The 72,089-nt window shown below is 38.1% G+C and overlaps 4 protein-coding genes across 5 annotated transcripts; 2 read left to right on the plus strand and 2 right to left on the minus strand.

The window, feature by feature from the left end:
• The first annotated feature begins 24,954 nt into the window (after positions 1–24,954).
• LOC105229940 (uncharacterized) lies at positions 24,955–31,795 on the plus strand. Its single transcript, XM_011210450.3, has 3 exons — positions 24,955–25,110; positions 28,021–28,091; positions 30,921–31,795. The coding sequence occupies exons 1-3, from the start codon at positions 25,090–25,092 to the stop codon at positions 31,156–31,158; spliced, it is 330 nt and encodes a 109-aa protein (XP_011208752.1). The 5' UTR covers positions 24,955–25,089; the 3' UTR covers positions 31,159–31,795.
• A 6,011-nt stretch (positions 31,796–37,806) lies between these two features.
• Positions 37,807–38,911, minus strand: LOC105229941 (cuticle protein 1). The gene is made up of 2 exons (XM_011210452.4): positions 38,717–38,911; positions 37,807–38,622 (listed from the first exon to the last, which is right to left on the minus strand). Exons 1-2 carry the CDS (start codon positions 38,729–38,731, stop codon positions 38,149–38,151), a joined length of 489 nt encoding a protein of 162 aa, XP_011208754.2. The 5' UTR covers positions 38,732–38,911; the 3' UTR covers positions 37,807–38,148.
• Positions 38,912–56,702: 17,791 nt separating this feature from the next.
• On the minus strand, positions 56,703–60,186 carry LOC105229942 (endoplasmic reticulum junction formation protein lunapark-A). Of its 2 annotated transcripts, XM_011210453.4 has the most exons (7): positions 59,609–60,186; positions 59,223–59,452; positions 58,958–59,090; positions 58,670–58,730; positions 58,202–58,606; positions 57,820–57,999; positions 56,703–57,750 (listed from the first exon to the last, which is right to left on the minus strand). In XM_011210453.4, the coding sequence occupies exons 1-7, from the start codon at positions 59,633–59,635 to the stop codon at positions 57,287–57,289; spliced, it is 1,500 nt and encodes a 499-aa protein (XP_011208755.2). In that variant the 5' UTR covers positions 59,636–60,186; the 3' UTR covers positions 56,703–57,286. The 2 variants fall into 2 exon arrangements, with proteins under 2 accessions (XP_011208755.2, XP_019847240.2); XM_019991681.3 differs by having other exon boundaries at positions 58,202–58,730; positions 59,609–60,180.
• Positions 60,187–62,795: 2,609 nt separating this feature from the next.
• On the plus strand, positions 62,796–64,761 carry LOC105229943 (ester hydrolase C11orf54 homolog). The gene is made up of 4 exons (XM_011210454.4): positions 62,796–63,021; positions 63,541–63,639; positions 63,704–64,317; positions 64,397–64,761. Exons 1-4 carry the CDS (start codon positions 62,940–62,942, stop codon positions 64,568–64,570), a joined length of 969 nt encoding a protein of 322 aa, XP_011208756.2. The 5' UTR covers positions 62,796–62,939; the 3' UTR covers positions 64,571–64,761.
• Positions 64,762–72,089: the final 7,328 nt, after the last annotated feature.

Consider the following 72,089-nt stretch of genomic DNA (forward strand, 5'->3'; position numbering starts at 1 on the left):
TTATTTTTCGAATCGAATTGACATACTGAACTCATTGGCGGCGGCAATTGCTGTTTGGCACACACTAACCAACCACTGTCCCTTTTGTTCAGAATTATGTAATTGTGGCGCAGTTGTGTAAAGTGGAGCATAGTGCCAAATATTTAGGTGGGCGTTATAAATTTTGATCAAAAATGAAACGCGGTCACATGACACAGAGGGTTTTGACATCTTATAATAAATAATTGTGACTCAATTTTTAACAAAAATAACTGTAACTCGATTTTTGTCATGATGTGTCAAGAAAAATTAATATAATAAATAAATAAAAAAATATATTATAAAATAATATAAAAAATATTTTATATACAATGTATTTGAAAAAAAAGAAAAAAAAAAAAACAAAAAAGTTTGTTTCTTAAGTCTTTTGTTAAAAATACATAAATAGGAAAATTGTATTACAGAAAAAGCTTACTATTTTTTCATAACAGAAGTGTTAATGTATGAATTATTTATTCTAAAATATATAAACAACATGCTTTCGAACGTAAAGCAAATACATTTTAAGCGGTAGTATACATATAAAGTCAGCAACAACAGTTTACGTAAATTTCTGCAGCTTCTTCCTTCTTGAAGTTTTGAGTCTTTGAGTCTTAAGTCCGGTGGTCCAGTCAAATAATGTGAAACTTTATAGGTTTTTCGTACCTGTCGCATCCTGTTCAGGGTATAATTAAATGGTCTATAAATAAAAATAGCCAATAAAATAACTGTAAAACAAACAATTTCCATATATTTTTTTATCTCTAAATTATATGTAAGTAGATATAGCTGAATAAATATAACGCAGAAGCTTTTCGTTTGTGCCATAGATATACCTAAAAAGGTTCTTAATCATTAAATTTATGTATAGGGTGATTTTTTAAGAGCTTGATAACTTTTTTTAAAAAAAAAACGCATAAAATTTGCAAAATCTCATCGGTTCTTTATTTGAAACGTTAGATTGGTTCATGACATTTACTTTTTGAAGATAATTTCATTTAAATGTTGACCGCGGCTGCGTCTTAGGTGGTCCATTCGGAAAGTCCAATTTTGGGCAACTTTTTCGAGCATTTCGGCCGGAATAGCCCGAATTTCTTCGGAAATGTTGTCTTCCAAAGCTGGAATAGTTGCTGGCTTATTTCTGTAGACTTTAGACTTGACGTAGCCCCACAAAAAATAGTCTAAAGGCGTTAAATCGCATGATCTTGGTGGCCAACTTACGGGTCCATTTCTTGAGATGAATTGTTGTCCGAAGTTTTCCCTCAAAATGGCCATAGAATCGCGAGCTGTGTGGCATGTAGCGCCATCTTGTTGAAACCACATGTCAACCAAGTTCAGTTCTTCCATTTTTGGCAACAAAAAGTTTGTTAGCATCGAACGATAGCGATCGCCATTCACCGTAACGTTGCGTCCAACAGCATCTTTGAAAAAATACGGTCCAATGATTCCACCAGCGTACAAACCACACCAAACAGTGCATTTTTCGGGATGCATGGGCAGTTCTTGAACGGCTTCTGGTTGCTCTTCACCCCAAATGCGGCAATTTTGCTTATTTACGTAGCCATTCAACCAGAAATGAGCCTCATCGCTGAACAAAATTTGTCGATAAACACATTTCGAACCGAACACTGATTTTGGTAATAAAATTCAATGATTTGCAAGCGTTGCTCGTTAGTAAGTCTATTCATGATGAAATGTCAAAGCATACTGAGCATCTTTCTCTTTGACACCATGTCTGAAATCCCACGTGATCTGTCAAATACTAATGCATGAAAATCCTAACCTCAAAAAAATCACCCGTTATTTACCGGTATTCAATATAGCTATATCGTTTTCCACTGGAAAAAGCTCGTTAAAAATTCTTCAAAATTATTTTAAACGCCAAATAAGCCGAAATGTCAAAACACTTGTTTAAGCTCATTTTTGACACATATTTTATAATAAAAGCTTAATTAAACTATATTAAATCCACAAAAAATAACTCAAAAATAATTTAAGACAAAAACTTGACACATTCAAACTTCGTCGCATGCCGCGCCATCTTTTGTTTTATTTCATTTGAGCAACGGCGACGCTTAAATCACGTTTTCGCTGATAACTGCCGGTTATGGTGCTGCGCATGCGCAATGTAAACAAACATGCCAAATAAAGCCAAACTAAACTAAACCAAACTCAACTTATCATGCATCGCCAGGCCAGTTGGTGATAAATGACAACGCGGAGACGCCGCCCGAACTTTTTCCCAACAAAAATAAAGAAAAAAAAACTATCAATTGATTTTAGCGCATGTGAGTGCAAGTGCAAAGGCACACATACATACATCAAACCGTGCATGAGTGAACACACGAAAAATGCGCTAACGTTGCTAACGAATTGCTGCTTTTTGACTGCATTGTTTTTGTGTATTTGCTCAAACGTTTTTTCGCGGTTTCTTGCTTATTTGGTTACGTATTCGCGCGAATCGTGCTGCCAGCGGCGCCGGCGCTACTCACGATGGTTACATTTGTAATGCGCGGAGTTGCAATTGTGTGTGTGCAATCGCATGCAGATCACTTTAGTCAAGCATGTTTAGTCAAACGAGACATAAACTCATTCAATTAATCGTAAATAAACGCAAAGCCATTGCAAGTGTCAGGCAGGAATTCAACTAAATACCAGGAAATTTGAAAATTCACACGCCACTGCTGTTGAGTGTATTGCAATTTGTTTTTGTTTTTTCTTTTATTATTTATTTCATTTCTATTTTATTGTGTCTGCAGTTTTTGTTTGCAAAATTTCTCCTCGATTAAATTCTTTGATACGACGCCAGCATTAAAATGAAGTCACCAACAGCACCAATTGAAATGCAGCTGTTGATTTGCCGTAACTCAGGTGGAATCGTCCGTTTGGCATAAGTTATGCCACAAGCCATTTTGGGAGATGACTATCGTTTGTTTGCAAATATATTGCAGGTGTAAAAATTTGAATGACCACATGGATTAAATAATATTTGATCGAAGAAGAAGACACACAAGCTCATTAATAAATATTTGCAACTTTATTTTAGTGATTATGGTATACTCTACCGCACAATATGCATGAATTATCGGAGTCAATTTAGCCATGTTCGTCTTTCTGTAAATACGCGAACTTCTTCTTCTTCTTTATTGGCGTATACACTACTTACGCAGTTATAGCCGAGTTTACAGCAGCGCGACAGTCGTTTTTTCCTTTTCGCTGTTCGGCGGTAATTCGAGATTCCAAGTATAGCCTCTTCCCCCTGGTCTTTCCAGCTGAGTGGAGGTCTTCCTCTGCTTTCCCGGCGGGTACTGCTTCGAATACTCTCAGAGCTAGAGTCCTTTCATCCATTCGGACGACATGACCTAGCCAACATAGCCTGTCTTTTAATTCGCCGAACTATGTCAATGTCTTCGTATATGTCGTACAGCTCATCGCTCCATCGACTGCGGTATTCGCCGTAGGCAATGCGTAAAGGACCATGAAGCTTCCGCAGAACCTTTTTTTTGAAAACTCGTAACGCCGACTCATTAGTTATTGTCATCGTATATGCGCATCCACCATATAGCAGGACGGGGATGATGAATAACCTCGGTTGTTATCAAACGTTTCGGAGAGATCCTTCCCCATCCTGACGGAGCTTTTGGTATTGCTCAACGTCAATACACAACCGTATTCGTTTTGGGGAGATGCCAAATTCAGATATAGGGATATAAAGACAGCTCCTTTTCGTGCTGCCATAAGCAGCGAACAATTCTCTCTGTTGTTGAGATATCTACCTGAAATATGAATTGAAAATAAATATCTTTCTGTGAGGGGCATTATAGCTTCGGTGCAGCCGAGGTTAAAAGTTTTTTCTTGTTTTTTTTATTTGTTAACTAAAATCAGGAGAGATCATTGTAACTACTACCAACCGTATATACAAGGCTGGATATCTGGAAATTTGAGGTTGAGGAATGTTCTTCTAATGTTCCTAGGAGGCGGTTCTTCTTCCGGCAAGTGACTGCAGAGATGGTTTCTACGAAATCCTCGAAGCAGGAATCGAATTCCGATTCTCCGAATTTTTACAACAAATTTCGGAATCCTGAATTTTTTACGCATATTTTATGATTATCGCTTCTACTTCTTTTTCTAAAAACAAATTGAAAATCGTATATTATAAATTTTATAATTATCTCTTCTTTTTCTTATTCTTAAAAAAAAAATGAAGTTCGGGATCCCGAAATTTTTTTCAGGCATATTTTTTGCAACAAAATTTCGGAATTCCAAGTTTTTTCCGCAATATCTGTTATGATTATCTTTTCTAATTCTTATTCTAAAAAAATTGAAGTTCGGGATCCCGAAATTTTTTTCAGGCATATATGTATTTGGCAACAAAATTTCGGAATTCCAAATTTTTTTACCAATATATTTTATGATTATCATTTCTAATTCTTATTCTAAATAAATTGAAGTTCGGGATCCCGAAAATTTTTTACGCATATTTTTTGCAACAAAATTTCGGGATTGGAAATTTTTTTCCTAATACATTTTATGATTAACTCTTCTAATTTTTATTCTAAAAAAATTTGAATTTCGGGATCCCGAAATTTTTTTCAGGCATATTTACTAAACACAATTGATATTCGTATACTAGCAAATAAAATATTGTGCAGTTACGACCAGTATCTTTAGTTTTCCACATGTTCAAATTCTCTACATAAATGAAAAGTCATGAAACTCTGTCTAATAAGCAATTAAGTGTTCAATAAATACATCGCTTTGATTCTGAAGCCTTCAACTTCAATTGAGATTATACATAAAAATGTAATTTGTTTCGTTTTTGTTGTTATTGCCTTTACAAGGAAGCACATATTTGTGATTTCATGGAAAAAATAACGAAAAACGTAACTAATTTCGACAAATTGCTAGCTTTCCTCTGCCGGCAGTTTCAATTTAAGATTAATAGGCTAATACATATTGACATTGCAAGCGAACGAGTGAAGACTGTATGTGTAAATAGGATAGGAGTGAATAAAATTCACAGTAATACAAAAAAATACAAAGAAAATGTGATAAATGGCATTTTACTCAACCTAATTGCCGCTGAAGGAAGAAAGACTTACGGATATATACGAGTATATACATATACATATGTATATAGTAGAAATAAAAAGCACTTTTTCCACCTACGGAAGTGACAATGTGCGAGACACAGCGGGCAATAGATAAAGACAAAGCCTTAAATAACACCGGTCGACGCGATTTTTGGGTCCGACTTCTGTAGGTTAAATAAGGAATTTTTTTTAATAGTTTGTTTTTATAGAAATTTTTTTCGTATTTCTTTTATGTTCGTATGGGCAAATCAGGCCCAATTGTATCAAGCGAAAGCAAACTTTAAGAGATAAAAAAAAAATATACAAAATATGTTTTCCAATGTCTAGAATTTGCGCATGAAAATAGAAATCCAAAAACAAATTTTTTTGTTGTCCAGTATAATGTTTCATTTTTGCCTCATTTTTTTTGAACCCAAGAAACGTATGACTTGCCACAATCTACGTGGCATTAAAAGCTTCCATAGACTTTTACATATATGTAACTCTAGTACGGACACGAAAATTAACTTTAAGAAAATGTTTGTTTGTGTATATAAAACTATATATAAATATATATGTGTTTATACGCTAACGGCAACAACAATAATTGGTGCGGAAATCTGCACATATCTCCCAGCGAAATTAGAAACACATTTACAGGTACATAAAAACACACATACTATAAATATGTGTACATTTATTTTGTGTGCTATTTGTCTATTTCACCGCTCAAGTCGCGTGGCGGCCAGTGCGCATGCGTCGCAGCACTAGCCAACTGACCAAGTGAACGGATTTCATCCGTAGCTGGTGGGCTGATCTGCGCCGCTAGCCACAATTGCTGTGTCTGTGTGTATATAGTTCAGCAAAATTTTCCTTGTATTTTCACAGACAAATTGGGGCAAACGTATTAAGTTCAAAAGCTTGAGAAATATTTTATGTTGATGAAATTAGCAAAAAAAAAAAAACTAAGATATTTCGAATGGATAAATTACAACCGCACATACTGTTATATATACATACGTGTTATATTGGGTAGTCGAAAAAATATTTTCGTATTTCTAATCAAACTTTAACTTATTTTTTTTAAATGTATTTATAATAATAAATAAATACACAAATATTTTGTAATTTTTTCGCTAGAGACATTATTCCATTAGTGTAAATCGATATTTCGAAATTTCCAAATAGTTTTGGAAAAACTCTACCGAGTTTACAATGTTTACCTAAATCCAGGTCGGCTCCGGTTACGGATCCAGTACTGCTGTAAAAATAGAAAGCAAGGCTTATCTTCGCGTTTTCCTCTTAAAATATAATTCCATAGAAATTTTCTTCATCAGAAGCAACATCAAAACAAATTAAAAATATAATCTCAAAAAACGAGTGTACTTTGAATTGTTTTGAAAATACTGCTCACGACCCTAGGCTAGACCACATTTTTAACATTACAGCCGAACCTCAATTTGAGCTGAAAAATATATGTAAATGTTAATTTTATTAAGATATCTTACAAGTTGACGCATATTTTCTATATAAATCCTTTAATGCCTTCATATTCATTATCTGGGGTCTAGAAAATTTAAAGCCCGACTTCGACAAATTGTAGATAGAATTTTACACCTATTAACTTAGCTGATACTTAGCGAAATGAATTTCTTAGCGAAGTCAACAACTTCTGCTGAGGTCCATGGGCTTTAGTGAGGTCGATAACACTTTTTCTAAATTTAGCGAAGGCAATTTATTGAAGGAAATAATAATTTTTCTACATTTCCCAAAGTCAAGAACTCGTCTTGAGCGCTCCTTTTCTTTACATTTAGCGTAGCGAAATTACATTTGGCGAACCCAACAAACCAACTTGAGGTGAGAGAACCTTTTGCTTGCATTTAGGGAAGTCAACAACCTCTGCTGAGGTCAATGACCTTTGATGAGATTAAATTTAGCGAAGACGACAACCTTTGTTTTTGTTTACATTTCCCAAAGTCAAGAACCCGTGTTGATGTCGATGATCTTTGGTTAGGTTAATGGCCATTTGCTTATATTTAGAGAGGTCCACATCGCTTTTTGCGGACAGTGAAACTTACGTTGACATCTAGCGAAGCCAACAACCCTTTTCGAGATCAATAAGCCAAGGTTGTTGACTTCGCTAAAGATCAAATCTCTAACCTCTTTCATACGCTTTTCTTTCAGCTCGATAATTTGGTTCAGTTGTTCTAACCACTCACCTTATTCGATACTGTTAAATACTGATATTTCAAACCAAAAAAAATTGAAATATTTCATTTGACAATCGAACCAATAGGTATCACTAGAGTTAGGATACATCTCAAATCTGTCTTCACCGTTAGATTTCAGCGAATTTTCCTCATTCGTTCCTGATCTATTTCAACAGCGACAATTTTCTAAAAAAAGAGAAACAATGAAGAAAATTAATAAATTATATTAACAAGAAATTCCGACGCAATTAGCTATTAAACATCTATCCAATTTGTTCATTAAAGAAATTTGACTATTGCTTCGATTTGTATGGCTTAAAAAAGTAATAGCTTTTTTATTGCCAAACAATTAGTTGGGTTCTAAAACATCCGACACGCTTGAGTTCGTAAATGCACGTTAATTAAACCTTTTTATCTAAAACTATTTTTTAATTATAATACTAATAGAAATGTTGCAACAAATCAATTAAGAAGCACATGGCCGCAGCTGTTGGCTTTTTGCTAATGAATAAAGAGTGAAAATGTCTTAACAGTTTGCAAAAGGAAATTTATGCACATATTTTTTAATACATACACACTTAAGTATAAGCAATTTTAAGTCTATATATATCAAAAGCCAACATTTACACCAAACACCTAAACGCCACGTAAGAAAGAAACACATTGCTGCTTATAATAATTGCGTTCACACTTACGGCGATCAGAAATCGATATCGGTAGAGGAGAAGTGAAAAAGTTTAAAATTTTAAAAGCATTTATTGCCCATTTAAAATGTTTGCGATGTAATTAAAAGCAATAAAAATGTGTAAAAGTGGTCGACACTCCCTAGAGTTGCACTGTGAGAAATTTCAGTGAGACCTAATAAGACAACTATCGCTAATAAACTATTGAGGCTAATAAACTATAGAAAATGTGTAGTACGATGGTGAAATAAACAAGTGAAAATAAAATTTGTTTATAAATACAAATTCTATGTTTTAAAGTAATCCCCGTTAGATAAAATTACGTTTATTAACGCTTTTTCCAGTAAGTATTCGAAATAGTCTCATTCCGATATAACCTACCTTCTTCGAATCGTTTTTTATCTCGCGGAACGATATGAGTCCAGTATGATGTTCCAGCACTATCAGTGATATCTCTAATTGCCAAACGATAATTTTCAAACACCAAATATGTGGTTTTTTGGACGTAGCCTTTATCAGTAGTAGTCGATTCATATTTAGCATGTTCTCGGCTCGCTTTCGTTTTACCACTCAGAAACGGTTTTTTTTCTTAATTTTGTATTGTAAATTATAAAAATCGAAACATTTACTTTTCATTCTTTAGTAAAACACGCATAAATCGGAGATAATTAAACCTCTGTTGCCCCGAAAGACAATTTTAGCTTCCTTTTTGACCACAGTTGTATGTATACTCTATAGAGTCTCCGCCGCTTCTTTCTGGATGGTGATAGAAATCATATTCTAACCTTTGTTCATCGGTTCAAAACCAGTTTAGCACAGACACCCCCACCTATCGGAGGCTTGAAAACCAGCTAACCCAAATTGTTACTCTTAAAGTGTATACGTCTTAGAGGATATTCCTGGAAATTCAATTTCTTTTCGATTATTGTAAAAATAAATTACTACTTTACTCTCTGGGATTAGTGCTGCTAACGAAGTAAAATTATTTTCGAAACTATAAAAAGTGCAACTGAAATTAGAAATTAGAATAAGTAAAGACCAATGAAAAGTCGACAGTAGAAATCAGCGTACTTGGATCTTTAAAAAAGCATTTCGTCCTCCAATAAGAACCTCAATCTCTTTTTAAATATATTTCCTTAGCTATTCACCTGCAAATATACCCAATAACTAACTATTTCTATCTATATAACCTTTTCTGATAATAAGAGTCTAATTATTTTGGTAATTCATTACATACCACAAAATTCGAAAAAACGGACAGAACAGAAAGGGCTTCACCTTCCATCAGGACAACGCGAGACTACACACATCTTTGATGACTCGACAAGACCTGAGAGAGCTTTTTGTTTTGATGCATCCACCATATAGCCCTGACCTTGCACCATCCCTTCCTTAATGGAGTAAAGTTAGCTTCAAGAGAAGCTTGTGAAAATTACTTGTAGCAGTTTTTCGCCGAGAAACCAGAAAAGTTTTACACTGATGGAATAATGTTTCTAGCAGAAAAATGGCAAAAGTGTTCAACCAAAATGGTATATATTTGGTTCATTAAAGTTCATTATAAAAAAAAATAAGTTGAAGCTTGATTAGAAACACGAAAAGCCTTTTTCGACTACCCAATATATTTCAATTCAGTTTTTTTGAGTGTATCCTCATTCCAATGCAAGTTGAATTGATATATATAACATCTCTTTTTTTTGCATATTTCAATAATTTTCACAATTTCACTAGGCCATGCAAAAATGTGTGGCATAATGATTTAAAAAGAGAAGACAGTAATTAATGGGGCACAGTGCCAAATCTCGTTTGAGAAGTGGTAGGCAGCGGCATTTTGATTTCGAAATTATCTAAGTTATGCACACAGAAAAAACAGGAAACATTTGACATTTTATTAAAAGTGGGTTATTAAAAATGAAATATGCCCAATTCAGAAAAAATAGTGGCCTGTATTTCATGATTATTTATTTTTTTTTTTCGTTTCGTAGTCGTAGGATTGATAATAATATTTTTATCACAAAAATTTAAAATTTTTTAAAAGTGTTTATGATTTTTTTAAAACTTTTCGCCTTATTTCAAAAACTATTTTTAACACTATTTATATCACTCTACTGCCCCAAACGAAAGGAATGTATTTACAGTCCAATTATGTTAACACCCCAATTGCGTTTAGCACGCACTTATTCCACCAGTAATAACGGTCATCATCGACAGCAACAAAAGTAATAAATTTACATAGTTAATATTATTTGCACGCAACAGCTGTGTGAATTTCATTTTTTACCTTTTTTTCCCATAAATTTTTATTGCATAAAAGTCGGTGCGTACGACGCGCTCTGTGAGGTAATGGCAAGCTTGCCAGCAAGAAAAGGTGATTACCACATGGAGTCCTAAATATTAATTATATTTTTAACACACAGAAAAACTGAGATATTTTTGGTCATTCCTGAAGATCACCTATGCTTATTTTTTGTAAGACAAACTTGAAGCTTTGAAGGTTATTACAATACTAAAAACAGTAGATTGGAGAGTTTTTGTATGTCATATAGTTACAACAAGTATTATATGAAACTCAATGTGCTGATTCTATATTATTTAGAGGTTATTGTTAAAACTGTTCTTTATGTTTATTAGGCATAAAAAATATTCAGTTCAGTACCCACCTGCCAGTTCGGTGGGATGCCTAAAAGTATGCGCTCCCAAGTGTTTAAGTCATGACCGTCCCGCGAAGTCGAGCTATCTAGTAGTATAACACAAGAGGATACGGCAGCACCGACCCGCTCCCATTCTATTGTTAGCTGTTCTAAGGTGCTAGCTCATTACCTATGCACCCGTATCAGGGTTATTACAAAGGGAGTCGATGCTATTGCTAGCGAGGTTAGGCACTCCTTAACCAACCCCGAACGCACTGTTAATGAGTTCAAGGCTGGTATCACCGCCTTGCTTTCTGAGTGGATGGTCACTTCTCTGAAGAAGGCTCCACTCCGGAGACGTAGATCTACTGATTTTTTAATGGCTGCAACGTCGGCTTGGAAAACACTGTAATAGTCAGGAAGTTTGAAGCTGGGGTTTATAGGGAGCTTCTGACAGAAAACCCTTCCACCAACCTTCTCCCATGCTTTGACCCATCCGTAAAGAAGCTCACTGCCCCTTTACTTCTGAGGCTTCTACCCACCCATCACTCCCTCTTCGGTATATGAGCAGAAAAGGAACAGCCAGAATTCGGTTTGGCGACTTCATAATCCAAGTGATCCAATATGAAGTCAAAGTGTGTGAGGATTTCCTAGGGTTCAGACACGTGTTTTTTTAGGAACACAGATTCTCTTAGTCTAGATATTTCCCTGTATCCGCCGGATTCAGACTGATGTCTCCCATTTGCGGCAACGGTGCCACCGGGATCTTGTATCTTCTAGCAAGTAAAGCCATCGCGGTTTTATTTGAGTTACCGGACTGGTTCATTTAAACTGTCTGGCGATTTTTACCATTAAAAAAAACAACATCTTTATATAAAATCTTATTTTTTCAATTGAATCACAGCTTTGGGTTTTTGAAAATGTTGTAGACGTATTTGGTAAGCCTACTTCATCACGGATATAAGAATTTGAGTGGCAGCATTCAATGAAGGTTGTCGAAAACTTGCCTCATACAAGTCGTTCACCTCTATTAATGACGATAACATCGAAAAAGTTGAGGAAGCTGTGCTTGAAAATTGTCGTGTTGGCATCAAGGAGGCAGCAGAAGAACTCAACATCTCTTATGAATCCACTCAACACATTTTGGTTAATGTTTTAGGTATGAAGGGTGGCAAGGCGCGTGCCAAAAGACCTCATTCTTCTGCAAAAACGACGTCGGGTAGAGTTCGTGTTCATCAAACTGCGGGAGAGAATACGCAATTTTTTTTTCGTAAGTCCGGGTAATATTTGATCAGATGATAAATATAAATTTTTATTTCTTTAGTTAAGTCTACCCTAATACACACCTCTTAACAAGAAGAAATTATACAAACGTTTTTCTCAATATTTCACCAGTCACACACCCACCTTTTACAACGCAGCGTCAACTAGTCAACCAATTTTAAGTCGTAAAATCGAATTTTACCAAAACTCACTTAGCAGGAAGTATGTACCAATATCCTGGCTTAAAGCTGCATAAGCACACGTCACAATCAAAGGCGGCAGCTAACCAGTTGTAGCGAAGTGTGAGCTGCGGCGCTAAGCCAACACCCGGTGGTTGCCTCGTAATGTGGAGTGGAGCACGGCACAGTGCCACACTTGAAGACACAAAGCGGCAGCGTAGAGTAACAGAGCGCGTGTTAAAACCGTACCACGCGTGTGTATGTGTGTATGTGTTGGGGAGTGTGAGCAGTAAACTTTTTTTCAATTTGCTTGCCGGTACGACTATTCGTCTGCCAGCTTAGTTTGTGGTCTTTGTTGAGTGCAAGTTGACCGTTAAAACGATTGCATCACATCGAGCCGATTAGAAATGTGGATAATTTGCAAAAGGCACATATATCTTCATGCCACAATGTTGATAAACGCCAACTAGCAGGCGTTATTTATATCGATTGCACATGGCTGTGCATCGAAAATTTTGTAACGTCCAACGTCAAAACTGTAGCAATTGCATTCGGCCGCCGTTTGCATCATAGCCGCACATACACACAGTTAATATATTCATGGAGTATATACGTACGTATATACTCATGTAAGCATATAATCACACTCAACGTGTGGAATTACTCGAGTGCAGCGAACATTGCCCTCGAAGAAGTTAACAAATTCAAAATCAACTGAAATCGCTTAATTCAACATTTCCCCTCCAAGTGTTTTTGACCTCATTTGAAGCTCATCTACTTGTAGTATGTAGCGTGTAGTTGGTTGTGGCTGTGGCAAGCAGCTAATAAATGCTACATTCAACTTTGCAGAATGCTTGGAGTTAATAAATTCGACATAATGAATTATATAGTTTAATACGTAGCCGCATACATACATATGTATATAATGGAAAATTAAATAATGGTAAAATAAAATAAAAGAAGAAGTTGAAAAATCAAAGTTGACGCAATTTGCTGTTGCATGCATCGCCAGTGATTCAAAATTGTTTACTTATGCCTTTTTAATATTTATTTTTTAACTTTATTTACACGCTTAGCTATCGTTAGTATCGTATGTGCAACGTGCAACACTCGTTTGTTACGCTTCGCGGCGCACAAATGTAGGCGACACTTGCTTATAAAAGTTGCTTAAATTTCGTACAAATAAATCAAGACAAAATAAGTTTCGCTTATGCCCAGTACACGATTATATAGGGTTGCTATTGGGAGACTTATGGAATATTTATACATTTCTGATTTTTTTTTTAGGTTAGGTGGTCGGTCGAGTACAAGCTATGGTTTCGGAAATCGTCTGTGGTATATGTGTAGAGATAACCTAGATGAGTCCTACGATAATCCTTTTAAAGTGATTGAAATTCATTTGTTCTCTAACATATCTCACAAACTCGAGTTTAATGATTCGGGTTTATGAATAACACTCGAGGGTTTAGGAAACTCTTGATTCTATTACGTAACAATTTTGATTCAAAGCAGTGTTACCAGTGTTTTGTTTCCATATCACGTATGTTCACCAATGTCCAGCATCCTGAATAATTCCAGGAGCCTGCTGAGCGCCACTGAAGTGATGTGATCCCTGCCCACGTAGTTGGAACTCAGGTCCTTAAGCCTACTTCTGCAAATTGCTGGGCAATTTAAAATCAGGTGCTCTGGGGTTTCCTGTTCCATGTAGCAGAACCGGCAATTTGCGCAAGAGACTATGCCCATGTTGGAAAAGTGCTTCCTGAGCCTGCTATGCCCTGATAAAGCCCGGCAAGATGGCGGAATTTCTCTCGGGGGTGGTTGATTATTTCCTCAAACCTTGCGAGGTTGTACCCTCCTAGAAGCAGCTTGGTAAGACACTGAATTTCACTGCTTCTTCAATTGTTGCTCTGAACTTGGTCAAAAAAAGGCTTTGGAGACCGCAAGGTTCGTGAAACTAGGAGCTAACTCTGACCACATACAGTACCTTAGAGGGTATCGGAGGTGAGAAGTCGGAGGTGAGAAGTCTCCGTTTTTTTACGGATTGATCAAAGCTTGCCGGTAGTGTTGACGGAGAATTATAATATCTGGAACTATCTATCAACTCCAGATGAGGAATACAAATCATTGCAGAGTAGTACTAGCGGAAGTAGTTGCCACTAAGAGAGCGGTAGATCTACTGCTCAAGGGCGTAGCCCATTTCAGAGTGGTAACTCCTCTCGTCCCAGTGCGGAAATGTCTCGAGATTCACTGGTAGCAGAATGGGAACAGCTAGAAGCTCCACCAGCTTTTAGAGGTCGGATTGGATGGATAGGCCTCAAGCAATATCAGATATCAGATGTTCAGATACTAGCAACTGCGTGATAGTAGAGTCTTTCAAGTCCAACGTAAATCGTAAGAGGTCTAGTGAACTCCCAGTCTTCAGCAAGTTTTACCATTTAATAGTTTTAGAAGCTTTAACTGAAGCCTACCTGATAGGGATACTAGCAGATTAAAAACTTTACCGAATGTTAGTTGCAGAAGCTGTTTTGAAGGCGATGAAATCATCATCTGAATACTTTCTTTTTGAACGTTCCACCTTTGCCGGATCAAGGCTAAGACAATCACATCTTTAAACGTCCGCAGAAGAGGAAGATGAAATAAACTACCTAACCAGATTTGTAATAGGTTCAAGGCTCTTTACCGAATATTAATATCCAATTTAGTAGTTTTCCGTTAATTAATTTAATTTATCTGATTTCAAAAGTACTGTATTTAGCCATCTAAGTATAAAATTACCCTTCATTATCTACCCTTCAGAGCGTTGAATTTAATTAAATAGAGTTTAATACGCAATTCAGCTGGCTATTGACTCTACTGTCAGTTGCATGCCTCTGCATGTTGAGTAATACCAAATTCGACAAAATTGAATTAAAACTAACAGGAAAAACATAAAAGTGCTTGCATTTCCCAACTCGCATTGTCTCTCCAAAAAGCTTGCCTCTAATAGCGTGCTTTTGCCACATTGTCGAGAGTGAAAGACTCTTATCACGTCTTTGTATTTTTATGTTTTTTTTTTGTTTTTTTTTTTTTTAATCACGTTATTTACTTGCTAACCATTCTCATATTTGCGATTTCAGCCGGCCATCTGATATCAATATGCCACACGTTTACTTACCTTTCGCTTTCTGTTGTGCAGACTGACCCATTTTTATCACGCCGTTAATGGCAACCGAAAGCAAATATGTGTGTGTATATATACATATAAAAGTGGTAAGTGGTATGTACGCTTGTGTTTAGTGGCAATAAAAACCGGAATAAGTATTGCATAAATATGCACTTTCAAGGTTAATGATGTACATAGAAATGCCTACCAAACAAAAGCTAGCGGCATGAACAAGGCACAAGCATTCTGTGCATATACATATGTATGTAACTGTATATAATTAACTGTGCATGTGTGAGATGTGTTGTAATGATAACAAAAGATTGTAATCATGCACGCCACATGCACATACTAATGTATATGTATGTAAAAAGGTCATCGGTACTGGCCAACATAAAATTTCCATCACTCCATCGGCCGCCACATGGAAATGTCATTTTTTCCACAACACAACAATAACAAAAAAGTTAAAGCAATAAAACACGTTAAGGTCTGCAACACCGAAACTATAATACCCTTCACAGGTGTATTTCTTATAGCATAAAAGGTATAAAATGAGCTTTATCTAGTTTCTGACGGTTGGTTTGTATGGCAGCTATATGTTATAGCAGTCCGATCTGAACAATTTTTTCAGAGATTGTATCGTTTACTTTAGCAATAATCTGTGCAAAATTTTGTGAAGATATCTTCTCAAATTAAAAAGTTTCCCATACAAGCACTTGCATCCGATCGTTCAGTTTGTATAGCAGTTGAATGGTATGGTGGTCCGATCTAAAAAAAACTGTTCAGATGTTTAATCGTTGCATCAAATAATAATTTGTAGCGAATTTTGTATATATATCTTGCCAAAGAAAAAAGTGTTCCATACAAGAACTTGACTTTAACCGATCAGTTTGTTATAGATCTTTATGTTAAAGTATTCTGATATCAACAGCTCAGAAAAATAGGCAATTTCTTGGAGAGGACGTGGACGTAAGCAAAATTTCAGGTTGATTTTGAGACATCAAATAATTGATTAATTGGCATATTTACGGTTGGGTATGGTTAAATCGACTCAGCTCATCACGAACATATCATTTGTATACATGCTTTATAGAGTATATCAAAAAATCGAAATTGTGTTTTTTATTGCTTGCGTTACATAAGTATATGTAGCATACAATTTTCAGCTTCCGCTGTTAGATATAACCAATATATAACCAATATATAACCAACTTATAACCATTTTATATCCAATACATACCCAAATTATAACCAAAAATCAAATTTTGTTTCAAAATGAGCGTTTTCTATTATATCGTTTTTTCTTCGCCTAAAAACTTACAAATGAAAAATGATGTTACATTATTTCGCATTTTAGGTGACGATATGTTTCCTTCTGCTTGTTACAAACCTCGTGCCAAACTTAATATACCACGTTTAGGGTATAAAAAAGTACATAAACAAAATTGTGTTTGTGTTTGTTGCAGCAACTAATGTGGCGGTGTTGTCAATTAAAATAAGTATGTAATCCCTCGCATTTGTATGCATTTACATATATACGCACTCAGTTGCAACAATGCGTCCGCTACGTGCAATAAATAATTCGCGCCACTCACTTACCCACTGCTGCATAATTACATAATACCAATTACCGCATAAAATACGTACGTCTGTATAGGTGTGTGCATGCCCCATGCTATTAGCGGCCTCCAGAGGCAGATGCCAATGTGTGGCATATTGAAACATACATACCCATATTTGTACATGGTGATTCGATTTTAATTTGGGATTTCGCGGCTTCTCTTTTTAAGTAGCCATATAGTATTTTAATGGCAAATATTTGTGAGGATTCGTACTTGTTGTTATAAACAGATATAAAAGATATTTCCGCAAAAGAAATTATTACTTACATGTGCTGTCTGCGGGTAATATTTGAGTCAGCAGTTCAATCAAAATTAGTTAAGCTGAGAAGTGAGCGAAACTCTACGAGTAATTTTGCGCTGATGAGGAAGAAATGAAAAAGAAGTTATCTCAGGTAAAATTAGTTGATTACCCATTAATCGAAGATAATCGCTATAATAATCTGATATTTCTCAAAAATTGATAAACTTAAGCGAGGGAGCCATGGTTTTGTAGCGAGGCGAATCGAACAAACCACTAGTTTAACTCGTATAGACTGGTATAACATAACTTGCTTTTAACGAAGACAATCCTGCCGCAACGTTGTACGTGTGCTGACTGGTAACAATCCAATAGGCTCACACGTGCTAAATATTTTGTTGAGGTGGAATTATCAATTTATTTTCTCCTCTACTACCCAGCTTTTGCCAGATTGAGATTGAAATACACATATCGGCGAACTTTGGGAGTGATATTAACTACCTTAACGAAATTGTGTTTAGATCGACGATCTATGAGAATCTCATGATACAGACTTTTTGGGTATCTCAAAGGATGAAAGTACACAGCTCCACTTACAAGTAAAATCCATTGCTATCTTTGGCGCGAGGATCAACCCTTCGATCTAACCTAACCTAACTGAAACGCATAGAAACTGGTTTTTCAATAAAAGCGCTACAAAAGCTTTTAAAATAGAACAAAAATGGTTTGGGATATCAATGAAATTCTTTATTCCTGTGAAAGCAAATTCGATGCCATTATGTATGGGACTCAATATCTTTTCCATAGCCACCACGGAAACGCTTGCAGAAGTCCTGACGCTGAACCCAATTTTCGATGGGTTTTCAAGCATCGGCTGATACACTGCAATTTCCCGTCCGATGTTCGTAATAAGTTCATCAGTCGTCACTGGCTTTATGACATAGACCATAGACTTGACGAAGCTCCATAAGAAATAGTCTAACGGCGTCAAATCGCACAAGCGAGGCGGCCAATTCACTCTACAATTTCGTGAGATAATACCTTTACCAAACTTGGTTTTCAATAAATCGATTGTGACATTCGCTGTGCGGCTGTGGCGCCGTCCTATTAGAACCACATTTTGTCCAAAGTCTTATCATCCAATTCGGGCCAAAAATATTCGGTTATCATTTCCATTCACAGTAAAGTGACGGTCTTGCTCATCACGAAAGAAGTACGACCCAATGATGCCGCCAGCCCGTAAACCGCACCAAACCGTAATTTTTTCGGAATGCAATGGTTACTCATTGAGTACGTGTGGATTGCTACCTGACCAATGACCCACATTTTGCTTATTGACGAAACCATTCAGCCAAAAATGAGCCTCACAATTCAAGATAATTTTTCTATGAAAATCGGGATAATTTTCAAGTTGTTGCTCAGCCCTATGCACGAACATACGACTGGATTCTGGTGGTCAAGCGGCTTCAGTTCTTGCGTCAATTTCATTTTGTAAGAATGTAGGCCAAAATCTTTTCGCAAAATTCGCCACAACGACGTCACGCTTGAGAATCACGTGTGAGAGTCTGATTTGGGTCTTCTTCAATTGAAGCGCTAGCGGCAGCAATATTCTCGATACTACGGGCGCTTCTTTGTCTCAATGGCACGGGAACATTTTTCCACTACACGCTCAAATGATCTGAAAGCAGCAAGATGACGAATAATTTTTTTTGACTACCTTGAAAAAGGCAGAACCACCAACAGTAACCGCTGTCACAAGTCAATGAAAACAGTGGAAAAATCTATGAATTGGGTTTCAAATTGCTTCCTCATCCACCACATTCTTCTTCCAGCGACTGTTTCCTGTTCAAGTTCTAGATCTCAAAAAAATGCTCGCTGGGCAGAAATATTCGTCGAATGAAGAGGGAATCGCCGAAACTGAGGCCTATTTTGAAGCAAAGGACAAATGGTATTACAAAAAGTTGAAGGGTCACTATAATCAATGTATCACCTTTGTTTTCTTCAATAAAAAAACGAATTTTGCCAAAAAATGTGTTTTACTATGGTAGGCCGGGGACTTTTCAATTGATCACATTTATTAATATGTTTATATCTTCTATTTGATGCATTTAAGCTTTGAAGGCTTTTGACAGTTGGTTAATTTTCACTAATCAAATCATTAATCTTGACATAAATAAAATTTTACTGTATTTTGTGTTATTGTAACACGTCAATGAGCACAATGGCTAATATGCAATGAATAATGCAAAAAATCGTGGCATTTACGTTTGAGCAAGTTAATAAAAATCACATAAAAAGCAATGTCAAATAGTGTAACGAATATGACAATGCAATAACGAAGAAGATACATTGTATAAACCATAACATTTGTTGTTGTAGACAATAAGTGAATTAAGTCAATTATTATGGCCAAACGCAATTGTTTTGTCTACTTGAGCAGTAACAATTACTTAATAAATGGTCGAAGAAGAAGAGAAATAAAAAAACAAATGCAAATTCGCCATAAATAGTCAACAAACATCCGAAGCCAAAAACAAAATGCGCCAGATGCAAAGTTACGCGCCTAACCACACCCAATTGATATGTGTTGCACGCATGTCAGGACAGCTTCACAGGCCTACACAGACTTGAATGGCAAAAATAGCAAGAATATATTTTTTTACATTTTTTATGCATATGCTTAAGTGAATATGAAGTCTTAGACAGAGTTCCAAGCGGAGCGTTGACGGCTCACCGCAGGTGTGGAGACTTTATCTATGATTTTGCGGTAGATTATGCTGTCAGCAAGCAAAAAATGTATTGATAAAATAATTGTATCTGAGTACAAATTTATATTAGGGTGGGTCAGAATACTTCTGTCAACAAGCAAGAAATCTATTGATAAAATAATTTTATCTGAGCAAAAATTTATATTAGGGTGGGTCAGAAAAAAAACTTCTGTCAGCAAGCAAGAGATGTAGTGATAAAATAATTGTATCTGAGTACAAATTTGTATTAGGGTGGGCCAGAAAAAAAACTTCTGTCAGCAAGCAAGAAATGTATTGATAAAATAATTGTATCTGAGGACAAAATTATATTAGGGTGGGTCAGAAAAAAACTTCGTCAGCAAGCAAGAAATCTATTGATAAAATAATTTTATCTTTATTGGATATACATATAAATATGTATGGAGATATATATCTGAGTAAAAAATTATATTAGGGTGGGTAAATTTTTTTTTGTTTGGTACTCTGAAAAATAGGTTCTTAGACACGTCTACGAAAATATTTCCAAGCTCTTCCGAAAGGTCCGCCACATTGAAAAGCTTCAATTCAAAGCTTTTCTTATCATCAGACAGAAAAATTTAATTCTCGACATCAACTTCTCCAAAATTTGGTTTCTTATTATTTTTTCGGAAACCTAAGCGTTCAAAAAATATAAACAGTTGAAATTTTATTACTTTAAGGCAAATTTTTTGTAAGAATTTTATAACTCAATGAAAAAAATTCTTTTTAAATTTTAAACTCATACTTTTGTGGAAAATTTGTTTCCGTTACAATTAAGAGCTCACCTCAAGACCTATTTTTCAGAGAAACAACCAAAAAAAAATTTTTTTTTTTACCCACCCTAATGTTTGTGTATGTATGTATATACCTGGCAGTATATAAAGCACGTTCATTCTAGTTATTTGATAAATAAAAAACAGAATAGATACTCTTAAAAATTCAAAAAATTTGACTTGCAATTTAATTATTTTTTTTTTTGTTTTTTGAAAATGTGTGGCATTTTTCTTTCTTATTTTTTTACTTCTCATATTCATTAATAATTTTCCGTTATATATTAAAATCTCAATTACTTTTAATTACTGTTGCAACATCAAACATAGTATGCTGCACGTATATGAATTTAAAAAAAAAATTGAAAATTTTAAAATTTCATAATTATCTGCAACGCAAAAATGCTAACGAAAATTTGTTGCCACATTTTGGAAAACCGGCAGCTAACTGCTACCGCATGCGCAAAACTGCAATTGCGCGAACTCCATGCATTGCGAGTAACTGCAGTTAGCATGTCAACATTAACCGTTACCAGTCTAGACAAACAGCCACAAATCTTAACACACACACACATACAACTGTCATAGCAAATTCATGCAACTCTAAGTGTATGTAAGTTTGTTAGCTTGTAGCCGCTAATGTGCTAACAGTTTGACGTGGATGACCACCAATAGCCGGTGGACGCACTTATCAATGAAACGGTGAATTATGTGCATAATTGCATGTGACTACGTTCCGCGATGTATATGTATGAATGTGGGCTTGTTCACCAACCCTATATTTACACTTGCGACATTTTGGCAAATTTAATTTTTATTGCAGCGAAAACCATATTTACGTTGATCTCAACATGCGCTAATCATAATAATTAGCTATTAGGCATACTCGTACTGTGAAAAATTTAGGTAGCTGACTACTAAAAGACGTCTAAAAATACTAAAAAATTAAAAATATCTGTTTGAGTGAATAATTTTATTATTTTTTGCACAAATCATTACCTAGGCAATTTCCAAAGCCATCGGCCCCTGCCGCTTTGTTGTTCTTCAGGTGGGTTATTTGTATTCGAACCTCATACAATAGTCGGGCAATGGAACATCTGCTCTATCGTCAACAACATGATCGATCTGGTTGGTGGCAGCCAGGTAGCTTGGTGAATTTGCCGATGCTGGAATCTAATATCCCTGTCGGCCAGCTTATCAAGCTCTTCGTACTTACCCATTTCGGCCTCTGTCTTTTTTTGTCTGCAAATGCGTCATGCTTCCCTCTTCAACCTTCGGTATCTGTCCCATCCCGCACGTATTGTGGTCGATTGTAACGTTGCGAGGTAGGCAATCTGCTTTCTCTCCACTGCGACACGGCACTCCTTATCGTACCAGCTATTTTTCTGCCTTTTCAGAAAATCAATGGTTTTGTTTGCAGCTGTACGTAAGGAGCTTGAAATGCAGTCCCACAGTTCCCTAATACTGAGTTACTAGCGAATACTTTCAGAAAACAGGGTTTGTTGGCGTGCGGATTATGCTGAACAAAGGAGCGTGCGCATCTTCACTGCAACGCGATAATGATCCAAGTCGATGTTAGGACCTCGGAGCTTACGCACATCTAAAACACTGGAGACATGTCTTCCGTCCATCACAATATGATCGGTCTGGTTGGGTGCTTTTCGATCTGGAGGCAGCCAGGCAGCTTGGTGAATTAGCCTATGCTGGAATCTAGTATTACAGATCACCATTTGGGGATATTCATCATAGAGACTGAATTTGCCGACCGTTGTGCCAAAGATACCTTCTTTGCCCATCCTGGCTTTAAAATCGCCAAGCACGATTTTGAGATCAAGGCGGAGGCAGCTCTCATAGATGGGCTCCAAGCGTTCATAGAAGACATTTTTTGTCATTTCGTCCTTCCTTCAGGGCGTGGACGCAAATAAGTGATATGTTGAAGAATTTCATTTTGATGCTGATTGTGGCTAGACGTTCATCTACCGAGGTGAATTCCAGTACTCGGTGACGGAGTTTCTTTTCCGCCACGAATCCCACACCGAAATTGCGCTTCTTAATATGACCACTGTAGTAAATGCCACAAGGATCTATTCGTCTCAGTCCTTGTCCCGTCCATCACACTTTTTAGACGGCGAGGATGTCAGCCTTTACTTTTACGAGGACATCAACCAACTGAGCAACGGTACCTTCCCAATTAAGGGACCGATCATTCCAAATGCGTGCCCTTAAGTCGTAATCCTGAATACGTTTGCAACGGTCGTCATCAAAAGGGGGTCTCTCATCCGAGGCTGTTGTGTCCTTTTCATTGGGGATGTTTTTTTACATGGCAGGTCCCAAACCCAGCGTGCAAACCTGAGGAGAGATGATTCGCCTTCTGTCTAAGTATTTTTGAGAAATATATTCTGAGTTTGCATTCGCCTAAGCCTTTCCTAGTCCATCCTAAGCGAGCAATTTCGACGACTTACCCGTATTTACAATTTTTTTTGAAAATATAGCTGAATATTTTCAGAATTTAATAAATAGCTGCCTAACCGAAAAGTTTCTCCGATCTACCCGAATTATTCTTTTACGATCACTTCGATTTAATGCTTTGGATCTTGTGTCTGAAAAACTCACATTTCTACAAACCTACATTTATATTTCATATAGAAATAATATCGGATTGAACGTGAACTAATTAACCTCACTTTTTCACAATTCGAATTTATCAACTAAGCTCTCTTTATTAACGACTTTGGAAGGCCACAACCGTTACTAATCTCTCGAAATTTCTACAGCGTAAACGAAAATAACTGTATCAATTTTCGGTTTTTATAACTAACTGTAAAACGTAAAACATAATTATCATATATTAATTAAAGTCAAAACTATCTGATTTTTAGTTTTTTCTTCTACTAATGCGCTGTACCAATAACTGAGTCAAACTGTTTTCTGTGTACCATTATTGAAGCATTTTGTTGGGAAAATATTGCGATATGATTTTTGACTCATGTTGCTTATTTTTACTATTACTGCCGAGGGCGATTACGTCTACGCAATAAATCTACCAGTATATACTTAATATCCAGCTAATACACTTATGTGTCTGTATGTGTATACTTGTGTGTAAGCATGCATTGCATAGCAGATCAAAGTAGTCAGAGTTCGCCTGGAGACAGAAATTAATTTCCAAAAAGCAAAATGTGAACTGATGCGGCAATAACAAATGCACAGCTGCAGAGAAAAACAAAAACAAAAAAATTACAAAAAATCTTTTTACAATATGATTTAAAAATAATCATAACAATTATAAGCACATTGTTGTTGTGTGACATTTGAAAGAAAGCCATAACTTAAAAACAAATAATGTGGACACAACAACAACAAACAAAACCAGCAAGCCACAATGCATATGAAATAAGATCAAACAATTTTACAAATGGAAACTTTGTTTATTACAATTGCTTTCAAAGTATCTCACAAACACACACACATACTTATGTGTAAACTAATCTACATATGAATGTGTGTGTAATCGGTCTGTAGCAGGTTCACCTCAAGGTTAACCTTTGTTAGGCAAATTTGGCGACAACAAAGCTACTTGCAATTGAGCCATCTTCGACGCCCGCTGCGCAGCTGCAGCAGCACGAACAGCAGCGCTGTCAGTTAACAGTGCTTAACAGTGGCTAACAGCCACAGTGAATTAGCAGCAACATGGTGGTCGGCAGCGAACGGTGATGTTGAGTGATGCACAACGCAGACATCACGTGCGTGCGTGAGCGGCATATAACACACACACGCACACATACATGCAAAATTATATATGTTTGTTTGTATGTAGAGGCTAGCGAATAACCGCGCAATGCCCAGCAATGTGAGCAATAAAAAATCGTGAAGCAATTGTCTCTTCATTATTTTGCGAGCACACTCCACAATTGCCGCGGTAGATCGTCAGTGTTAACGCGACGTTGCTCCTGTTTCGGTTTCCTTCTCTGCTTCTTCTTCTATGGCTGCACTGCTTTCAAGTTGGCTTTTTGACTGCCGTTGTTGTTGCTTTTGTTTTTGGCGCATTTGCTGAAATTTTCGCTCAACATTTCAATTGACGTGGTTTTGTATTCTTTTTTTGTGTGCAGACCCCGCAGCAGTTCGTATATGTGCTGTCGTTAACACACACACACACACATGCAAATTAATTTTTCGTAAAAAGAGCAAAAGCTTTGTGCGCTGCATTCACTTGTAATAGCCGCCACTGTCGCTAGCCATCCACCGCTGCCACTTTTGCGGCTGCCTTACATTGCACATACACACTCATACATACATAGCCACCTGCTGGCCTGTGTGTGGCTTTGTATGTTTTATGGGCAATGCGCCTGCGCGCAACATATAAAAACATCACAGCGCCACTACTCGGTTATCAGTTCAATTTAGTCGCTGTACACATTGCAACGCCGGTCCCCAGTTACTGGATTTTACAACTTCATAACCAAAAAACACCGCTGACGCTTATCACATAGCCCCAATATGACCGCCCTCAAAGTTTTCGTAAGTGCCCGACACAGTTTTGGTTTTCCTTTCGCTCAGTGTAAGCCACTTGTGTAACAGTGTTTCATTTGCATACATTTGTATGTATGTGTACGTGTGCTTAAAATGTAGCCTGCGGCAAGGAGTTAAAGGAGTCATAAATTTTGTGTGGCGCGCGAGTTTGTGGATATTTGTGGTGCTATTGTGCATATATTTACATACAAATGATACAAATAAAGACTGTGGTGTGCCAGATATAAGGCATGGTTAAGATATACACAGATATATTTAACTAGTGCGGCGCCGTAGATGTTGAAAGTGAATTTGTAGTGAAAAAATGGGACGCTGGGCGTTGTCTTTAAATGAAAAAAGGATAAATTGGGAAAGACAAATAATTGAAAAAATTAACTGTTAGACACTGTTTCTATAAATGGCGATATTTATGTTTCGTGATATGGTCTAATTTTACTTGCATTTCCTCATTGGCAATTGCAAGCCTTTCTGTTACAAAGATCAGTCGAAAAGTTGTGTAAAAATAAAGCTGGTTATGGAAATTATATTAAAATAATATTTTGAAAAAAATATTAAAAATTCCAAAATTTACACCAAAACTGTAAAACTTGAAAATGTCATCTTTATTAACCTACCCTAACCTAACATAACGTGCTTAAGATAGAACTGATGCGAATAAACAAACCATCAAAATATGTTATAGTGATCCAATTTGCTCGATTCAGAGCAAGAAATTTATATAGATAATATAAAAACGAAATTTCAGTGAGGTCACTTGCGGACAGGAACTCCTCTGAGCTGCTGCTTCCACAAACCAACAAGCACATTCCAATCAAATTCTCTCCAAATTGGAAGCTATTCCAGATTTCAAATGCCACTGTCTATCCGATATTTAAAGTACACTAGGTTAGGTTAGCCTAGTAGGTCAATGAGCCAGTTTTGGTCGTTTGCGATGTCAGATGGCGTTCAGTTACCAGATACAAGAGGAGTAGTCATCCTTTAGTATGCTTGCACTTGACGCAAATTTCAACAGACTCTGTTTCCTCATTATCAATACCTCCTTCAGTGTATCATACCGTGGGACCCCAGATGCTTACAGCGTAGTCATGCCAATGCGGGACGCAAGCACAAGAGATGCTCCATTGTTTCTCTGGTGCCTTGCTGTAGACATTTTCAAAAGTCTTCTCGATCTGTCAGCCCTATTCTGCGGGCCTGTGCCACCATCAGACAGTGACCAGTTACTGTCCCAATCATGTTCCTACAGTCTTTTGTGTGCCTCCGTTCTACCGTTTTGCACATGACTTTAGCAGTTTTGCACCCAGGTGGCTCATTCCATCGGGTTTTGATTTTCTTTACCATGCTTCTGTCCAGATCGTCGTATAGATGACGTTTTGGTTGTTGGTCGTACACCATTCTTGGCATTCTCGTCCACTATTTCATTGCTCTTGATGCCTTTGTGACCATGCAGCTAGTAAAGTGAAGTTCTTTGCTTATACACTTCTGGCCGTTTTTCAATACGAGGTTACAGCCTGGATTGCTGGTTGAATGTCTACGTAGATGTTGCTTTTGTATCCTTTTTGGCCTGCAAGTGCATTAGCAAAGACCTCAGCTTGAAATATACTGCAGTGACCCGGCAACTGAAAAGGCTATCTGATGCCTATCTCAGAACAGTTTATCCTTGCGCCAACTCCATCCTCTATTTTCGAGCCATCCGTATAAATATTTAGAGTGTTGCGTGCAGCACTTACTTAGAACCTTCTTTACTAGTTGCAAAGTGGGATCATGTAGTTGGTGTTTGCCAACCCGCTATTACCCACCGAGCTATGCCCGAAGATTCTATAGGTGACAGGTTTAGTACCAGTTCAAGAGCCGCCGTTAGATTTGTTCTTAAAGCTCCAATAATGCACAGCGCATCCAGACTTTGAATCCGTTCCATCGACTTCTAGTAGGTGTACCTATTCACCATATTACTGAACACTAGAGTTAAGTACACCAAGTATACATAAGCATACTTCCGAGGATTTTTAACCAAAAAGGATACCAAATTCCAAGTGTAGCCAGGTTCTTCTCCACCTGGTCTTTTTCGACTAATCAAATGTTGTCATCGTCCATGCCTCTGCACCAGGCCGGCGATGGTGATTAATTTGAAGAGTTCGGTCTTAGTTCTCCGAGAGAGGACTTTAATTCTCAATTGCCTACACATTCCGCAGTAGCACCTGTTGGTGAAAATTATTCTGCATCGGATTTCGACATGACATTGCTGTTGCTGTTAATTGTGGTTCCAAGATAGACGAAATTATCTACGACTTCGAAACAGTGACTGTCAACACTGACGTGGGAGCCATGTCGCGAGTGCGACGACTGTTTGTTTGCTGATGGAAGATATTTCATCTTGCCCTCGTTCACTACCAGACCCATTTGCTATGTTATTTATCCAGCCTAGGTCCCAAACCCAACACACAACCCTGGGGAGTGATGTTTTGTCATCTCACTTTAGCTCGCCTTCAAACGGATGTGTTTTTGGCTGCCCAGAGAATACATGGCTTGACTTAGCCACCCAACGGTTCGCTAGTTCTTCTAGTTTGCTAGTTCTTTCTAGCCTTCGAGTTGAATGAGGATAACTTAGTACGAAAACAAGATCTTTTATGAAGATCTGTATCCAGATTTTAATCGATCAGTTTTAATGGCAACTAAATGATATATCCTATTTTGGTCCAATAGCGGCGGTTTTGACAGCTCATCACTTTATAAGGTTTCCGACATGTCCTTCTGGGTATTAGAAACTTCGTAGAAGGCAAAAAACTTAATATTGTTCCCTTATTAGTCGTCATATTTAATTTTTATATCTTTACATATTATTATTATTTTTTACAGATTTTAAATTAACCCTCTCTCTCTCTCTTTCTTCCCTCCTTTCAGGTGATCTTCAGCGCTCTCTTCGCGTTGGCCTATTGCGCGCCAAATCCCGGTTTCTTCGGTGGTGGCAAACAGTAAGTACAACAACAATAGCACAACTCGATTTGTTAATTTCGCGATTTTTATTCAAGGCAGCAATTTAAAAATTACATTTATTGTATTTTAATTAACAGCAGTTTTATTTTGTAATTTCTGTTGGATTAAACAAACCGGTCAACAACCCAGTGCTGCAACAACGCGCAACAACAACACCATAAGCGGCGATGAAATGGTTTCGATTGTTTGTCAATATATTTTTTCTTTTCTCTATAATTATACGTGCAAGTTTAACGGTGTGTGTTCGCAGCAGGAAAGCAAAGAGTCAATCGGCTCAAGCGACATGCACTTGCATGCATAGGAATTTCTTGGACACACGCCGTCTTTACTACTTTACTAAAGACAAAGTTGAAAGAAAAAACTAATTAGCTGTGATAAGCATAAATTATGGATAAATAGCGTACATTGGTCTTCTGCCAAATGACTTAAGCGCACACACAGTGTCACGCTGGTGTGTGTGCGTGCAGTGTTAGACTGGCCAACCGACAGTTAGACAGTCAGTCAGTCAGTCAGTTAGTCGGTAAGATTGTCAGATAATTGCGAAACAGGCCAAGCAGCGTCTAACCATTGTTGCGCATGCGTAACTCCCGGTCTTGCGTAAATTGTCAACAATTGTCGCTTTTGCTGCTATAATGTGGCACTCACTCAATTGTGATTGCGAATGCGGCAATAGACAAAGTAACTGCGGAATAATTGAGTAGTTTTCACTTTTAATTTACTTCCAATTTGATGGAGCGGTGCGAAAATCAACTTTTTTTAGTTGTCATATTAATTTTGCTACTTTTTTCAAAGGAAGAGAAAATAAGTTAATGCGATTTTAAAAAGTACTGTAAGCCAAGAATTTCTAATATTGGAAAAAAGCTTTGTATAAACCATTCCTTCATACAAATTTATATTTGAATCAATTTACATAACATTAACGGGACTTTATAGCTCAGAAAGTATGGTAAATTGTATGATCCCTTCCTCGACTATTTTTTTGTTTTTTATTTTTCCACAATTTGGTCTAACAATTAAAAAAAAGAATTTAGAATAGAATTTTTGAATGAGAAACAAAACAACCCATATTCAACCCGAGTCTATGAAGCAATTTAACTCACGATTACAACAAGTGCTTGTATTGATTAACTTAGCAAAGAAAGGCATTTCACTATGTGCACTTTTCGTCATTTATTTTTTTGCTTTACATTTACCCTAGATTTTTGCTCCATATTTCTAAAAAAAATAAACCCTTTATTTTATGTTAATGAAGTTTCAATCAAAGAACTCGGACAATTCATTATTTTCCTCAGCAATATTCAAGCAGTATTCTAGTACCTTTTGGTAGAGAGATATATGTATGTAAGTTCCTAAAATTGTCTAAAAATCAAGTTCTAGTATGGCCAACCTCAGCTTATGCAGTCAAATCTCTATTAGTGGAGAAGAGTATAGGAAGGCTGAACCGCTTGTCAGTTGGCAACCGCGTACACTTGATCGGGGTATAAGGAGGTAGTCGGCAATGAGCCGGCCGAGAAACTAGGCTGCTTTGCGACGGCTCCCAGGATGATAAGCCCAGAACAATGCAATGCGGTGGGGTCCCACATCTTAAAGGTGTTGCTCCGCACGGAGGAGAAAGTGGGGAGAAAATGGCACTGGCTGCAGACAACAAGCATGCGTCACGCCAAGCTGCTATTGGAAGGTTACAACCTAGCAAGGTTTAGAAACATAATCAACTTCCTTCGAGACAAATTCCGTCTCCATGCTGCGTTCTATACTGAGCATTGCAGGCTCAAGAAAGACTTGTCCAACATGGATAGTCTCTTGTATAAACTGCTGGTTTTGCGACATGGAACCTAAAACTCCATATTCTTGGTTTCCCAGCAATTTGTAGAAGCAAGTTAAAGGGCCTTGAATTCATCTACGCGGACAGGGATCACATCACCTACATCCCACCCAACAAGCTCCTGGAATTGTTCAGAGTGCTGGACCCTTGTGACGATATGTTATATAGGAGAGGACACAATAGATCATAGGTCGCAGTGCGAAACCTTAATTGATTTATACTCTATTTAGCCATGTCCGTCTGTCTACATGCAATAAGCTGCTCATTTGTCGAACCCGTCGGTACAATTAATCTTCCAAAAAATGATTTAGATCGGACCACTTTAGCACAGGGTCTACCGATAAGAACGACATGATGTTGTTGCTTTTTCACCAATTTTCGATGATCTGGTGTAGCATTTCCGCTGGGTTTTAGGCTCCTCGATCGTTGCTGGTTGATTGACTGGGACAACTTGCAAGCGTTGTAGCAAAGTGAAACATGACATGATGGAATGGTAATCGCTACTGAACACACGATCATCAATTGACACAAATCCGCAAACCAACGCTGTCGGAATAACGTCATCCCTTACGTTAGACGCTGTAGCTGACATTCAAACTGCCGATCAAAATCAAGACAAAGATCTTATTTTCTTCCATTCATGTTATAAGAAATGTACCTAAGAAGTGTATAAAGCTTTAGTGGGGCGTTTTCCTTGTTTTCGAATTCGTTATAGCCGAGTTTACCATAGAGCGCCAGTCTTTCTTCCTCTTCGCTGATTAGCGTCAATTGGAGACTTTCCACATAAATTGATCTTACCAAAAAAGTTTAGGTGTTCCTCTGCTTCGTCCGGTGGGTGCTGTGTCGAGTACTTTCAGAGCTGGAGACCGCCAGTTCATGATTTGTTATATATCATTCCCTTAAATCTCTAACGATCATTATAATAAAATAATACTACAATAATTTAATACACATTACGCCACTATCTATCTTCTATCGACCACAGTGAACACCACACCATCCATGTACCCTACAAGGTGCACACCATTCACCACCATCACATCAAGAAGGTGGAGGTGCCCGTCATCAAGGAGGTGGAGGTCATCAAGCATGTGCCCATCTACAAGGAAGTGCATGTGCCCGTTATTAAGGAGGTGCATGTGCCAGTGCATGTTCATCACAAGGAGGAAGTGCATCACATCGAAGAAGATCATCACGACTACCACAAGGGCGGCTGGTACTAGAGGGGAATGAGTGGCGGCGCTCAACCACATAGGTCTTGCCGTTGGCAATGCTCTAGTTACAATTTTAGTTATATGCTTATGTAATAATATGCAGACATATGTACATATATGCACGTATATATGCGATTGAGTGTTAACGCAAATTTTTTTTTCATTTTATTTTTTTGGTTTTACTTTTATTTTTTTTTGGTTTTAATTTTTGATTTTGTTATTTTGATTTCTTTTAATGTTACTACAGCGCACGCGCGTTTGTCCATGTGTACAAATTTCATTTTACCTGACATGAATTTAATTTTAATTATATATTTTCGACTTTCATATTATTCTGGTCTATTTAGTTATAGTTGCTGTACGATTTTTCTTTCTATTTGCCACATTTTGATTTTGCTTGGTTTACATACATACATTTAGCATATCTAATGAAAACTATACACACATATATATGGAATATAACTGTTGTTATTGTACTTAACTCAAACATTCTCTCAGCATACTATTTCTCATGATTCATAACTGTTTTTTGTAAATAATTTTGTAGCAAAAAGTACTTATATACACATATCTGTATATATGTGCGTGTGTGAAATGCCTATAAAAATGTGTATGTTAAAGAAGGAAATAGGAAAAATAAAGAAAAACTGTAATAAACGAAAAATCATGTTATTTCTCGCAAGTGCAAATTTATTTCCTAGATAAAAGTTATATAAGTGTTGCCATACAAACACACACAAACATACATAAAAACAAATGCGTTGAAATTACACGAAAAAACTCGTTTCTTAACTTTTACACTTATTTTTTTCCATTAATATATCTGCTGTTATAGCTTTTTAATCCGCTAACATCGTAGCCCACATATCTTGCTGATATGCGGCTGCAATAAAACTGCTCCGGCAGCAGGAAACACTTACAACATTTTCATGCAACAAATTTGCGTTCCGAACGCAGTTCGTCAGCATTGTTTTACCGTTCGCAATTTTGCTTCTTTTTGTTGGCACTTTTACCACTGATGACTGACGAGTTCGCACGTCAGCGCCGCAATTTCCACATAAATTTGTAAAGCAAATTAATTGCGATTGCCTTGTGATCTACAAACGATGGCTCCTGCTGCTTTTGTTGCTGGCAGCCGTTCGTGATTATTTACGAGAAATTGTTGTAGGAATCAGTGATGCTACGAACTATAAAAATAAATTACTTTGTCATGGTATAATAAACGGGTAGGAAAAATAATACTTCAAATAAATTATTTCCTATTTCCAAATTGGTTGGCAACTCTTCTTCTGGAATGTGTCAATTAAGAGGATGTTCTCATTTTCTCTACGGTATATTTTCAACTCTTAACAGAGTGTAGTTTGCACTCTTCATCTTCGTTGATGGCCTTGACACCACTTATGCGATTTTAGCCGAGTGCACCACAGCGCGCCAGTCGTTCTTCATTTTCGCTGTTTGGTGGCAATTGGTGATTTCAAGTATAGCCGGGTCTTTCTCCTCCTGATCTCTCCAACGGAGTGGAGGTCTTACTCTTCCTCTGCTTTCCCCCACGGATACTGCGTCGAATATCCCCAAAGCTGGAGCGTATTCATCCATTCGGACGAGATAATCTAGCCAGCGTAGCCGTTGTCTCTTTCGCTGCTTCCCCCGGCGGTTACTGCGTCGAATATCCTCAAAGCTATCATCCAGTATTCATCCATTCGGACGAGATAATCTAGCCAGCGTAGCCGTTGTCTCTTTTTTCGCTGAAATATGTATATCGAAGTCGTCGTATATTTCGTACAACTGCGGTATACGCCGTTGCCAATGCGCAGAGGACTATAAATCTTCCGCAGAACCTTTCTCTCGAAAACTCGTAAAACCGACTCATCAAATGTTGTCATCGTTCATGCACCATAAAGCAGAACGGTAATAATGAGTGACTTGTCGAATTTGGTCTTTGTTCGTCGAGAGAGAACTTTACTTCTCAATTACCTACTCAGTCCAAAGTACCACTTGCTAGCAAGAGTCATTCTGCGTTCGATATCGCTTCCTTACCCAGTTGTACACTCTTGTAGCAGGGCGCATCTGCGAAAATCCCCAAATCCCCAAAACTTATATACTATTTCCATCATAAGTGACACTCCGCTAAGAAAAGTCATCAAAGGAAAAATTTAATTTTAAACTTGCCATCGGAGTAGGCATCTATCCTAGGGTTACTAGAATAAACACATACTTCAGGGTTTGTCCGGAAAGTTGTAGGACTGATTATCTTCCGCCACGACTGTTCTTCGAAGCGTGCGCGCACCGACTGGATTGGGTAAAGGGCGTTTGTAGCTAACGAACGGGCGGCTGGTCAGTTGTCTTCGAGCACCTGGAGAGTCAGGACAAACATTTTTGCGCGACCTATTTCTGTGAGTGGTGCAACCCGAAAATGCAGTGTTCGTTAGAGCAGACGTTGCTTTACCAAGAAGTGTTGTGTTTCGGTAACACCAGGCCATTTTGAAGGGCCGGGAAGAGGTCGCTGATAAAGACCGTGCTGGGGGACCTGCGACTTCGACAAACACCGACAATGTGACTCAACAGATTCGTGTGCGCAAAGTTTTGAACTCACACCGTCTACTTAGTCGACGTTTAATTGCCCAGATGTTAAATCTGTGGTTCATGACATTGTGACAGATCACTTGAACATGCGCAAGGTGTGCGCGGAGATGGTCCCAAAAGTGCTCACTGACGGCCAGAAATTGCGGCGAGTGGAAGTGTGTGAAGAAAATTTGAACATGTGTGAAAGTAACCGCTAATTTTTGAATAACGTCTTTACAGGTGATGAGTCATGGATTTTTGAGTATGATCCCGAGACAAAGAGGCAATCTTTCGAGTGGCACACGCCATTTTGAAACAACAGAGGGAATCCACGCAGCATGCATTTCGGCTCTCAAGATTATTCCGGAGAATGCCTTCCGTGACACCTTCAATGCTTGGAAATCGCGCTGGCAGCGCTGCATCAACGCAGCAGGAGCCTATGTTAAATTTTTTTTTAAGAATTGTAACGATTGGTTCAACAAATTTTTTTAAATCGACTCAGTCCTATGGGAAGCAATTTGAAGCTCAATACTTGGACTTTTGGCATCGTTTTCACTGACTTGTTGTATTGCCTTGGGGAAACAGCACCTTCTTTTTTTCAAATGCGGCCAGTTTTTGGCGATTTCGCCCTTTAAACGGTCCACGAACGCTATATAATAGCAACAGTTGAGGGTCCTTACTTTCTCAAGGTAGTCAGTAAAAATTATTCCATGCGCCACTCAAAATACAGCCGCCAAACCTTGTCTGCCGACTGTTGCGTTTTTCACGCTTTGGAGCGTATTCATCATGTGCAGTCCACTCGAATGACTGACGATTGGACTTCGGAATAAAATTATGAAGCCATGTTTCATCCGCTGTTACGTATCGACCGAAAAACTCAGGTTTATTGCGCTTGAACTTCTCCAAAAACTACTCCGAATCATCAACTCGTCGTTGTTTTTGGTCAAAAGTGAGCTCGGGCGGCATCAACTTTGAACAGAGATTTCTCACACTCAAACATTCGTAAAAAGTATGATCTACAGAAACAGTAGATATCTTTAGAGTGTCTGCTATCTCGTACAACTTCACTTTACGTTCATTAAAAATTACTTTGTGGACCTTTTTGATGTTTTCGTCGGTAATAACCTCTTTTGGGCGTCCACAGCGTTTTCCATCTTCGGTGCTCATTTCACCACGTCTAAACTTAGCATACGAATCCTTGATGGTTGATTTTCCGGTGACAGTGTCCGGAAATTCGTCATCAATCCAAGTTTTTACTTCTACTGTATTTTTTCCTTTCAAGAAGCAATATTTATCCTTTTTATCCATTTTTATCACAATACGTATAACAAGAGTTGATTCAATCAAAATGATATACGATGTTTGACAATTAAGTAATGAGACTGATTTTATTGCCGCGCTTGTGGTAAACCTGTGACCTTGAAATTCCCTTTCTCTTTTTCTGGCATCCCTCCCCTATCCATTGATATATCCATACCATGGCTCTAGGTTGTTTAATTCGCCTGCTGCGTCAAGATGAGTAGACGTGTGTTTGTAGTGTTCGTCACGAAAATGAAAAAACAAAATCAAGAGCAACGCGTCGCGATAAAATTTTGCGCCAGATTGGGCGAAACAGCTTCGGAAACGTACGCTAAAATTGTAAGAGTGTATGGTGATAGTGCTCTTAGTCGTGCCCAGGTCACAATAGTTGTCTCCGCGCGCCCCCCGCCCGAAAAAAGCTCGCATGAGCAAGTCGAAGGTGAAAACGATGATTATTGTTTTTTTTGATAGCCGTGGAATCGTTCACAAAGAAAACTGTGAAAAACTGTTAATGAAGTCTACTATTGCCAAGTACTCGAAAGATTGCGAAAACGAGACAACAGGGTGCGCCCAGACATCGCTTGTAACTGGATCCTTCATCACTACAACGCGCCGTGCCCATCGCCCTCAGCGTGTCCCAGTATTTGGCCTCTAAAGGGCTTGCCGTGTTGCAACAGCCGCCTTATTTGCCCGACATGTCACCCTGTGACTTTTTTGTTTCCTAAAACAAAATCGGTGGTCAAAGGAACCCATTTTGAGTCGATTACGGACATCCCAGTCGAAGCGTTCCAGAAATGTTACGAAGCATGGAAAACGCGCTGGAATCGCTGTATAGCTGCCCAAGGGGACTACTTTGAAGGGGATGGCAGAGTTGTAGAATAATTTTCAAATATACGGTTTTTATGGAATCAATCTCATTACTTAATTGTCATACCTCGCATGTGTGTAATTCACAAACTAATGATCTGACATCTGTGAAATTTATAGATAATTCTTTATGTGCCAGTCCGGGGACTTTTCAATTGACCTGTTACTTGAGCCCACACCGAGTATCCAAGAACTTTCCTCTATCAGTGGCACTTATACAATAAATCAAATCTGCTAAAGATTTTATTATTATTCTTTTATGAACGCATTAACTAATTATTATGCATTTATTCCAATCCCGTTAGCTTGTGTCATTTCCTCCACCATATTTAATACCATTTACGATTTACAACTTAGAGGAAGACATAACTCAGCCACAACAAAGTCCAAGTAATTGCAAATGCGCTGAAAAGTTGCTTTATGGCTGCAAAGAGCTTTACAGCTTTACATAAGGTATTTGCAGCAGAAACTAGTTAGTGATTCATGCGTGTAGAAGAGAATGGTTTTTGTTGTATGCGCAAATCTTGAGCGACATTTTTAAGCGCTTAAACTAAAGTTAATATCAATAAAATTCCACACCTTTGACAAATCACTACAAATTCACACACACACACATACACATACAGGCACACATACAGTGGGTGGCAGAATTGTCACATAACTGTAATTTGAGACCATAAAAGCCCATAAGCAAGCTGACCAGATAATTTACGAAACGCCATTAACAAAGCGTTTATAGAGCAACTAATTATTCCGACAAATATGTAAGCGCATATGTGTAAATATGTGTGCATAGGTGTTGCGCGCCTGCTGCTGCAACGCGCTATGGTGCCGCAAACAAACGCATTAACAAAACCAAGCAACAAACGCAGCGTGTGAAACATGTTTTTGCCCAAAAGCGTTTTTTTTTATGTTGTGCGCGCGCATGCGTGTGTGTGTGGTGAATGTTGACCATATGTATGCGCAACATTGAATGTGCGGCAAGTAGTGCGCTAGCGCGCTAACAAGGCAGCGGCGCGGCATGGACTTGACCTTGAACAATTCAGCGGCATTAAGCGGCTAATGAATAGACACACTGCGCGCTCAATCACACACACACGCACACAGCAGCGAAACTCAGAACAAAGCGGATTGCGCAATGCGGCAGCAGCCCTGGACCACGAGCGGCAACTATGGGCAGCTAAGCGAGTAATGGGCGGCGGAAAAAATCACATATTAATTAAAACGAAAAGGCAAAAGTGTAGCAATAAAACTACTTTCACAAAATGCTTGCCGTACGAGTTTGGTGCGCTGCAGTTCCGCGCCGATTGGCGGTAGCGACGGCGACGACAAGTTGACAGTTTTGTGGGCGTTGCACGCATTGATTAAGATTTATTGGCAGACCGGTTGAGGGGCGCGCGGAAAGTGTGGGGAAGAGGGTGGTGTGCGGCACTGCATTTTGATTGATGTCCGCAGGCAGTGTGTAAAATGGACAAATTGCGTTGTTTATGAGCAAGTAGAATACATTTTAAATACACACTTGGGTACCGCTAATGAGGAATGCGGTTCTTGGCAATAACGGAGTAGGTCAAGTGTAGTCAATAAATTATTGGCGTGCAAATTGTGGCAGCTTTTATGACTTTGCTGTACGAGAAAATGCTTAAGAACCGTTGTAGGGAAGTGGATTGCAGGTGTGAGGAGGAGAGGAGAGGCGGGGAGGGGCGCGGCGCCAAACTATTTGCATAGAGGAAAGTTTTTGAGAGTACAGCCTGGCTAGATAGTGCTAATTATTGCATAGGAAATATTTCTAGAAACTAATTATCAATTTGTCTCGGCAGCCTAGCAACAACAAGTAGTACACTAGAAGCGTGGCCCAGAACCCGACGTGTTAAGAACCCCATATTATTATTGCTTTACTGAAAAAAGTGATCACAAAATAAAAAACAGCGCTTTTTATAAGGACAAATAAAATTCCAAATGCATATTTTATTTACTTATGGACCAACAACAAACTCCAGCTGTACAATAGTATTGAGAACTTGAGAACTTCAGGCGCTGTAAAAAAGCAATAACAAACAAAAAGTGATGTGGAAGTGGCATTGAAGTTGGCTGACATTGGCAGTGGGTAGGCTGTATATTGAATAACTTGTTTTTTTTGCGGTTCAGGATAGGATACTGGTAGCGGGACTTCGTCCGACGGGCTGTAGGCGCACACAGCCGCAGCTGCAGCGCTACAAGCGCGCGCTACAGTTGCGACCGTGGTTAAAGTTGTTGTAGTTGTTGTAGCTGTATCTAGTTGCAGTAGGGGAAGTTGGGGCACTGATGCGCCGACACACCAGCTGGGTACTGACGTTCGGTCCAGCCGGGTAGTGGTGGCGCAGCGACGGCACCATGTTGACCGGCATTCACATCACAGAAGGGATAGTTGGGACAGGTGTGTGGATTGACGCCAGCTGGGAATTTATCACCGCCAGCGCTGGCCCCGGGAGCGCCTTGCCAAGACGGTGCTGGTGCGCCTTGCCATGAGGGTGCTGGTGCGCCCCACTGTTGCTGTTGTTGCCAAGAGGGTGCAGGAGCGCCCCACTGTGGTTGCGGTTGCCAAGCGGGCGCGGGTGCACCCCAGTGCGCTTGTGGATTGTGTAGGCGTGCGTTATCACAGATCGGGAAACCGGGACAGTCCTGTGGATTCACGCCAGCTGGGTACTGAGCGGCTGGCAGATGTTGTGGTTTGGCCAACGCCAAGGCGATGAGTGAGGAGATGAATGCCTGTTGGTTGGGTTGGGAAACGAAATGCGCGTTTAGTTTTATATAATCCAGTGTGTGTGGTTTTGCGGCGTATTTGCGATTTCACGATACTCACCAATTTGCAGAACATTTTTCTAAATTTATTTATTTATATTATTTTTTTAATGAAAACAGAAAACTATAAAAGTTTATACAACAGCGCGAAATAAGCCAATCGGACTATAAAAATTGAATTAGATTATTTAGGAATTTTTAAACTTCCAATTGGTTTTTCGTACTGCGTCGTACTGTGATAACTGTTGGCCGCAGCTGACACTTATATACCCGTACCATTAGAATTTGCGTTTGAGAGTTCGAGTTCGCCTAGACGCTGGCTGCTCACCATTACAACTAACGGCGAGGCAGCGCTGCGCCGCTGCAACGGCATAGAAGTTGAAAATCTGTAACAAAGTTAAGCGCGCGCAGCGACGCCAATAGCCCGCAACCCGCCATTCGTAAGCCACACACAGCGCACACGCTGCGCTAGCACTCATTTGCTCTTAGCACAAGCATCGGTACAAATATTTAGTGTTATTGTGCGCGCAAGCACACCCGGGCGTATACTTAATGTAGAATACAACACCTTACAAGTTGCCGCTCTTCGCGCGCGCTCCGAGCGCTAAGCGGCGCGGCAGGAAAGGGCGGTGCAGCTGCTGTTGCCGCTTCGGCTTTTGTCTGCTGTGGCTGCTGCTGCCCGTTTGTTTGAGTGATCGCATATTTTGTTTGATTGGTGCAACAGATTATTATTGAACCGCGCGTTGCTGGCTCACTTCTTGTTCGAGCGCGCGCGCGCGCACAAACACAGCCACCGCGTGTAGCGCTGAACCCACGATCGGCGCTTGCGCCGCTGCTTGGCCAAGCTGAGTGTGTGGCTTGCCACACTCCGCGCTAACATATTCAACTTTCAGTCTTGTAGTTGTAGAAGGCCAGGAGCGTACTGAGGGTGTGCGCGCAAATAGAATGGTTTGGGAATTGGGCTGCATTGCCGGCAAAATAGACGGAAGTTATGTATTTATATTGTTTATAATTAGTAATTACGTTAATTCTAATTTACTTTTGGTAGCAATTAAATATAATTGGGAAACTACAGAAATTTGTTTATTTCTGCTTATTATATCGGCAGTCGAAAAAGTCTTTTCGTATTTCTAATCAAACTTCAACTTATTTTTATTTATATTTATAATGAACTTTAGTGAACCAAATATGTGCCACTTTGGTCGACCACTTTTTGCCATTTTACCGCTGGAGACACTATTCCATCAGTGTTAAACTTTTCTAGTTTCTCGGCAAAAAACTGCGACAAATAATTTTCACAGGCTTCGCTTGAAGTCAACTTTACTCTATTAAAGAAGTTCTGCATTGACCGATACAAATGGAAGTCCGATGATGCAAGGTCAGGGCTATATGGCGGAAGCATCAAGCCTTCCTACCCAACTCTCCCTGTTTTTGCCGAGTCATCAAAGATGTGTGTGGTCTAGCGTTGTCCTGATGGAAGACGAATACCTATCTGTTGATTAGTTCTGGCCGTTTTTTTCGATATCTTTTTCAATATATATATCTTTTCGATATCTTGCTTCAATCTCACCAGTTGTTGACACTGAAATGTAGAATTAATCGTTCGGCCAGGCTGGAGTAGCTCATAGTTCCAATTCCATCCAACACTCTGTATAACCTTTCGAGGCGTCAATTCTGGCTTTGCGACCATTTGTTGAGCATCACCGCGCTCAACTCAACGCTTGGACCATGATCCTTTTCGCACATTATTGTCATATTTGATCTACTTTTCGTCTTCTGTACCATTCGCTTCAGAAATGGTTCGATTTCATTTCGTTCCAGCAAAGAATCGCAGACGTTAATTCAGTCCATTAAAATTTTCAGACAATCTTTAAATGGTTCAGACCTGTTTGATGATGAATTTTAGGTTCCTTAACTATGGCTGCTTATGTGACGGTCCTGGTCAATATTTTCAATAATTTCCTCGACCTTTTCAACGATAGGTCTACCAAAGCGAGGTGCATTTTTCACATCGAAGTTTGAGGAACGGAAGCGAGCGAAGCATTGTTGTACTACACGAACTGATACAGCATCGTTTCCGTTAACTTCAAAAATTTCATTGGTGGCTTGCGTGGCATTCTTCCCTTGTTTACACAAAAATTTTTAAAATTTACTTTCTTCATTACTTTCACTCATTTTTGAACATCTGTAACTTTTTTCAACTTCCTCGAATTTAATTTTTTTTTAAACAAAGGTTAAAATTTCACCTTTCCAACACAATATGGTATGACGCATGGTAGCTTTGGAGATATACGACTGCAACGACATCTATTGACAAAATACGAAAATACTTTTTCGACTACCCAATATTTATGACATCTTCAAAAGAATTGCCTTACTTTACTTCTGGTTTATGAAAACTTTATTTCTATAATTTTCAGATTCTCTATCACCTCTATCCCCTAACTTCATCGTATATAACGATTTTCATGGTAGTGAAGTAATTCAAACTTAATGTTGAACTATGTTAATTATTTTATTAAATTTTTTGTAACTAAATTAAAATTTTAATAAGTTACATAATTAAATTAATTTAAATATATTTAATCAAAATGATTGCAACTGTAATATGTGCATTCCATTCAAAATTGCTGCAACAATTCAAGGTCATACGTATATTAATTACAATGACCGATTACTCGACCCTAAATATAATTAAGATATAATTAAGCAATTAAATATTCGTAGCAAACTGCAATTTAATGCATGTTTTATATGTAATTGTAATAATTAGGGAATGTGCATTTTTCTTTAGTTTTTGCTTATCCATTCGCCAATTATTTCTTTTATTGATTCGTTTTGGCCAATAAAAAACTAAATGTAAGTTGAACCAAATTAGGCTTAATTACACAATAAACCATCAATCAAAAAATATCTACAAATGTTTGGAAATCTCTTTACACGCTTTTAGCGGTAATTTCAAATAAATATTGAACTAATTACTTTACTAGTCGGCACTAAGTACGAACAGATGGTCTTTGGCTACGCAGCCAGCGGCTGATAAGAAAAGTAAGTTAAGCTGTTGGTTCATTGTATGATGATGGTTTATTATATGGTGATGAGCAGAAAAATGATGCAACATTTGTAACTGTGAAGGCCTTTGACCTACTTAGACTTTACGTTGCGAAGCAATAACTCAGCAGGCTTTACTAGCGATGAGTGCATGTAATCAGGCAATAGGTCATACGCATCACTAAACAAACTTTCCAAATCAACACTGAACAAAGGTGCTGAATTGAAACTGGCTCTGTAACATACAAAACCATCTAACGCCCAGGTTTATGTTACGGTGCAGAATCAAGGACGCTGCTTCAAAAGGAAGAAGTCTAAGTGCAGTTCTCGGATAGAAAAATTGTAAGAAAGATCAATGATAATGATGCGTGGAGGAGGCTAACAATTAGCCAAGTTAACCCAATTTATCAAAGGCAAAATCGTTTTACATAACCGAAGCCGACAACACTGAGCAAGGGGAACCCTTACTCTATGCTAGTCTAAGGATGGGACAACCCAAAATCAATATGGATCGAAGAACTGCAAAAAAACATGAAAAAAATTTGGTATAAAAAATTGGGGAAAAATCGCAAATCTAATGTCTGGAGGTCACTCAAGCAGCAGGCCAAGGCTCACAAAAAACTTTTGGTGATGAAGATGATGACTGAGCTATTGGTGCCAAACATTTCCCAGATCTTATGGTATCATATTTTAATGTAACGAAATAATTTTATTATTCTTTCAGTAGGCTCTCGCTGCCAGCCAGCCTCTTTAGAACCCACAGAAAATATTTGTCGCCCTCTATTGAATCGAACCTTCATGGGCCTTAATGTTCAATTGATTTGCCGTCGATATTATTTTGACTTAGAGAATATTCGTGTTTGATGAATGTAGGCTCCACAGCTACTTAAGCATCTCTTTTACGACCTCTACTCGACGTCAATTTTGCAAAAGATTCAGTTCTTTTGGTACGACTCTAGTAGCGGCGCGCTTCATACCCAAAACATTAACCAAAATGTGCCGAATCAATCCATAAACGATCTTGAGATTCTCTGCTATTTGATCTGATGCCCACTCAAGGATTTTCAAACATTGTTTCGTTAACTTACTCGATATTATCGTCATCAACTGCGATGAATGGACGATCAAATCGTATAGGACAAGTTTTTGATGACTTCACAACCTTTACTGAATGGTTTGTTCCAATCAAATACTTGTGTTCATGATCAATTAGATCCTCATAATACTTCTGCAACGTTTTCAACATTTCGGTAATCGTGATTTCATTAGAAACCAGAGAAACATTTTGCTTCGTAAACAAACAACTTCCAAACATACAGAAATTTAAATTTGAAGAATAAACCTTGTCGAACATTACAAAGGTTAGAACAATCTGGAAAAAAATTGTGTAATCGGAACAGTCCGGGTCAAAGTTGATCAGATGTCAATAAACCTCTGGGAACAATTAATGAAAACTTACCTAACTTATCGCTATTAAATACTAATGGAAAAAATTTTTAGCTGGACCAGTCCGGGTCAAATTTGATCAGACGTTAGTAAACCTCTGGAATCAATTAATGAAATCTTAGATGAATTATCGCTAGTAAACACTAATTGAAAAATTTGATAAGATTGATAAATATTAGTAAACCTCTAGGATCAATTAATGAAGTTTTACCTAACTTATCGCAATTAAATACCAAGGAAAAAAAATTATTTAACCGGACCAGTCCGGGTCAAATTTGATCAGATGTTTGTAAACCCCTGGCATCAATTAATGAAATCTTACCTAACTTAACGCTATTAAAAACTAATGGAACAAATTGTTGAACCCGACTAATCCGGTTCAAATTTGATCAGCCGTTAGTAAACCTTGTACACAATTTCGAAATCAACTTTGAGACTATCCCACTAACATTTCGGCCCAAAACTGACTCATACTCACAGCTGCCGCTCATGTCTTATGACACGAGCTAAAAGGTACTTTCCGACTCCAGAGTGGCGGCACAGAACGTAAATCATTATATCTTTTGTTTCTATACATTACATACATATATGAACATACAAGGTACATATATACATACATACACATGCACTTTGGTACTTTTATTGCTGAGCATTTGTTAACCATTAGGTAGTTTGCCATTGTGCTATTATTAACCCGGTTGTTTGTGTCATTTATCGCAAATTTTGTTACCAACTAATGCACTTCACACACACACACACATACACACACACAGATGCATACACCCATGTACATAAATGTGCATATATAATTACTTGTTGGCTAGTTTATGTACTCGCTGTTTTTATTGTTGCACCATTTGTTGTTTGTGGCATTAATGCTGCATTATGAAGAATGTCTGTCGGTTTAATCGAGCACTTGATTAGTTGGATGATTGGTCATTCTTGTTTCTAGCGCTAATATGATTGGGAGTCAATGAATTTGCTGTACGCTGAACGCTAGCGCTGTGGCAGCGTGACTCTGCGCCCGTGTGTGTGTGTGTGGTGAGTGAACCTCACCTTCTTTTCGCGAATGCTGCTCATTTGAGTCAAAGTGTGTATGTGTGTGCGTGCATATTGGCTGCAACCGGAAGGTAAACGTTTGCTTTTATTTACAACGTACAATGCACAACAACAATTCATGTAATTCTAATATCACCGCCCGCCGTCAGCCGCCTGTACCGCCAGTGGTCTGCGCGTTCGGCCAGCCCGGCGGTCTGGTTTCGCTTTGGCGTGGCTGCAAGCCAGTTTCTCATTTCGAACTTGCACTAGTTTCTCAATTGCATTTCATTTACATTTTTACTATCAATATTCATATGAGTGTACATACATATGTATGTATGTGTGTTTGTATATATATTTATTACTTGTAAACGTGTTATTAACGGGCATATTTGCACGAAAATAAGCAGCGCGTCGCAGCGGCGTTGTAGAATGGCAGAGTTTGGCGACTGCGCATGCGCCAGCTCACTTGCTTTACACACACACACTCAAGCATGTGCATATGTTACAGTTTATTGTTGTTAACTAGTTACTTACGCTTAAATAATAAGTTAAAATTCACTTCTGCAATTGTTTACCCTGAAATCTTAACTCCTATGATTATGCGGACTTGCTTTTGCTCTTATGACACGAATTTATTTTTATTTTCAAAACACCTTATTTAGTTTGCGATCAGAATTTTTTGATATGTTAGCTTGAATTCCATAAACATTTAACCGTGACCAAAACTTTGACATGTAAAATTGTGTTGTTGTGTTATTAAAAAATTTCGAGAGGTTTTGTTAAGATGTCTAGTACTTTTTGTTATGATTTTATAGTGTTAAAATGCATTTTAGTATAAGGTTAAGTTAAAATGGTGCTAATAATGAAAAAAATGGGCTACAATGAGTTCAAGAAATCTTTCTTTCAATTATTTATTGAAGTAATAATATTCCTAATATTTATATTTTTTAGAAGTAATGATTTTTTAACTTACTACTATGTGCAAAAAATAGTAAGAATTTGTTAAAACTTTAAATTCTTAATTTATTCTTCAAAATCTATGTCGTCTTCTCAAAGTAAGCCCGTTTGGCCCTAATACAATTGTGCCAATACTTTTTCTAACCTTCACCAAACAGTTGATAAAGTCAATTTCCGGAAGAGCCTTCAATACACGTAGCGAATCACTGTTAATGGCTTCAATTGACTCAAAACGTTTTCCCCAGAACGGTCATCTCAGTTTGCTGAATAACCAAAAGTCACCCGGAGCTAAATCACGAAAATACGGTGGAACTGGTACGTTATTTGTTGAAAATTGGTAAAGAATTCACGATGAATCAATGCAGTATGCGACGGTGAACTAACGTGGTGCAAAAAACAAGAGTTGTGGAGCCATAATTCCGGTCAACGCATACACTCAAATAGTATTCCTTATTGACAGTTTGGCTGGTCGGAAGAAATTCGCAGAACACCACATCTCGATAATCAAAGAAAACAGTCAATATAGTTTTTATTTTTGACCCGCTTTGACGTGGTTTTTTCGACTTTGGCTCACCTTTGCCGTCGTCTGTTTTCAGGTCGTTTTTGTAAAACAATTGATTGAGTGATATTGGAACCAATCGTTTTTTCACTTTCCTTAGTCCCAAATGATCTTTCAAAATGGTTTTCACTGATCCTTCCGACATACGAATGATATCAGTAAGATCTCTGACTGTTAGTAGTCAATTCTCAAGCACCAAGTCCTTTATTTTATTGACGTGTTGATCATATGTTTATATTGATCGCCGTCCTGGCTGTGGTTTGTCATCAACGCGTTCTCGACCCGCTTTGAATAATTTGTAACAATCAAAAACACTTGCTTGCGACAAACACCAGAAATTTGATTCGGTACAATAAATTTAATGGAGCTTGTTTGTTGAATACTTTCACTCATCGAAGAATACACCGAATGCACTTTATTTACTTCAGAAAGACAAGCCAAGACAAGTTTACCCTAACGACTATTTTGATGTGAAGGAAATTGGATCGGCAAATCCATCTTGGTTTGCACTTAGACTTTCATTTATTCGAAATCCAGTAAATCACATTTAAGAGGTACAGCTTAAAGAAATTCATTATGTTTGGATTAAATTGAATATTTTTCATAAAAAACTATCATTTTTATTTGTAGAGTCGATTTTCACAAGCTTCGCTTGAAGTGAATTATTAACTATCAAAATCATTCTCCTTAGGCAGAAACAGGTAATAATCACTGGGTGCAAGATCTGGACTATAAGATGATTGCATGAGAACCTCCCAACCAGACTCCTGGAGCTTTTAGTCAATCACTATGTATGTTATCGTGATGAAACACAATTCCGCTCCAATTGGCTACAATTGGCGGCTTCTTGGCGATTACTTCTTTAAGATGGTCCATTTGTTGACAGTACACAACGAGTTAAGAGTATGGCCGTAGAGGAGCAGTTTATAGGAGATCATTCCCAGCCAATCTTTTCAAACAGATAGAAAAATATTCCTATATTGGCCACCGGAATATACCACGACCGTCAGGTATAACGATGTACATACAAAGTTGAAAGTGTAGTTAAAAGTATATAGCCCCATACTTTCTTCTAAAGATCATACGAAGTATGCGGACCTTAAAAATTAAATTAATCAAATTGGGACCAACGGGAAAAACTGTAGATTTTTTGGAGATTCCAAACTTTTTCTTTGTGAAAGTGAAAGCTACAAAAATTTATCCAATAAATGAAATACGAAACATATGCCAAAAATGGAGCAAATGCTTACTGTCCTATCTCAAATGCAAATGATCAAATTAACGAGATCAAAAAATTTCGGTAGTTCGGTGGGAATCAATATGATTTTCTCAAAGCATTGTTCTATGCAGAACGCCTTCCCTTGGGACTTGGTTTAATTTGAAAGTATACAAAATTATACAAATTTAAATTGATGTTGGACGACGAGTAGAAAATATGAAATACTGCCGACACGACGATTTTCAAGCACTGTTTCTTTAACATTTTCCTGGTTATTGTCTTTAATAGAAGTGGATGGAGAATCCGCATGGGGCAAGTTTTTGATGGATTCACGATCGTCACGGAATACTTAAAAAAGTACAAGATTTTGCGAAAATTTTCAATAAGAAAATTAGTTAGTTAATTTATTGCTTTGGAGGACCTAATCGAAAGTATAAGTAAGAAGTAACCGAATGTATGAGTGTCACATTAATGATTTCAATTTTAATCCGAAGAAAATCTATTAATCGATTAATCTTGAAGTATGAAACTAGCGAAATTTTACCTAAGTAAATTCACAGATTAAAAAGACATAAACAAATGAAATTGTTTATACAATTAAGGCATTAAAAATGCACAATAAATTCTGTAAAACCCATTCATGGCGATTAAATTCCATTCCCACATTTCCAACTATGGCTTGTGAACCTTAACCTTCAACACACAACATTCACTAGCACAAAAAGTGCTAACTTTAGTTCAATGCTTAAATAAAGAAAACAAATGCTATTGATCTTATTTTGACATTCCCAATAAAAATGTGACTGCAAAGCCTGCACTGCAGCAAAGAAGTTCCGTGACACTTTAATGAGCATTCAATCATTCCATACAAAGTATTACACATGTTTGTATGTATTGTACATGCATATGTACGCACTTGAAAAAATTATATGTATTATTATATGAGTATACTATATAAGCGATTTCTCGCAAATCATGCCGGGGACATACATATGCACACACAAACACCAGGCCACATAAGCGGGTGAGCACATTACCTGGTATATATAAGAAATATTAATCTATGTGTGTGTATATAAATGCATATACATATGTAGATATGTAAGTATATACTCAAGTATATTATATGTGCCTATTTAACGCGCATTATTGATTGCTTAACACTCGAAAGTATTTAAGTGCAAATAATCGAAAATTATTGGGTGCTGCTTTTGATTTTATTCTGCATATTTCATGCTTTTTACAGTTGCTCGCCATTTTTTCTCAGCAATTAAACATTCGCACATGCGCAGCTACTTAAACAAATACATGCAGACATAAGTATATTTGTATATTTACATATATACAAGTATGTGTGTGTATAGAATTTCAAGTGGCGTGTCTCGAGCTGACATAATGAGCCAACGGGTGAATTGGGTGTCGCTTCAAGGCATAGCTCAGTTACAGATTTGCATGCAGATACACACACGCTCGCATACATACATACATACGTATGTGCTACTTGCTGCTTTTATGTAACAGTATATAAATAAATACAGTTGGACTTACGTATGCACTTGATAAACTTATTAAAGTAATTTTAGCATTGCACAAAGCCAACTCACTGGTTCTCATATGAATTGATTCTGTGTGGACTGCAGTGCAACCCTGTGGTAGGAATTAGTGGTCATCTTTCAAAATTACTATTTTCAAAGTATTGTAAGACAGCGATACAAAAATATATAAATTGGCTTCAACTGCGTTTTACAATATAGTTACTTAGTACTAAGTACTTTTTTTGGGTGATCTATTTCGAGGTTCCCTACTTTTTTAGAGAAAAAATACAGAAACTTCAAATTTAGTGGGAAATATTCATTATCATTCGAAAGAATATTACTTGATATTTTGATTAAGATTCTTCTTCTTCTTCTTTACTGGCGTAAACACCGCTTACGCGATTATAGCCGATCTATCAACATCGCTCCAGTCATTCATTCTTTTCGCTGTTTGGCGCCAATGCGATATTCCAATCGAAACCAGGTCCTTCTCCACCTGATCCTTCCAACGGAGTGGAGGTCTTCTCTTCCCTCAGCGGTTACTGCGTCGAATACTTTTAGAGCTGGAATGTTTTCGTCCATGATCTAGCCAGCATAGCCGCTGTCTTTTAATTCGCTGAACTATGTCAATGTCATCGTATATCTCATACAGCTCATCGGTCAATCGAATGCGTTATTCGCCGTGGCCAACGTGCAAAGGACCATAAATCTTTCTCAGAACCTTTCTCTCGAAAACTCGCAACGTCGACTCATCAGTTGTTGTCATCCGTTGAGTCCAGTTTTTGCTGACTTGACACTACCCCACAGAAAAGAGTGTGGTATCATACGATCTTGGTGGCCAATCGAGCGGCATAAAATGAGGAAACTATCTGCTCATCGAAGTGTTCTCTTAATAAATCCATTGATTCATGCGATGTAAGGAGAAGTGGCGCGGTCTTGTTGAAACCAAATGTCGAGATCACGAGCTTCAATTTCAGGCATATAGTAATAGGTTATCATGGCACGACAACGTTTGGCATTGACGGTTACGTTCTCACCGGCATCATTTTTGAACAAATATGGACCGATGATTCCACCGACCCAATCAGCTCTTGAGTCTATTTAGGTGACTCTTCATCCCAAATACAGCAATTTTATTTGTTTGCATACCCACTGAGCCAGAAAAGGGCATCATCGCCGAATAAAATTTAGCTCGAAAACGTCGGATCTTCTTGGAACTTTTCAAAAGCCCATAGAGCGAAGTCATATCACTTGGGAAGTTCGAGCGACTTCAGTTCTTGCGCCAAGTCGTCCCATATGTCAGTCCGAATTGCTGCGAATGGCGCCGAATCGATTCTCCGCGGTCTTCTTGTACACTCTCAGCTACGGCTGCTATATTTTCTTCACTGTGTTCTGGACGTATTCGGTATTCGATTGAATATTAGCCAATAATGAATCCTGGGCTAAAGATGGGTGATGGTTTTGCGAATAGTACGCTGAGTAGGCCGTTTATGTTGACCATTAGCTGAGCGTGGCGCGTAGTCTTAACTATCTCTACTTGGATCACCCGTTGAAAATTATGTTCGTGCGGTTGGTTTTTCCAAATGTGAACGTTGTACAATAGCATTATTAATAAGAAGCGTAACATTTTTGATCTTCGATCCAATTTTTGATGTGAAACGTATTCCAAAGAGGACGCTCTGCAACGCCCGGTATAAATGGTAGTCAAGAGGCGCAAGGTCTGTGCTGTAAGGCAGGTGAAGCAAAACTTTCCAGCCGTGGTTTTCCAAATAGATTTGAACCGATTTTACAACTCAAGGTCGAACGTCGGATGATAGTCGCTTCAATTTAAGAAGTTGTTGTCGGCAGTGTTCCCTTTATTTAATGGTTTCACCCAGGTTTAGAAGGTCATAGCACAACACGCCCTTCTCATCCCTTCAAATACAGAGATGATACATGATTTGGCTGGTTGGCAAGGTTGAACATATAATATTTTCGGTTGTCGTAATGAATCCATTTTTCGTCACTGACAATCCGATAGAAAAAATACTTTTTAAAGAGAACATTAGAGGAGAGTAGTCATCGTTTAAGATGCCTGCGCTGGACGCGAATTTTAAAAGACTCTGCGGCCTCCCTATCGATTTCTACTCCAGTATATCATACATACCTAGACCCTAGATGCTTATAGCGTAGTCTTGCCAAGAGGGGACGAGTGTGCAAGAGATGCTCCATTGTTTCCCTAGTGCTCTGCTCTAGACATTTCCTGCAGTCTTCTTGTTAAGCATAGCGTTAATGATATTAAAAATTGTCGGACGTCCACAAAGACCATTTTCTCTTTAGAAGCAACCCAAAATATTTCTTAATTGCCAACAACCATCTTCAGATTTTGAAATATTAGAGATTTACATTTAAAATATTCTTCGTCTTCCAGTCTCGATTTCGATCAAAGTTTGGAATGATATGTTAAGTACTTCAAAGAATTGAATTCTGAACGGAAGACCTCATCATATGCCAACCGATATCAACCCGTATTTAATAGGACCAGTCATCAAAGCATTCGGAAGTGCTTCCATGAAACTAGTTCTCTGCTAGTCTACAGATAATCTCATTTACCATAGGGTAAATTCGAATATGTTTCTTTACCAACGACATTTTCATCGAATGCATTTCTGTGTGTTGCCAGTGCGCTGCTCAAGAAGGCGGGAGAACAATAAGAATGCTCGATTACACAAGTGCCCGCCATCTGCTGCACACTTCAAATTCCCGCAATTACAAGTCGCATTTGTGGGCAGTCAAATTGAATTCTTGCAGCAGCAGCAGTGGCAACAGCAGCCGCAGCGTTGGCTTACCCGCTCGCTGGTCACTCGCTGGTCAATTCGTTACGCAGCCGCAAAAGAATGTCGTAGAGTTGCTGTGATCACCATTACCACCGCCGCCGCTGATGGTGCTCCCAAGCGCTGTGCAGTTGACTCTACTAGGTGGCGCATGCGGCAACACCTCTGTCGCCATCACCACCGGCAGCACTTGGAACGCTGGCTGGTGTTCTCGGAGTCGAGTATGTTGTCATACATGTCTAATTGAAATTGGCCAAAGGCACTTTACCACACGCCACCAAGCGGCAAACCACTGACAGCAGCCGTCAACCACCGCGCTCGTATGTAGGTGGCGGCTGTTGTGCGCTGCGATTTGTACCCACAACTTGGCTGGAGCGGAGCTCAGTGCAATAATGCGGTTGAGTGGATATTCTGGGACGCTGGACAAGTTTGCTGGCGCATGAGCTTGGTTTGTTGTATTGTGTTTGTTATTATTGTTGCTGTTAGCCTTGATCAATGCACTGCGGAAAAATACTCACGTCCTATTGTGGTCGGTGGTCGTTGTACGTTGGTGCGCCGCTATCAGCAACTGGCAACAGTCGCGCGAGAAAACTTACTTTTTTTCTTAATTATATCATTTTTGTTGTTATGATATATATTTTTCTATCGCTGCAACGATGTCGGTGACGCTTAAGGTGGCGACTGACGCATGCATTTATTCTGACGTTGAGTTTTTGCTTTTGTTTTTGCACTTTCATATGCATAATACATATATACATAGTTATGTCCGTACTTTGGTAAGTGTGACAACGACAACAAGTGCCTGTATATTGTACGTATGTACATATGTTTGTATATATAAATTATAAATTAAAATACTATATACTCACCTATATGGTTCGACTTTGCGCTATAACAATTTTCCGCTTGATTTCATTTCTGGTTGGAAAACGGTAATAATTCTTTTATATTCGCATTTCGTGACATAAAATCTGTCACAGCTTCGTGTGCTCCATGGCCCTTTTTTGGTGTGGCTGCGGGTGTTTCGTGACACTTTCGGGTTTTAATCGATTGCTCAAGAGCGAAGCGGGGCTCAAAGTACATGAAAGTTCGAGGTAGCCTTTGAAATATCATGGATTCAATTAAGAAAATGTTTAATTGCCGAAAGCACATTAATTCTTAATGTCTTCCCGGCTAGCTGAAAACTTCACCTCGATGTCGGTAGACAGAATAATAGGTCAATTGAATAGTCCCCGGCCTACCATAGGTTGGGTTGGGTTAAGTTAGATGACTGACCAAAGATCGCACGTGAACAACTATATGTAGTTCCTGAGGCCACAGAAAAGAAGAACTCTTGTGTTCGAACCTATAAATTAGCAATATACTCAGTAGAAAATATAAATTTGCTCAGGCGATTAATTTTTATTCCCGACAGCTCGGTGGGATGTCTGAAGATATGAGTTCCCAAGAGTTTAAATCTTGACCTCCCAAACGCGTGACAGTCCAGAAGGAAGTTTTCAGTTATTTCCACCTCATATTCTTCCATACAGCTTCTGAACATAGCGTCTGGTAGGATTTCCAGCTATACTGCGTGGATGCCAACCGTTAAAACCCGCAGACTGAGGAAAAGTTTTTGTCAAAGTTCTTTTCTCCATTGAATGGTAATACACTGTTTCAGTGTCCTTCCAAATATTCGATAACTTTTTTGTAGTCCGATTTGTCCTTTGCTTCAAATAGGTCTCAGTTTCGGCGATCACCCCTACATTCGGCGAAAATTTCTTCTCAGCGAACATTCTTTCGAGTTCTGAAAACGGGAAATAGACGCTGCTAGAAAATATGGTGATTTTGCCATCGTTTTCACACATAAAATAGCACTTTCTTTTTCTTCAAATGTAGACGTTTCTTAACAATTTCGTCCTTTCAATGGTCCCATAGCGCTATGTTATAGGCTTTGTTGATGGTCCTTCCTTTTTCAAGGTAGTCAATAAAAATTATGCCATGCGCATCTCAAAATACTAGCCGGCTGCTGCATTTTTCCACGCTTTGGAGCGCGTTCATCGTATGCACTCCACTCGGATGACTGTCAATTGGACTTCTGAGTGAAATGATGAACCCATGTTTCATCCATTGCCATATATCGACGCAAAAACTTAGGTTTATTACGCTTGAACATCTCCAAACACTTCTCCGAGGCATCAAATCCTCGTTGTTTTTGGTCAAAAATGAGCTCGCGCTGCACCCACTTTGAGCAGAGCTTTCTCATATCCAAATATTCGTGAATGATATGATGTACACGTTCAGTGGATATCTTTAGAGTGCCTGCTATCTCGAACAACTCCTTTCTACGGTCATCCGAAACTATTTTGTAAACTAAACTTAGCATACTAAGCGTTGATGATTGTTTTTCCTGGGGCAGTGTCCGGAAACTCGCGTTCAAGCCAAGTTTTTGCTTCCACTCTGATTTTTCCTGTTTTTTTCTTCCTGCCAAATTTATACCCCTTCGTCTTTTAAAAGATAGGTCTAAGTAATTATCATCATTAATCGCAAATATTCCCTCCTTCAGAGAGCCCCTGTTTTAATGTCTTTGTTCAGAATAATATACGCTTAAAATTTTCAACAATATAGCTTTAAGATCACCAAGAGATTTTATTTCTACTATTTCGATAATAAATTGAAAAGAACTGCTTAGTTCTTCTGCCACTTCCATAAATTATAAGGTGTATAAGCTTACAGAGAAAGAACGCCATAAATGGTGTTGTCGAACACTGATAGTAGCAGGGCTTCAATGGGCAAATCTTATCAGCATTTATTGCAAAGATCCCCAGCACAACGATATACAATATGTATATTTAGAATGCGAGATATACAGTGGTTTCGTGTACGTTCATGACCTCTAGTTACTTCATTCATATCGGTTTCATTTAAATTGTACAGCTCCATGGATCTCTCTTACTTCTCTGACAAATAAGCCATCGCCTTGTTTATAACTCATTACTTCCTAGATCTTAATGAGATTGAACTTCTTTCTTTTCCACTCAATGAAGAAAGCTCAAATCTCTTTCCACTTTTGAATCCTTAGAAGCTATTGACGTTAACGAGTCGCAAATTACGTAGTTTGCGTGAGTTGGTTAATTTTACATATGTACATATATTAAGACAGGCAGGTATGTGGAATGAATGCCACATATAATTGAATCTATAGAGTTGAATTTATTTCAAGAAATGGTTCAATTGCATTCCCCAAACAATGACATAATATCTTCCACTGGCCTCAACCCACTAGTATACATATATGTGGAAAGCCAGAAAAGGATGGCGTAGAATACTGACATCTCGGAGAGTCATAATTCTCTGCGATACTATTATATGTATGTACAAGTTAGTATTGGTTATCAAACGCTATGGCACGGTTAACATCTTTCCCGATATCTGAAAAAATGAGTTCAGCTTTCGCGTCGACTAATACTCGTAAGTTCAACAGCTTGGAATGTCAGTTTCTTTGGTTGTTATTGCTGTTGTGATTATGCTTATCTAGACCCTATTTGGGTGGCCACGATCAAGTTAACTGTTATCGAAAAAATCTAATGGCGAGGTCAGGAATAGTGCTTCCTCTAGGGGGCCGGATCATAGGAACAGGGTGCTAGATGAATGATATTCATTGGGTGTACAAAGAGGTGGTTAAAGTGATGCGGGGACTGATTGCACCCAGGTCATACATACATACATATATTTGGTATGCTACGTTCTATTCTGAAAAGATAGAAATTTAGCTTGCTTCAAAGTCTTAAAGACTGCGACATATAGATGCAAGCTGTACTCCTTCATCCAGTTTGTGAATTTGTTGACTGGGGATTTAGTATGGGAGAATGTTCTCCTTGCAGAGATCGGCAGGAAATCCGTGAGATAGTTGTCTGTGGTGGCACCACTATCTGGAAATTATACCAAAACTGATTAAGTGAGATCTCGGAATTTAGGCGATGCCGGTACAAGTAATAACGGGTGATTTTTTTGAGGTTAGGATTTTCATGCATTAGTATTTGACAGATCACGTGGGATTTCAGACATGGTGTCAAAGAGAAAGATGCTCAGTATGCTTTGACATTTCATCATGAATAGACTTACTAACGAGCAACGCTTGCAAATCATTGAATTTTATTACCAAAATCAGTGTTCGGTTCGAAATGTGTTATTATCGACAAATTTTGTTCAGCGATGAGGCTCATTTCTGGTTGAATGGCTACGTAAATAAGCAAAATTGCCGCATTTGGGGTGAAGAGCAACCAGAAGCCGTTCAAGAACTGCCCATGCATCCCGAAAAATGCACTGTTTGGTGTGGTTTGTACGCTGGTGGAATCATTGGACCGTATTTTTTCAAAGATGCTGTTGGACGCAACGTTACGGTGAATGGCGATCGCTATCGTTCGATGCTAACAAACTTTTTGTTGCCAAAAATGGAAGAACTGAACTTGGTTGACATGTGGTTTCAACAAGATGGCGCTACATGCCACACAGCTCGCGATTCTATGGCCATTTTGAGGGAAAACTTCGGACAACAATTCATCTCAAGAAATGGACCCGTAAGTTGGCCACCAAGATCATGCGATTTAACGCCTTTAGACTATTTTTTGTGGGGCTACGTCAAGTCTAAAGTCTACAGAAATAAGCCAGCAACTATTCCAGCTTTGGAAGACAACATTTCCGAAGAAATTCGGGCTATTCCGGCCGAAATGCTCGAAAAAGTTGCCCAAAATTGGACTTTCCGAATGGACCACCTAAGACGCAGCCGCGGTCAACATTTAAATGAAATTATCTTCAAAAAGTAAATGTCATGAACCAATCTAACGTTTCAAATAAAGAACCGATGAGATTTTGCAAATTTTATGCGTTTTTTTTTAAAAAAAAGTTATCAAGCTCTTAAAAAATCACCCTTTACATACATATGTAATAAATGATACAGCGGTACCGGCAGGTGAAAATGTATGTGGCTGAGTTCTTGTCAAAACTGCTCGGACCTAACTAGTTACCGGCCATCATAAGATCGATAGCTTAATTGTTCGGTACTTACATCACCAACTAATTCGAAACTTAATAAGGCGCCCCCGCATAGCCGCTTTTTTTCAAGTTCTCGCGTTATCAACAGTCGCATGCGCTTATTGGTCAACAATAGCTGGCCCGCACCTCAACCCAAGCTGTTATTTTATTTAATAGTAGAATTACAAGTCACCTCAAACAAATCAACTTAACTAAACAACAGCTGTCGGACAGACACACGTACATACATACATATGTACATACATATGTACGCATATAGAAATAGAACAGCAAGTGTTTAGCAGTTGCTTGCGAGGGTTTGCCGTCACGGTAATTATTCACTAGTGTTGAGCACTTTCACTTTCAACCGTGTTGTTAACTGCCCGCCATTCGCATATAATTAAATACTAACGATGTTTATAGTTAAAATATGACATTTTAATAATTATTCAATATGATTTGTTTCGCTCGATGTTCCATATAAAAATCCATACAATTAATGCATATCATTTAAATATTCATTCACTAAAATATTTAAAAATATTTATATTATATGTATGTATGTACAAACATGCAATATATAGTATATATGATATTAAATTCAATTTCATTGCTTTTCGCATTTCACTAGTTGAAACAAAAGGAAATGAACTCAATATCCGCTCAATTTTAATAAGTAACAGTTTAAAAAAAGTGTGTGCATTAATAAGTTATAAATATAAGCGGATTGCGAGATGTTATATAAAAAATTAAAAAGAAAAACATATGAAAAAAATTTAAAATTACATCAAATTAAAATCGATTAATTAAACTAAAGTGTAGTGTTGTTTATGTTATTTTTTATAAATATTTAACAAGACTCCAAGCGTAATGAGTAAACGTTTACGCCGCTAAAGCGAACAGCGCAAAATAAAGGCGAGCCTTAACCGACATTCTACCACCTGCTCCATTCCTCCATGGCCAAACCCAGCCACTAACGTGTAACTAACTGTATCTAGTGTTATTTCAATTTCTTGAATTCATCAAGCTCCTCCGCTGGCTCCCGTGTTTCTTCTATATTTTCTTCGGCTTCAGCTACGCCAACGGACTGTTGCTCCTGCTGTTCTGTGTCAGTTGTTGCATACATTTGGGCGAAACGCTCTTGCAGTCTACTCATCTCGTTGGCTTCAGCGGCCTGTAGCGCCTGCAAATTGGCAACAACTTCAGCTGCTAGTGCTTCGTTTTGTTGCTCGTCGCCATGCTCGATTTCCATCTTCTCCACACCAGCCGCATCAGCGACAGCTTCATCTGCTGTTACATCGGGGCCATCGCCTGCGCCAATTTCCGCTTGACGACGCACACCACCAACAGATGTATCTTCAAAAGCGCTGGCTTCAGCTGCTTTTACAGGTGTATTGATGGCTTCAGTTAATTGTATGCGTGGTGTTGTTGCTATTAATGGTGTTGGTATAGCGCCGACGGGCTCTGCTTATAAATACAAATTTATAACACATGCATTGTGAGAATATTTTTTTTTTTTTTTGATTTACTTACCGTCATTTTCCGAGTCAACGTCCGTCGGTGTCGACGATGAGCTTGAGTCACGCTTCAGCGGTGAGAAATGCTGCTCTGGCAGGCGCGGTGCAATGGGGCGTGCTTTACGTGCTGGATTCAGCGCATTGCAAAAAGCGCAACGAAATGTGGCGTAATCAAAGTCTTCTTTGAGTGCCATACCTAATGAATTTAAAGAGAAACTTAATATACACACTGCAACAACAAATGGACGACAGCGCGAAATACGATATGGCAAACAGATGAATGCGCAACATAACAGTATCAACAGCTTAATATATATTACTTTTTAAAAGTAAATACGAAAGCAGTTTGCGATTTGTCATTACTTTCATTATTGCCACACCACAACAAAAATACTCACCGTTATGCGCAAAACACTCTTTGCAAATCATACCGAAACGGTCCTTTGGACCATCGCCAATAAGTACATCAACAATACGTTCCAAAACACCTTTTCCTTGCTGATTGACAATGGGGAAGGGTGTGCGTTTACGCAATTCCTGTCCCATCGGTCGTCTTTGCGGTGTAATTGGTAGGGGTACACGTGGCAATAGCGACTGTGTACCGGCTAACGGTGCGACTGGTGAACTGCGTAGACTGGAGAGTTGACGTGGTGTAGCCGAAAGCGATGTGGTACTCAAGGTTGTACGCAATCGCAGATCTTGTAGACTACCTGTGGTAACAGGCGCATTTGGCGATTGTCCAATGGCGAGGCGTTGCGATGCTGCGCTCAAGTTACTGACTGCCGGCGGTCGTGGAGTCACGGCTACAATAAATAATATGGCATTTATTAAAGATTTATACCAATGCGAAGTACAAAATACCTTACCGAAAAATGGCTTCTGACTATTAGTTTTGTCCCCATACTTAGCCAGCAGTTTTACCGCAACCTGTTTTGAGTTAATTTGAGCCGTTATTTATATTACACAATAAAATATTATTTTTTACAAATAAAAGTATATTCACTTGAAATCAAAAATTCTGCACTTAAAATTCCAGTGGAAAATTTTTTAGTTACAACACATTTTTTTAATCAACAAATTCTTAACATATGTACATATATAATTTGTTATACATATGTATTTACGCTTACTCGTCATCAACGTCGTGCACTCACCTTGTAAGTCTCCTTATCCATGACCTGCTCTAATATTTTCTTTTTTTCGGTATGCAACGCTGTCAGCTTATTGGAGTTTTTATTCAACTTTCGCTCGAAGTACCACGTAAATAAACGTCGCAGGAGTATGATACTAAAACAACAAAAAAATATCCATGATTTATATAAATAAAAAACAAACAGATGATATGATATGCAGTGAAGCTTAACAACAACACCCGCTAGACCGGATTACATTGGCGCCCAGGCACTTGTATCTACTTACACAAATGGGAACAAAAGTAATGGCACTGAGTAAACGATTCGCTCTCGCCATGTCGGCGGAAAGTATACAAAGTAAAAAACAATAAATGCGATCACATAAATGCCAATTGATGTAGCAAGAAAATTGCCTACAATGCGTCGTTTTTGCTCCTGTGTATTCAATGTATATTTTTCTATTTGTGTGATTTTCTCCTCCAGTCCCTCGAGTACCTCTGCAGTGGACTTTTCTTTCTATAAATAGATGCAGTACACACAAAAAAAAACATAAAACTATAGACTTTATAACATGCATGTATGTAGATATATTGTGTTTTTGGTGTATGAATAAATTTGTATATCAATTGTGGGGCCAACGAAGGTCACCTGCATATAAATATGCTGTCTTACCCTGAACTTGGCCAATATAGCACCCATCTTATTGCGCTGTGCTCTATTGCTTCAATATTTATTTATAACTTTCCTTTACACTTCAACTTCGCTTTGTTCCAATTGGAGTTCGGCAGTGCATTGACTGCTAACAAAACTCACTGACTTTGTTTCGTTTCTTAAAATTGAGATTAGCTTAATTTACAGACATTGTTGCTACTTAGTTTCGTTTGTTTTTAGGCGTTGATACTTGACTCGCATTCCAATGGTAAGCGTATGTCCAATTTAGCTAAGTGGTTTTTGTTTTGTTGTTTTATGTGCCGCTTGCAGAATGACTATTACACAGAGTTACTCAATTGTTGATGACGACAACGGTGCCGCCTTTGACAGCTTCCGTGGCTTCCGAACGAAATTACGTGCGTTTTTCTGCTGCCGGGCGAAATTCAATTTTTATACAGCAACAGAATGACAGAAATATAAAAGCAACAACAATGATTAAGTCAAAAAATGCGAAAGCAAAAATGCCAATGCATAATTTTTGCCGTTTCGTGGCCCCCTCGGATAATGTTTTGGAGCAACGTAAGCGTTACAGAGATGCCACATTATTGGACACAAGTTTTAAAAAATTGTGTGGAGATACTTGATTTTCTTAACAAATATGTAAAAATAACCTCTCAGCTTTACATTTCTTTGCAAAGTAAGAGAGGGGAGCACAGTTATTGTGAACTTCTCAGAAAAATTTATAATAAACAAATTTCATGACAAATACTCATCGTTGCCCACATTGTTAGTACGCTAAGTAATATTAAATGGCTAATAGATCTTAAGTAAAATTATTAACGTGTTATTTTTATTTTTTCAATTGTTGAATTAGTAACAATTATGCTTGTTTTCAATTATTAATACTAATTTTTATATTACATATGTATATTATTTAAATTTTGAAATGTCAAAATTTCTTCCATAACATGGCAACGCGAAGGGGTACGTTCAACCAAACTGCGTTAGTAATTTGTAGTCATATATTTCTAATATTTGCTCTTATTAGCTGAAAATTTATTATTTTAAAATTAGTTCTTGTTTATTGCAAATTTCTATTTTTTGTATTACATATTAAAATAATAACGTTTGTTTTAAATAAGTGAAGAAAAATAAAATTGAAAAATACAAAAATAGGGCAATAAATTATAAGTTCTTATGTTTTAAACAAAATGAGCAGCGTGTGAGCGAAATCCGCCAACTTTTTACTCATGCATACAAACCTAGTTCTTTTTGAACCAAAATTCAAGTGTTCTATTTAAAGCTTTGGAAAAACGCTTATTTTTCCATTTTTAAAAGCATACATCTTGAAATATTTGACTATTTTTACATATATTTTAGCTGTTGTTCCCGATAAGAAATATCATATCCTTATTCTTTTGAATTTATGCCATCTAATCCTTATATAGTACCCTTGATCTAAAAATGTGCTAAATTTGTTTACACTTATTTCTTTTGTTTATCTACAATTTTCTTTCTCAAATTAAACTTTATGGATAGTGAGTTTTAAACATATTTATGTTTTGATAACATTCGTAATCAGTTATGGTATTTTGTAATAAAACTTTGATAAGGTAATTGTAAACTTTTTCTTTAAGTGTTTGCATCCGGCGCATAACTTTCATTTCCTTAGTTTATTTTATCATTAGCTGCATCATTTGACAAAATGTATTCGATCAAAATGTGTGGTTCGGCATATATGTATGTATATATATTCATTTTAATTTATGCCAACGTATGTTTTTATTGTCAATTGCATATAACAGTTATTTTTTGTCATTTTCACAATTGTTTTATTTCAAAAATTGAAACAAAGAAAAAATCTTAACTTCAGTTGCATCAAAGTTCTAATACCCTTCACAGTCTGAAAACATAGCCGTCCAACGGTTTGCAAACAGTGGGAAACAGCTCAGAATGGTCTTATCTGTATAAACTTTAAAGGGCGTCCGATATTTCCTTCTGTGTGTTATAAACTTTGTGACAAATTTGGTATACCTCGTACATGGCATAAAAACAGTATGCTTAACCCTTAAATGCATGGTTTTTCCTTTTTAAATACCAAGTGTGTATTTTTTAAGTGGCGCGCCAAGCTGTCAAATTATTAAAATTAAAAAGTGAAATGTCATATCATGAAAGTTTGCATTCAAAAGTCAACACAGATATTTTTAGCACCTAATAAAAGTAAAAAATACTGTGTTTGAGTTACCGTTTAGAAATTATGTAAGGAAGAAAACACTGATGTATATATACATCATCATGCATTTAAGGGTTAAGGCGCATAATTATAAATTGGCCAAGCTTATGCCTCTTTGGTGGTATATGATGTGTACTCGTGCTTATGGTGCGTCGCTTATCAGTTTCAAACTTGTTCGTTCTAATATTCTTATAAACAAACATCTCATTTCGGCAGCAGATAACACGAACAGGTGTTAAATTGAGTAATGGTTTTTGTTAGTGTTGCATATTTGACTTAATGATAAGAATGGCAATTAAATATTTCCTTTGCGTCAGCAATGTGTACATCCCAAGCAGCGAAAAGTCAAACAATTGTTTCTAATCAGTTTGGTGAACCACACACTAGCGGTTTAAGTATCATTTTCCCATATGCCAACAAAAAGAGTACTCCATTTGGCATGAACATGAAGTTATTTTTTGTTTTGTACCCCCATATTTCTCACTTCAGGCGCTTCCTTCACAGCTTGCTTGCATAGAATTTGAAGTTTTTTAAAAAGTCTGCGTCATCCTATGAGACCTGGAAGATATTTTTCGACACCCTCTATTTGTTTGAAGTTTTATTAAACAAGCAACGCCAATGTAAAGCGATATACCTGCGGGAAATATTATTTCAATTTAGCAAGATGTGACTGCTGCCAGATCTACTGGGATGTCGCCAAGTATAACATGCAATGTTCATTGATAAACTCACGTATCTATGTAGATGCTTATATGTATGTATATATACGTATATGCACACATAAATTATGTGCACGCCACGGAGAAGCTCTATCAGCCAAAGACTGCCTGATCTGGTGGGTTTGCCGTAATTTGATGAGTTAATGTCAACTTGTGCTTTAAGAGGTTTTTATCTTATCAGCCAGCAAAGCGGCAAGTCAAACACCCTGTAAATTATTTAAAAGTACTTAAACAACTATCCGTTCTATTCGAGCGGAGCGATGCTAACTAATGAATAACACTCCGCTATTATAATTAGTCGCTTTTTAAACTTCTATTAGTCAACATACGCTGAAAGCAACCGCTGTTGAATTTGCTTAACACTTATCAGTTCAGAGTTTTAAAATATTTATTATTTACAATGGCAGAATCATTGGTCACTGAGGAACTTCTGTACGAGGAAAAGCCGCTTTATGTGCCACCATTACAGGAATTAAAAGAAAGTAAGTCTAAAAAGTAGATACCAATGCAAGTGCAAGCACTTTAGTTAATTTTTTTTTGTGAGCCAATACTTGTTTTGGTTTTTTGTTTGACATTCAAGTGGGAATGTCATGAGGTGGTATTCAATTGGAATTTTACCTTTCTAACAAATATTCCAATTGGAATTGTGTTTTGGTTTGTGTATTCGCTAAAGCGAAGATGCGATGATAAGATAGTTTGCAGCAGGGTGAACCAACGCCATAGAAATGTTGTGAGGTTGGAAGAAATTAGAAAAATTTTTTTTTTGTTTTAGAAAATCAAAAAAATTAAAAATTCCAACAATTTTACCGTAAATCATATTGATTTATTTGTTATTTATAAATCAATTGTTTTTAGTAATTTTAAGTCATAAATAAATTTTGTTAAGATTTTTTTGCACGAAAATTAAAATGTTTATTTTTTCTTGAAAATGTCAATATTGTATAAAGTACAGCAGTTATGTATATATGTATAAAATAATGTTATGCAATAATGTTTTCTAGTTATACAAAGTGCTTTAACCAAAAACTTTGAGAATGTCACCGTTGAAGTTGGTGACTGTCCCGATTTGACCGATCCATTTTATGGTTTACTGAGCTCAGGTAAGTTTTGTATACCTTTAATATTATATAACATATGCTACAGCTATTTAATACTTTAATACAGGCTTAGGTGGCTCCCCCGTGCTACTCGAAGTGGGCGGTCCACCATTCTTGCTGCCACTTGTGCAGCGCTCCAAAGTGTACAATGTAAAGGAAATCGTGCAGAAGGCCCTTCCCGGCAAGGGTAAACTATTGGCCATCGGCGCCGGTGCTGGACCCTTCCCTTTGCGTAATACCAATTGCGAAGGCATCTTCAATATGGCCATCGATGAGCAGGGTACCCTCAAAAACGGCAGCTACACAGCTAAAGTGCACGGTGCCGAAGAGGTGTGTGTGTTGGAACGCATTCCCGACTCAGACCCACGTTGTGCTTTGCTATTGAATTTATACATTAGTCGTGGCGCCCCCGGTCCGGTGGTGAAGGTCAAGTGCAGTAAACGTACGGGTGAGCAGAATTTCGTCGAATGCGTGCGCAAGGGTTTGGAAAGCCACTACAAGGATCAGTGTGTTGGTATGGGTGGTATTTTCGTGTTGAAGAAGGGCGCAGCGCATCAGCACGTTATGCGTGACTTCAGCAAGACGCCACTACAATCCGAAGAGGAGTTGAACGAATGGTTGAAGTTCTACAATATGCCAGCGCAGCTGAATGCTGTGGGCACACTGCTTACAAACGAACATGTAAGTTGCTAATTATGACACGATTTAGTTTGTACTGTTATTCTTAATGGAAATATTAATTTCTCTTATTGTTATGCAGGGTTTAGATTTGCGTCTCCAGCACTTCCACTCCTTCTCCAAGTCCAACTGGGGCGGTCATTACCATCATGACACCACCCCGGATGAGGCTGAATACGAGGCTTATCTGAATGTGGCTGAACGTGTGGTGCGTGTGGATCGCCCTTTGGAATCTCATCAAATAGGACGTGATTAGGGGCTGAGGGGCTGTAGATACTTACATACATATGTAGCATAAGAAATCTCTCGTGATTTGAAATCTGTGAGAACATGAAAAGAGAAGAAAATCAAACAGTTTATTTTGTAACTGTTTTGAACCATCCATTTGTTAAGCATTTGTATATAAAATATAATTTTGTTGTATAATATAAAATATTATTTTATAATTATTTTGTTATGTTTGTTTGTTTTTTATCAAATATATTCAGTCCTATATATATTAGTACGTTCCCACGACAGTCGAGTATGCCTAACCAGAACGGACCCGGATTTTTAACTGGCCTCTCGATTCTTCAGCATTCCTCGAAATTACTTCAGGGATATTTTCTGCCGCTACAAAAACAGCAACAGCAACAACAAATAACAGTAAAACAACTATTACTGGTATTCACCAGCTAGAAATGAGACTAACTTAAAGTTGATAACAGTTCTTTTTCAAAATGTTTGCTCTTAAGGAAACCGTCTGATTATCGAATATATTTAGATATTTGCGAGTAGTGGCTAGCAACTTTACTAACTAACTACATGGAATTCCGTCTAAAGCACTGCGACAGTCGATTTTCACGAGCTTTTAAGACACATTTTTTTACCAGCAAAAGCATTCGACATGGACGGAACTAGGTGGTTGTTATTGTTGTCGGTGTTTCAGCAGAATTCCGCAGGAGTTTTTGACCGAATAAATTCGGGATCGTTACGGTTACGTAGACCCTACTATCGTGGTAACGGCCAGGAACAGGTAGTAGTTGTTTACAGGACCAGATATTTAGCACTTTCAACTAAGTTTCCGAAGTTTCTGTAGAGGCATCAACGATGGTTGTGTTCTGGGATTGTACTTATGGAACAAAAATCCGTTCCTATTGCTCAAAGCTGACCGCTTCTGGGCGATTGCTACCCTCAGCACCACAAAACACAGAACAAAGTCTTCATGATCGTTAAGTCTGGCTTGCTCAACGTTTCCGGCGGCTCACTCTATTCGAGCACAACCGTTTTCACTTAACGTCGTCGTGAGTGACCAACTTTTCATCATCAATAACAGCAGCGATACGCAGAAGGAAATTTAGTCCTGATGGGTTTGTCTGTTAACTCGTATGGACTCATGCATCGAGCTTCTTTTTGTAACCAGCCTTTTTTTATTCATTCCATTATTTTATCGATATTTTCGACAATTGACCTTCCAGAGCGGGAAGCAGCTTTAACATGGAATATGCGAAACCAAAATTAAGGTATGGTTGGCTATGACAGTGTCAGTTGTGATCCTGAGGCAAGCAACCACAAAACCACCACAACCACCTATCGTCATATAGCGTAAACCGAATCCACTTATGCAGCGCCAGAAACAGATTACTAAAGCCTAAAGCATTCTTTTTACTAGACCTGCTAGATACCAGTACTATATGTAGTTTAGCCAACACAGGATTTTGAAAGGTCGAAATTCGGTGAGGAAAATTCACAAAAAAAGCGTTTTTATTGACTTGCATATATGTAACCCGTTAACAAAGTCTGCAAGAGTGAAATGTGATTCCTTTTCCATACTCTCAGTATAAATTATCTAAGTTATGTCTCTTTCAGTGCTCTAGACTTGCCTAATGCCTTAATTAGAAAGCTTTTACCAAAATCTCATCTTGTTAAATCATATTGTCGTTCGTATTTGATTTTGTGCTAATAAAATGAAATCCTAGTACTTACCTGACTTGCATTTTGTGATTTCGCCCGCTCTGCTATAGTAAACGTCGAAACTTTTTTATCTACATACATGCATACATATGTATGTATGTATATGCGCATATACACCTGTTTTTTTATTATTTTTGTTTCACAATATTTTCTTTATTTTTGTTTTTACATTTTTACGTTCAATTTCATGCAGCTACATGTTTGCACAAGCAATAAGCACAGCTGCGGAAAACAGTTAAATCGCAGCTGAATGAAATGATTACCGTTGTTAGTGCCGTTCATACAATGAAATCATTTCATATAAACACTCGCTGCTCGCTATCAACAAACATATGCAAGTACATACATATATATATACATACGCACACATAAATACCGCTCTGCTTCCGTTTCCTACTTCCCACCCTCTAACAAAGAATATAAAACATTGTACTTATGTATACACATATGTATATAAGCACCCGCTACACCGCCATTATTACTACTATGTATTATGTACACTTTTTATGCTCTCACCAAAAACAAAAACATACATACATATGTATGTATTTTCTAAGGTGTGGCTTTGCGCTGTGCACGCTCTCACTCACCGCTGCACCACTACACATTTCCACATAGCAGCATCGCCACAGCAGACATTTTGTTTGTTGGCGCTTTCCCCATTTCAATGCTCTCAGCTCCCTCTAAGTGCGAAGTCATAGCAACCGCCAATCAGCAGCGACTGCGCGTGAGATTTGAGAGCAGCACAACGGAAACGGAGAAGTGAGCTTCTGCACAACTATAAACTACATATTTGTGTTTATGTATACCATATACTTCTGTTGAGTAAATTTAATGGAGTTTCACTCGATGGGGGAAGGCAAAAAAAGTGAGCGGGGATTAAAATAAATGGCGACTTTGCGTGACTGCGCTTATTTACGTTCATAATGCAGCGGCCATAATATTTAAAAGACACATCGTGAAAAGCGTAATAATTGTATGGAATAATGTTGCCACCGTTGTAAGTAGCGCCACCACCACACCTTAGGGAATGTTGCTGCTGCTGGGCCACTTTGTCTGCCAAATCGTAATTGGATATTTATTTCGATACAGGCATATGCATATAATATATGTATATATGTATGTACGTATGTTAGCATATGTATGCGCGTTTGTGGAAATGTGTATTTTTATCCACAATATTATGTACATCAGAAGTTTTAATCAACATTTTATGATGTGTTTATACATATATGAATATTATATAGCTGCATATATTGCGCTTGTAAACACTATTATAATGTTGAAGCAATGGAAATTTGTCCCGCTGTTGTGTTAGTTAGCTAATGTGTGGTTTTGGGAACCTTTATGAGTTTTAATAACGATTCGATTACTATGTAGTAATGTTCTCTCTCATATCGAAGTATCACAGTGAAGAGTGTAGCATTATTGTCACATCCTCAATACTACTTGGAAATTTCTGAAAAATGGACCGAGGCTGAAGTCTTTGAAAACGGCAAAAGGTGAAGTAATAAAAGGAACTTGAAACTCATTGAAAAAGAAAAGGATTTAATAACGATTAAAAAAAAAAAATAATTTAGAAGCTATTCGAGCAGGAAGTCGAAGTGAGGGACTTAATTATTTATGAATCATATGAAAAAAATTATGTTACGAGGGTATTCTGTTCTAGATACCCAAATTTCGAGCGTTTCTAGTAATTAATAAGAAAAAGCATTTGATATTTCTGCTATCCATTTTTAGTTATTTTGTTTATTTATATAGACAGAGTACAAAAATTTAATTTAAAAAACAATAATTTAGTGAGTTCTTGAAGTAGAGGGGAGAATACGGCCGTGTCCTCGTCACCATGATTTGTACCCTTGTGGCAATCTCAAAAATAAAACACTGATGAAAACCTTGATTAGTACGAATGTCGCTATTGAAAAAAAATTGTTTTTCATAAAATAGCGGGTGCCACAAAAATAAAGGTGTATTTCTTCACTAATTTTTTAACTCGTCGATTTTTTTAATATTACAAAGTTTAAGTTGTCATTTTTGTTGTTTCATTTATTAAAGAGGTATTTAAAAATATTAATGTCATTGTTTAAGTAAATCGGATTGTGGCAACTGCATGAAAAAAATAGTTTGAAAAAAAAAGTGTTTAGAGTTTTATGTTCCCTAGTAGCCCCATTTGTTGCAGTTGTCCGTTAAATCGGTACAGTTGAGTTAAGAGGTCGATCCTAACAGAGAACTCATCTGGCCAGCTAAGAAGAACTCCTATATACTGAACCATTACAAATCAACGAGGCGCTTTGAGCCTCCCACAAAATTGTTGAGACAGCTAATATCAGTTTCGGCTATGTATTCTGCTTGGCTGAAGGTAAGACTACCGGGTTGTTTCAGCCCCAGTCGTGCAGAAGCTGGATATTGGAGGAGTGAGTGCCTAGATGTTTCTACCTTATCCTCTTCAATACAAATTAGACAGCTAGCGTCCGATATGATTCGCATGGGAGCTGGTTTTCGACGGCTATAACTCCTTTTACGGAGATAGGGATGAATAACCGGTTAAAATCCGGTTTTTGACGTATATTCCCTTAAGCAAAGTTATTTAGAATAATTCTAATTCTTCTTTAGATACGTAGACACCGCTTATGCAGTTTTACAGGAGTTAACAAAAGTGCGACAGTCATTTCTTCTTTTCACTATTTGGTACCAATTCGAGATACCAGGTCGTTCTCCACCTGATCTCTTCAACATAATGGAGGTCTTTCTCTTCCTCTGTTTCCACCGACGGGTACTAAATCAAAAACTGGAGCGTTCTTTTCCATCCGGACAACACGACCTAGCCAGCGCAGCCGTCGTGTCTTTTGCGGTACTCGCCCTTGCCAATGCGCAACGGACCATAAATCTTTCGCAACACTTTTAGTTCCTCCGCACCATATAGCAAGACAGAAAAGATGATGGACTTCTAGAGTTTGGTCCTTAAGAGAGGACTTTACTTTTCTATTGCCTACTGCAAGACCATATCGCTCATTTGCTGCAAGACCGGCATAATTCAAAAAACGTGATTTTGGAGTTAATGGTGCAGAATTGTTCGTTATATCATACTTCATGTTGAGTGAAAAATTCATATGAATACCTCTTATATGCTCCGCTTGAGAAGAGGTGTAAGGTTGGAGTCTCCGTGTAAGGTTGTAGTCAGTTGAAAACTTTAAACGCGTTTTCTGGCGAATCGATTTTTTTGACTTATGCCGGTCTTGCAGCAAATGAGCGATATATACGACATAAAGAAGGCTTATCCCACAGTAATTGGCGTAGATTGTGGGGTCTCCCTTTTTGTGGATTGGGCAGAACACATTTATGTTCCAATCGTCGGGCATGCTTTCATCCTGATGCATGCATGCACCTTGTCAGTTCTTCGCAGCCGTATTTGAATAGAAATAGAATAAAATTTGAGGTTCTGCACCGCGACCTAGGGTCTATTGTGCCCTCCCCTATATCACATGACCTCCCAGAGCCCCAGCAGCCTGAACAGTTCCAGTAGTTTGCCGGGCGCCAGTGAGGTGATGTGATCCCTGCTGATATATACAGAATCCAGGGCCTTGAGCCTTTTTCCACAGATTGCTGTGCAATCCAGGATTAGGTGTGCTGGTGTTTCTAGCTCCAAGTCGCAAAACCGACAGGTAGCACAGGAGACCATGCCCATGTTGGACAGGTGCTTCCTGAGCTTACAGTGCCCTGTGTAAACTGCGACGAGGAGACGGAATTTCTCACGGGGGAGGTTCATTAATTCTTTGAACCTGGAGAGGTTATATCCTCCTAGAAGCAGCTTGGCGTGACGCATACTTGCTGACTGCCGCCAGTACCGCTCCCTCTCCCCTCTCTCCTCAGTGCGAAGCAGCTCCTTAAGAGTGTGGGGTCCTACTGCTATATATGGCTCTGGTCCCAACATCTTGGACGCTGCCGCCTTGCGTGCCAGTTCGTCGGCCTTCTTTGAAAAGCTAGGCTGGTAATTTAACTCCCCTTCTGCTTTGTTATTGCTCAGGCGGGTAATTGCTATTCGAACATCTTCAAGATCGGGCAATGCAACGTCCGCTCCATCTTCGTTGCTGTTCATCAGGCGGATAATTGCTATTCGAACTTCCTTCATCACAGTCGAGTTTTGGCGCCCTGTAAATTAACCCGCTCTAATATAGATATATACATATATGTTTTGAGTTACACTCTTCGGGGGTTCAAATCTAACTCCTTCATCTGTTAGACCCAATTAAACCCAAAAGAGCAATATTAATCACAGCACCCGGCAAGCGTAGATTAACTTGTTCCATCCACTTTGCAGACACCACAATACACACATACATAAACAATAAAATACCAGTCATTTACAGATAATATATAAGCATATAACTCGTAACATTCCTCCCTCGCTAGATGATGACGGCTCATTCTCCTCTCCGGTTACACCAATAGACAAGTTAATATTGCGTTGCTTTGTCGTTTGTTTTTGTTTTGCTTCGGTATACTCGCAATTTTACGCATACACACACATTATTCAACCATAAATATTTCTTTATTATTTTTTTCACCGTTTTTTACTAATTTCATGAGTGTTCAACTCATTGCCAGGTATTACCACACCAACGCCCTTACACGCCAACAATTCGCAACTCATTTGCTCATTATGAAATTCTTAGCGATTCTCAGAGGTGTTTATGCGCGCCATTCAAGTCCATCCTTTAGCATCCTTTTTTTATGTGTTTGCTGTTAGATGTTAGCGAACGGCAGCTAGTCAAAGCGGACGGCTTGCGTAAATGCCGCAAAGTTGGGCAACAATGAAGGAGTTTATTTGTTGGTCTTGGTGTGTTGGTTGAGTAAGAGGCTATTGCCTGTTTTTTGCACATCCTTGCCATTTTTTACGACCTTTTTTATCCTTTATGCGTTGCCGTTTTTTATTTGTATTTTTGTTGTTGGCTACTCAAACGGGTTGCGTATACTTTCACTGGTGGCGTGAAGAAGCGACACGGCGGGCGGGCGGTTGGCTGATTGCAATTTTCACTTTGTTTATTTCACTTTTTGTTTGACTCTTTCTTTCGGTTCTTTATAATATAAATACATATGTATGCTTATGTGTGTGTGTGTGTTTGTGCACTTTGTTAGTAAGACGACGCAACCATAATGGGTCATTCAACCCGATTATGCAAGCTGTACGTGTCAAAGGGAGAAATTCTGCGGAGATTTTCAGAAAAAGAAGATAAAAAACATTGCACGGTTGCATTGCATAATGTCGCGTCGGCGGTTTGCTGCCTTACCTGCCGGCAACAGCGGTCAGTCGGCAAATTGTTCGGCGGCTTCCGACATACGCGCTCTATAGTTAAAGTGTTACTTATGTTGTTGTTGTTGTTTTTGCTTGCTAACGAAAGGATGATTCCGGTTAAAACGCATAGCGGTAAAAAACGCAATACGTAAAAGGCGTAAGCAAAAGGTTACATAAAAAGGCGTAAATCGTCAATTTCGGGTTAAATGTTGGCAAAACAATTTGCTCAATACACACACACACATATACGCATCATAACCATGCAGTTGGTTGTAATATTGCGAAAAAATGAAGGCCATGCTAAAAAACAGCGTATTGAAGGGTTCTTAGAGACTTTTTGTTGTATAGTAAAAGAGTTTTCAGAATCTCCCGTGATTACATAAAAGGGGAAAATGTGCCTAGTGTCTCCATTTGCAAATATAAATTCAAAGGTTTTTTCGCACTTTTGTTCCAAGCATTTTTTTATTGAATATTCTTCTTTAGCTGTGGATTTCGCTGGAAGAGTTATGGAATTTTACGCAAACTCTTG

Source organism: Bactrocera dorsalis, chromosome 3, assembly GCF_023373825.1.
Source record: "Bactrocera dorsalis isolate Fly_Bdor chromosome 3, ASM2337382v1, whole genome shotgun sequence".
In the NCBI taxonomy this organism is placed as follows: Eukaryota; Metazoa; Arthropoda; class Insecta; order Diptera; family Tephritidae; genus Bactrocera; species Bactrocera dorsalis.

Excerpts from the sequence above, each read along its gene's own strand:
- LOC105229940 (XM_011210450.3), top strand. The coding sequence starts at position 25,090 with ATGACCGCCCTCAAAGTTTTC. Across the intron at positions 25,111-28,020 it reads TGACCGCCCTCAAAGTTTTC|GTGATCTTCAGCGCTCTCTT; the intron begins GTAAGTGCCCGA and ends CCCTCCTTTCAG. Across the intron at positions 28,092-30,920 it reads TTCTTCGGTGGTGGCAAACA|TGAACACCACACCATCCATG; the intron begins GTAAGTACAACA and ends TATCGACCACAG.
- LOC105229942 (XM_019991681.3), bottom strand. The coding sequence starts at position 59,635 with ATGGGTGCTATATTGGCCAAGTTCAGG. Across the intron at positions 59,453-59,608 it reads CTATATTGGCCAAGTTCAGG|AAAGAAAAGTCCACTGCAGA; the intron begins GTAAGACAGCAT and ends ATCTATTTATAG. Across the intron at positions 58,731-58,957 it reads TGGATAAGGAGACTTACAAG|GTTGCGGTAAAACTGCTGGC; the intron begins GTGAGTGCACGA and ends AACTCAAAACAG.
- LOC105229943 (XM_011210454.4), top strand. The coding sequence starts at position 62,940 with ATGGCAGAATCATTGGTCACTGAGGAACTTCTGTACGAGGAAAAGCCG. Across the intron at positions 63,640-63,703 it reads TTATGGTTTACTGAGCTCAG|GCTTAGGTGGCTCCCCCGTG; the intron begins GTAAGTTTTGTA and ends ACTTTAATACAG. Across the intron at positions 64,318-64,396 it reads CACTGCTTACAAACGAACAT|GGTTTAGATTTGCGTCTCCA; the intron begins GTAAGTTGCTAA and ends ATTGTTATGCAG.